The 72,089-nt window shown below is 42.9% G+C and overlaps 1 protein-coding gene across 1 annotated transcript; it reads left to right on the top strand.

Moving 5' to 3' along the window:
• Window positions 1–32,418: 32,418 nt before the first annotated feature.
• On the top strand, window positions 32,419–60,678 carry LOC147444197 (putative F-box protein PP2-B12). The gene is made up of 2 exons (XM_086526901.1): window positions 32,419–32,882; window positions 60,039–60,678. The coding sequence occupies exons 1-2, from the start codon at window positions 32,463–32,465 to the stop codon at window positions 60,492–60,494; spliced, it is 876 nt and encodes a 291-aa protein (XP_086383027.1). The 5' UTR covers window positions 32,419–32,462; the 3' UTR covers window positions 60,495–60,678.
• The last annotated feature ends 11,411 nt before the right edge of the window (window positions 60,679–72,089 follow it).

Raw genomic sequence — 72,089 nt, 5'->3', positions numbered from 1 at the left:
CCGAATGTTATAAAACTTCTAAGACAAGTATATAAGACCTAAGCACACATGCTTATGGTCTCAAATCTCACTTTCAATGAAGTGGAAAAAAAATACGATTATTAACAACAGTGAGATTTTGACCTAGTTGTTTCTGACCCTGAATGCATCTAAATGCTTAGCAATGATGCCGCAATACCCCGCATATGTTTATTTTGTGATTTCCTAGCTTAAATTCCTACTTATGATGAAATTAGGCCGCGGGTTGGTGATGCCAAACGCTACGATTTACCATGATATGTTTACGTCAATGCATAGAGCTCTTACATGTGGTTGCAACGCAATAGACGGCACTGCAATGTGACAACCGACAAGGAAGATGGAAGCATGAGAAGGAGAGAAGTGAGCGCCGTAAGCTCACGTTGTGTATTTCTTATCCAAAAACTTGGAATTAACTTTACAAATTTGGCTTTTATACCTTAGCCAAGGTTTCTTTGGTCAAAAACTAATCATCTGGGAGCTCTAACTAAGGACAAATTGATACAATCTAAAAGCTTGTAGCTCCGGCTCAAAGATTACAATATCCACTTGGCGAATAGAAGTTACATATTCCCGACTTATCAAAAGAATAAGTGTTTTTATAATAAATATCCCGAAAAATATCATGGGTTGGCTTGCTAACACTATCTAAGGTGCGTGATACACAAACATTGTGCACACAAATGAGTGTGTATAGGCTAGATTGTTACTCAAGCGAATTAGGTTCCAAGATAGATTAACTTGGACTCATAAAAATGAATTTGAGTAGTTTGCTAACCCATCAATGAGCTCAGCATAGACAAGACACATGTAATGTAAACTTGGAATGATAGTTTGTTCATGAAAGGAACTTTAAGTAGCTCTATAGCCTCACACATTTACGTGGGATAATTCCACTCTTCTCTCATTCACTCACACTCTAGTGACTCTAGGACAAATCTCACATATAATCCTCCCCTTGGGGTTTGGACTAGGACAATACAGTGAAGATTCTATATCCACACAGGATGACACATGGTATCCACACAGGATGTCAATACATATCCACAAAGGAAGACAAAAGAAATTCCTCCCCTTGAAGTAGAGAGGCAACAATCTTCAGAGTATGTCGTCGTAATAGACAAGGTTGTTCTCGCCTTTTTCTTCATCTTCTGCTTCTTCCTCCACCTCATGAGCTGATCCTCTTACAAGTTTCTTGCCTTTGTAGCTTCTTATGTTGCTACCACTGCTGCTTTCTCCACTGATGTTGCCTCCACTTGAGTAGCATCAAGAAGGAGGATGCCCCTTATTACCACATTTGTTGCAAGATTTGTTGGTGTAGAAATTCTTTGCTACATGTCCCATTCTCCCAAGATCATAACACTTCTTTAGATTTGATGATGAGGACGCAAAAAAGCCTCCTCTTGATGATGTTGATGAGCCCTTTTGCTTCTTCTCTTTTGCTTGATGCGAATTGATGACATCTTGTAATGCTAGAGCCGGTTCTTTCTCTTCAAGGATGGTGACTAAGTGGTCATAAGAGGGTGGAAGTGCACTCAAAAGCATGGTCAATTTTTCATCTTCTGGTACATCACGCTTGATGTAAGTAAGCTGGGTTATGATGCTTTTAGGTCTATTGATCAGGCTAGCTATGTCCTCTCCTTCATACATTGTAGTTTTGTAAAGTTTTCTTTTAAGGCTCACTGCCCCAAAGTTTTCTTCAAGAACAAACCATGATTTATGCACACTTATACATTCATCAATGAAGTGGACATAGTTGTTGTGAAGTGCAATGACAATGATCCCAAGTGCTTGTTCTTCCTATTCTAAAGCTTGTGCACTAAATGCCCTAGTATGCATTCCCTCTTTATCATCTAGTGGTGCTTTGACCACTCCCCATAATGTCTTCTTCATCAAGTAGCCCCTAAGCTTTGTCTACCATGTGTGGAATATTTCCCCATTAAATTTCTCTATCCCCTTCTCACTGATTATGCCAATAGAGGGTCTTACGGCTTGGAGACTCTCCAAGGTCAGTGTTTGCCTCTTTACACAAGCAGAATTATGAAATCATCACCGTAATCAAATATCATAATATTCATTGCGAGTATTGTGCTTGTTGCAAAATTTTGGAGTTTAGAGAGAGAGAGAGAGAGAGAGAGAGAGAGAGAGAGAGAGAGAGAGAATTCCTTATGTGAAGCTCCTCTTCACCGACGGTGAAGCCCCTCTTCACAAATGATGGGAAGGCTTGGTCTTTTTTTTAATGTCTTTGTTGAATTCTTGATGCTCTTTGTTTTTGTTCGATGTAGCTCCCCTTGAATGTCAAAGCTTGTGGAGCTTTGAAACCTTGGATACCTTTTTCTTAGGTGCTCAAAGGTTGTGGGAATGCCTCCTTGCTTAAGGAGTTATGCAAAATCGAGGTCGTGGAAAGCTGTTCTTGTGGCTTTGCCGCAGCTTGGTGTGAACCGCGGGAAGAGGGCCTATGGAGCCATGGGATCAGGGGCTTATGGACTTGAAAGCCTTAATAGGCTTTGGTTAATGAAATTTGGCATTCGAGTGACAAGCACCAAGGGGGTGATGCATGCTCTCCATGGCAAGGGCCGCTTATGAACCCTCCACCTCTTCAAAACCAAATTTAAGTGCAAGATTCGGGTCTGGACGCATTGCCCAAATTGAGACTGCCCAACTTGAGCACGAACCTTGTCCCCCGCCACAAAGTAGGGTCAAACCACTAAGCCAACACCACCGCTTGCCTTGCTTGTTCAATGAATGCCAAAAAAAAGAACTTATATTCTCAGCTTTGGCAGGGAGGTGCACACACAAAATTCATACACATACTTAATTTTAGTAAAAATTGGTGATAGGATTGAAGGATCTCTCAAGCTCGGATTGTAGAGATTGAAGGCTCTACAAAAAACTTGCAATGAGCACTTCAAGATGATATAAGTGATGCAAAGAGAGGACGAAGTTGATGAAATTAAGTGAAGAGACAAATTAGCAAAAAATCAACACAAAAGTGTTCTAAATGAAAACACAAAAATGGATACTAATCCTCTCTCTAATCAAGCCCACCTAGCCATGGAGGGTAGTGGCCTCTTGGGTGTGCCAAGGACATGCCCACACATAGCTAGATTAGGGCTTAATTAGTGAGAGATGCAACTAGTTATGGAAAATGCCAATGATCGTAACAATGATTAAGAAATACCAATCACTCTAATGGAGATGCTAATCACTAACACACAAATGCATAACAACAAACCTAGCTAGCACACCATGGCTATGATACCACTTAATGGGAATGGGATTGTGCTAGCTAAGGTGGGTGAAAGACAAACATTGTGCACACAAGTGAGTGTGTGTAGGCTAGATTGTTACTCAAGCAAATTAGGTTCCAAGATAGATTAACTTAGACGCATAAACACAATCTTGAGTAGTTTGCTAACCCATCACAAGCTCACCATAGACAAGAGACATATAATGCAAATTTGGAATAATTTTTTATTCATGAGAGGAGCTTTAAGTAGCTCTACAGCCTCACACCTTCACATGTAGGATAATTACTCTCATTCACTCACACTCTAGTGACTCTAGGACAAAGCCCACACCTTACAATATAGGATAAGTATGGTCTATTCCTAAAGAAGATTATGAAAAAAAGGAGTCTATGCTCCCATCAAAGTTTCAAGCCCAATACAAAAATGCATTTTTCAAGACGAACGGTCCTTCTTGAAGAATGACAAAATATATGTTGGCCATAGTTGAACCGCCCTTAGGAGACAATTGGTGGAGGTGCGTTATGATTGTCTGGTTTAGCATTTGTAGATATTATTGTGGTGTTAGGTTTGATTATTTCATGCTTGCATTACGAAAGTGGTATTTCATATAATTTTGGATCTGCAGTTTTTTGCGAACAATCGAATGGAGCTTACGATTGAAGTGGGTTCAAGAAGAGAGATTTTATGGATTGGCTTGCATGGACCTCCCTCAAAGAAAGAAGAATTTCTTTCTTCAGATGACTATAGCTTTCGATGACCCTATAGATTTGAAGAGTCTTGACATCGCTTAAATCGGTGTGATCATCAATTGTTCATATTTTGTAGTTCAAGATACAAAAGAAATATGTCATCTACTTTAATCTAAGAGGATTTATGAATCACGGGAATTGACCGTCTTTCATAAAATGTTTGCACATTGAGGTTTTGTGGTCTTCAATTGAAAGGGAGGCAAAGAACTTGTATAACTCAATCATCAGCGTTCATTTTGAAACCTATTGAGGGTGCAATTTTGAACTTGTTCTTGGAAGATACCAGGAAACAGCACATGACTAAGTCTTTTGCTTATGAGCTTTGACTAATGAATAAAGGAGCTTTAACTTAGGTGAACAAGGTATTGGCACACATAAGGAAAAGGTGTCTTTGCAGGTAGATATAAAACAATGTCAAAGCCAATTGCTAACACCTTCATTTAGAGAACTAATAAACCTATAATTGTCTCACATATATTTAAATAAATGTAACTGCAACCTTAAAAGTGTCATAAGTCTATATATGTTGTTGGATGACAAGAATCCAGATTGCATTTTCACTCCTATGCAGTTGGCGCATAACTTCAAGAGAACCATGTGCACGACTATGTCGTGGTTCCTAGAGTATAGCGAGGATACCTTCCCTCCAAGCAAAGAAACACAATAATGCTCTTTGATAACGAAGACAAACTTTTACAGATGTATCATTGCTTTCTTGTTTCTTTGTAGAAGGTACTTAGGTTGACTTCCAAGGATATGATTGATTTCGCAACAAGCCTAGAAACAAAATAATGGATGTGACAGATGTGCCAATAGTGACGTACTCATCATCTAGTAAGTCTCCCCAAGATCAAAGTTTCATAGTGTGGAGGGACATTGGAGCTTTACATGCGCGAATGATTTTGGTAGTGGAGTATTGTGATAAAACCAAGACTGACAAAGTGTGATGTTTGAAATGTTTCACATACTATTAGCGGTTGTGTTCAAGTTGCACATTATGGTCCCAATAAGATAGAGGCATACACAAAGATTGCTCTATTAAACCTTGTCAAGCCACATATAGTCGAGGAAAGCCTCTATATATATCGTGAAGAGATGCCTATGGGCTCTACGATGCATGCATCGATTTTATTTTTGCATACCAATACTTTTGTTCATGGACCATCAGGTACCGATGTTTCACAATGGAGCAGTATGGATGTGTGCCAATTCGACCGTTTGGTTCGCCTTGTGCATGCAATGAGATCCCAACCATATTTAACCTATGAACTCCTTGTAAGCCCATGTGGGTGGTTGTACCTTATTTGTAACTTAATGGAAAGTTGTTTTTGCAAGACTCACAATGTTTTGAAATTGTTTGAATTTATTGCCTTTAGACAGAGGGAGAGAACAGGAGGAGAGGGAGAGAAGTGGAATGCTCTTTGAAAATTGTTCATATTTCTTATTGTAAATAAAGTCGGTATGAACCTGATAGGGACTTGTAAAGAGAAAAAGAAAGAGAGATTTAGAGATGTATAGGTGCATAGAAATAGAGAGAGAGTGTGTGAGAATGTATAATTGCACAGAGAGAGAGAGAGAGTGAGAGACAGAGATAGATAGATAGATAGATAGATTTTGTTATTGTCCTCGGAGGTCAAATATGACCTATGGGACCAAAGTTACATGTGATGTAGTATGTGTATGGTTAATAAGTGACTCTTGATGCTCCAAAATTGTGGTGATGAGAGTCACAATGGAGAGCCCACATTGTGGCTGGAAGAGGAAAATATGTAGGTCTAAGTCATGGTTGAAAATGTGAGAGAAGCGGGTTCCGACGTGACCAAAAGTTGAGCACTCTAGTAGTGTGTGGTACTAAGACTCTCAAACTTGCAGCAGTGAGCATAATGTGCAGAGTCGATTTGACTCTTCTCCATTGCCCCAACACCATGTCTTGCATCGAAGGGAATGGGAGCTAAGCCGAATGGCTACGATAGTATGTATCACGAATAAGGGGATAGGCTCAAGCATTTAAGTGTGAGTATGATTTTCTCTTCTAGCGAAGAACATGGTTTTCCCGGGGGATTCACCATGGAAAACTTACCGCACCACGTAAGTGCAGGGGAGGGGTTTTTTTAAACAAGTTACATAAGCGTATAAGTTAGGGGTAGGCTCCCAATAATTTATCTCCTAAGCTTAAAAATAAGGGAGAGTGGTATCATATTTATGGGGGGGGAGCTAATTACTTGTAATGATTGGTCACCGGTGTGCACTAGAACTTATATGAATTTTGGGAATTTTTTTAATCAGATCACACATAAACTTTGCAGCAAGCCGGTCATAGATAGGGGCTGATTTGGAGCAGGTCAATGGTTGATCTATACCAGCTTTTTGGATGGGTCAAAATTGGACAACTAGCCAAAGTGCAGGTTGATCGGGCACATAATTTGAAAGTCAAACAAAGACACATTGAGGGTGCATCTAGTTATCAACAAAAGTGGTTCCATAGTGCATTGCCAGACACTATGCTACACACTCTTTGACTAGCTTTACTCAGTTGGATCATGTGAGGTCTAAATGTTATATGTAAGATAGGGGTATGATAGTTTTCTTCATTGATTGTCGTATAAGCGTAGAAAGGGGGGTCCTATTGCCTAATATGAGTCGTATCAAGGGGTTTTATCAAAGTTGTCCGCTCGTCGCAAGTGGCGTCTCGTTTTGTATATAGAGTGAATCCCCCGGGATGGTTTTGTAGTTGGGGGCAATATGGGTGGTGTAATGTGAGAAGCATGACCCACCGGATTTATCCCAAGCCGTAAGACATTGGCGTTGTAGAAAAGCTTCATTCACTTCAGAGTCAATTAAAGAATCATGTAACAAGTGTAATGCATCCCATCTCCCAAACCACTTTTTTATGTCTTGCATCCATCCCGTGCTCAAGATCTTTGCTTTTATGCGTCTTTTGAACTTTTTTGCTTGCTTCCCATGTAATTGTAGGATGTCAATGTGAGGGGTTTTGATGCATATTTATCATGTACTCCCCAACCCTTTCCATGCCCATAACCTCAATTGGAAGAGATCCCGACTCAAGAAGTAGCAGCATATATGGTGTTTGTGTATCAACTTGGAGAAATTTTGTAAGAAAATGCTTTTGGACATTCTCAAACTCTTTAAAAGTAGATTTTGAAATGATCCCGCCCCACACTTCAACTTCATAAAGAAGAATCGGTGTCACCAATACATCAAAAAGGTACTTCTAGAGAGAGAGAGAGAGAGAGAGAGAGAGAGAGAGAGAGAGAGAGAGAGAGAGAAGGGAGAGGGAGAACAATAGGGAGGGAAAGATGTGTAATGATCTTTGGAATTGTTTAAATTTGTTAATTTAAAATAAAGGGATTCTGAACTTGACAGGGATGTGGAGAGAGAGAGAGAGAGAGAGAGAGAGAGAGAGAGAGAAGGGAGAGGGAGAGATAGGTAGGGAAAGATGTGTAATGTTCTTTGAAATTTTTTAAAGTTTTTAATTTAAATAAAAGGATTCTAAACCTGACAGGGACACACACACACACACACACACACACACACACATATATATATATATATAGAGAGAGAGAGAGAGAGAGAGAGAGAGAGAGAGAGAGAGAGAGAGAGAGAGAGAGAGAGAGATGTATAGTTGCATAGAGCTAGAGAGACATAGGGAGAGTGACATAAGGAAGAGAGGGAGAAATAGAGGGAAAGCGAGATATGATAGGTACATAGAGAGAGAGAGAGAGAGAGAGAGAGAGAGAGAGAGAGAGAGGGTGGGAGAGAAGAGTCTGGAGCAAGCTTTTTGAGGGAGCTTTTTTTTATACTTGTTTGGAGCAAGATTTTTAAAGTGAGCTTTTCAAAGCAATCATTTTTACTAGATTTGGCTAATAGAGAAATATCCAAAAAAAGATCCCTTTGAAGCTCGCTTCAAACCTTTACTCAAGTAAGTAGTGACAGCAGAAGGAGTCTCTGCCTTCACATGCACCATGAGAGCCACCCTTTTACAAAGTAGACTGATTAATCTCCTTAGCCATCTATAGAAAAATAGAATCATTATATTTGAACTTGAAAGAAACATTTATGGCATTTATCAACAATGTTTTAAATCAAGTATTACCTTTATGGCATTGTCCATGTTCGCAACAGCCTTGTTGGCCAAGTTGATGCTTCTCAAGTTGAAGGGATTGTTGGTCGTGATTGGACAGTGTTTCTAAAAGATTTCAATGTTGAGCACATTCTCATAGATGTCCTTGCTTTGATTGATGCAAACTAGTGTTTCCGCAACAACAGCCTCCACAGATGTTGGATTTTGCACAGACATGTAGGCCTTTGTTAAAGTGTTGTCGCTAAAAACCACTTGTATTTTCTCATCAAGATTGGTTGAATTCTCTACATCTTGAAGCCTTGCATAATAGTAATCATATAGATAGGTTCATTTTGATGCATCTCAAAAACGCAATGTCATTTAAAAACAAGAATTTAGTCCCCCTTGATTACTACGGGATTTAATTGCAATATCATGCAGTCGACAACCTCCTCAATCACTGCTTCCTTTTTTAACATTCTATCTTCCTCTTCATTGCACGGCACATCACCAAATAGAACCAATGTCATGGAGGCCTCTTCCTGCTTTGTCAATGTTTCTTCTTTGGGGTTGACCTCATGAAGAAGCTCCAATGTTCTTTTTTTGGATCCACCTCGTGTCTTCACTTTGCCTTTGCATTTTGCCTTGTCAATGCCCTCAAGCATCATCATGGCCAAAACCATGTCCCACTTGAGAAATGAATGACCGATAACTCGCATGGCTATATCATTGATTGTGTCAACGGGCGCTTCTTTATCGTCCCTATCATTTAATCTCTCGATAATCCTCCACAATCTGAAGCAAAGTTTCTTGTCGTTTTGGAAGGAGTACTTGAGAAACTTTACAAGAAGCCAAAATCCTTCTTCTCCCTCAAATGTTATCGAGAACCCTACCATTTACATTTCCATGTAGCTTGTGACATTTTGAAAGATATCGGTGTGAAGTTGTACGGTCACCTCCATGTCGATCGAACCCTCAAATACAAGAAGGAGGTCAATCTTGTCTAGTTGTGCAATTAACGTACCGTGGGGGGGTTGCCATGGCAAAGGAGTACTAAAGATCAAGAGATAAAGCAGTAGTGTGCTACAAATGCAAGAGCAAAATGTGGTGGTGATAAGAGCAAGTAAGCTCAAAAACTCAAGAGGCTTAAAAATGACGACTTAAAACTCATTTATATTTGACATTTATTAACCCAAAAAACATCACACGCATGGAAAATAGTTTGATTCTCTTAACACAAATGATAGACATCCCAATCAACTGAACCTCATCAACAACTATATACACACCCAAGATTTGTAGATTGGAAACTCAAAAGAAAAATGTGCAATACCATAGAAAAGACAAGATCAAATTTTGTTTAATTAATCAAAGTATAGTTTACATTGCAATGGGAAATTTTATGGATATGCACCTTGGGAAAAGGATGCAGAGAAACACACACAGCTTGGAGAAGACGAAGGAAGCTCAAGGCACACAATAGAGAGTATGTTACTTAGTGTGCAATGGAAAGATAGTTAGCCCTAGAGTGATGGGCGTATATACAATGCACGGGGGAAAAAACCTCCTAAAGAGGGAAAAAATGCCCCGGCGGTCCTAGTGTGTTCACACACATCACTACCACATGTATATGGTAACAAATCCCCCCTGGAGTGATGCAGTGAACAAGAGCTGGCACATGAGTAAAGGGAAGTGCCATGCCCTGAGGACAGGATCAGTCCACAAAGGGGAGTAAGCCCAAAGCTTTGCGAAAAGCTTCAAGCTTCTCACGAGACAATGCCTTTGTGAAAAGATCTGCAAGGTTGTCCTGTGTTGGCACATAAGCCAAGCTGATCTCTCCTGCTGAGAGCCTCTCCATGACATAGTGGTAATGCACCTCAATGTGCTTTGTGCGAGCATGAAAAACTGGGTTCCTCGCAACTGCCAATGCGCTCTGACTGTCAGTGTAGATAGTGTTGGCAGTGTCCTGTCCAACACCCAAGTCAGCCATAAGGCGTCTGAGCCATACACACTCAACTGTAGCTGTGAAGACTGCCCTGTACTCAGCCTCACAACTCGAAGTGGCCACAGTAGGTTGCTTCTTGCTCAACCATGATATACATGAACTGCCAAGCATGAAACAAAAACCACTTGTGGACACTCGCGTGTCAAAATAACCAGCCCAATCTGAGTCCGAAAAAGCATGTAAGTCTGGCGGCAATGATCCCCCCTTGGGATAAAACAAGCCAAGATGTAAAGTGCCACTAAGGTAGCGGAAAATCCTCTTGACAGCCTGCCAATGCTTAGACCCTGGGCTATGCATAAATCTGCTGACCTACGAGACTGCAAACTGAATATCTGGCCTCGTGTTGCATACATAAATGAGGCAGCCAACAGCAGTTTGGTAAAGAGTGACATCAGCAGGATCGCCAGCATCATGTAGACTCAACTTCAAACCTGTTTCCATGGGAGTGGCAATAGGTTTGCAATTCTCAAGTCCAAACTTACATAGCAATGTCTCTATGTAACTTTTCTGACACAAGGCAATACCACCATCACACTGCTTAAACTGTATACCCAAGTAATGATGCAACAGCCCCAAATCTTTCATCTTGAAAGTAGCATTCAAATCAGCCTTAAATTCAGCAATATGTCTCTCATTTGGTCCAGTGATCAGCAAATCATCAACATAAAGAACCACAATGAGAAATACATCATCCTCACGCTTTACATACAATGTGCTTTCTGTTGGACTGTTACGAAAGCCTCGTTTAACCAAATGAGTGTCAGCTTTCTCATACCAAGCACGAGGAGATTGCTTCAACCCATACAAAGCCTTCTTACATTTGCACACTTTGTCCTCTTGTACTTTTATGACAAAACCGCGAGGCTGCGTTACATAAACTTCCTCAAATATGTCACCATTCAAGAAAGCAGTAACAATGTCTGATTGATGTACATCCCAACCAAAATGAGCTGCCAATGCACATAGAAAACGCACAGTAGTCATACGACAAGTGGGAGCAAAAGTCTCTTCATAATCTATGCCTTTTTGTTGTGCATAACCCTTTGCAACAAGTCGAGCCTTATGGCGATCGATCTCACCATCCGGCTTGCGTTTCAACTTGTAAACCCGCTTCGTACCAATGGCCTTTTTGCCAGGAGGCAAATCACATAAAGTCCATGTTTCATTCTCTATAAGTGCATCATATTCTGATTTCATGGCAGCAATCCAATTTTCTGAATTCTGTGCTTCATCAAAAGACAGAGGCTCCTCAACATCATGTAAACTAGACACAGCCAAAGCATAACAATCTGATGCATAAGATGCATGGCGAGAGCCTGAATGAGTACGACTAGATAAAGGTGCATCCAATTTACTGTCACGCAAAGTGTGCACCAGCCATTTTGGCATACCTCTAGCCTGCTCATTTTCAGCCCTTTCCTCATCAAGTACATCATGTATATCTGCATCAGTAATAGGCTGTTCTAAAACATTTTCAGAAACCCCCATAGGCTGTACATTTGCCTCATTGGAACTTACATTCGTATTTCCACCACTGAAAAGAGGCAACAAAGTGTCATAAATGTCCTGTGAGCTTACATTACTGTCTCTAGTACATGACAGCAAGGGCTGAACAGAGTCTTCCACAAACACTACATCCCGTGAAACCAGAATACGTTTTGTTTGCGGATGATACAACCTGTAACCTTTGCTTTCAGCACTATAACCAACAAAAATACATTTGACAGCCTTATCATCCAATTTTCTGCGCTGCACTTGTGGCACCAAAGCATATGCCAAACAGCCAAAAACACGCATGTGCTCAATAGAAGGTTTTCTATCATGCCATGCTTCATATGGAGTAATAGACTGCAAAGCTTTCGTAGGACACCTATTAAGTACATAAGTGGCACACATGATGGCCTCAAGCCAAAAAGAATGCGGCAAAGCTTGACTTTTGACCATACATTGTGCCATTTCCGTTAGTGACCTGTTTTTCCTCTCAGCAACACCATTTTGCTGAGGTGTATAAGGCACTGTACATTGGTGTTTTATCCCACGACTAGCCAGAAATGCATTAAATTCATGAGACATATACTCCCCCCCTCGATCGGAACGGAGGGTGCCCATAGTACATTTTGAGACATTTTCAGCCATAGCCAAAAATTGTTTGAAGCACATAAAAACTTCGGACTTCGCTTTAAGCGGAAATACCCATGCATGCCTGGAGTAATCATCAATGAAAGTCACGAAGTACAGGTAATTGCCCAAGGACGGAGTTTGTATGGGCCCACAAACATCACTATGCACAAGCTGCAACCTGCATGTGGCCCTAACTGAACCATCCTTTGGAAACTTAGAACGCTGCATTTTACCCAGAATACAGCCTTCACAAACATGTTTGACAGGTGCTTCAAGAGGCGGCAAAGAAGCAACCATATCAGATTTCTGCAAACGCAGCAAACTGGCAAAATTCAGATGACCAAAACATGCATGCCAAAGTTTTGCATCTGAAATAGCCCTTGAATCTGCAACAGCATTTGCAAAATTTTGTCCACACTTGTCATACAAAGTGAGCTTATACAGCCCACGGCACAAAAGCCCAGATGAAACAATTTCATCACCAAAACTGAGATCATGAACTGTACATCTGTCATCCACAAATTTGACTACAAGTCCAAGTCTAGCAAGTGCGGATACAGACAAGAGATTCTTCTTGATCCCACGTACATAAAGTGCATCAACAAGTGTGAAGGAACTGCCATTAGTAGCAGTGAGCACAATCTTTCCAACTCCCTGAACTGGATAAGAGGCGTTGTTGGCACAAGTGACTGAATTCCCATGAGGGACAGACTCGAGAGAGGTAAACAATTCACGATGTGAGGTAATGTGCTTTGTAGCACCACTGTCGAAATACCACACATGTGAATCTGCAGCAACTGACAAGCATGCATCATGGACAGCAGGATTGTAAGTGCACTTTGCGCTAAAAGCCCATTCTGCATCAACATCAGCATCACAATCTCCTTTCACAGAAGACTCAACAATGGCTGCATTTGTAGTGGAACCAGCCTCTTTCTTCTTAGCCTCTTTGGCCTTCAACTTAGGACACGACTTGATCAAGTGATCATTGGCTTTAAAATAATGGCAACGCATCTTCTTTTTGCCCTTATCACCAGAATTGCCAGACGAAGTGCTGCCACCAGAAGCATTAGGAACAGAATTTTTGCCACTCACAGCAGAACCATAAGAAGTGGCTACATTACTGTTACCACCCTTTCTTTGAGAAGCAATAAAAGCCTGTTCAACTGCGCGCTGCCTAGTCCTGTTTTTTCTAGAAAGTGACTCTTGCAACAGCAATGTGCATAATGCATCAAACTTGACAACTTCAGGATTTCCTTGGGTCATCAGTCTCCAAGTACTAGCAAAAGTCTGGTAGGAATCTGGTAAGGCATCAAGAACAGTCTGCACAAGGGAACTGTCTGAAATGACTTCACCTGCAGAAATGAGTTGCTCATTGATATCCTTGACACTAGCAAGGAAAGTGTCCATATCATCTTCCTCATGCATAATCTTCGACTCTAGCTCTTTACGCAGCAAAGCAATTTTAGCCTCATTGCAACTTGCATAAAGACCTGCTAGAATATCCCAAGCCTGTTTTGCAGATTTTGCTGAACGGATGTGAGGAATAATGGTGCGCTTCACAGACAACGCAATCAATGCATGAGCCTGCGCATCCTGAACATCCCAACGAGCTTGTTCTGCCGTAGGCAAAACAACTCTAACAGCTGCAATCCTTGCAGCAAGACCTGCAACATCCTCAACATCGCCTACATCTTTAGAACCAGGACGTACATCAATGCCCTGCACAATGTTCCAGACACCTTTTGACACAAGAACATGTTGCATCATATAAGCCCACATAGGGTAGTTGTCCCCATCCAACCTGTCCTCAGCAGCAAACATCTTGAACACATCTGTGTTGTTGTTGTCAGCCATGGTAAATGTTGCACCTGATGTGAAAACTATTATGCAGAAAACGGCACTGACAGAAAATCTGCACAAAATGACGAAATAGCCTGTGCAGTACTGCCTGTAGTGGAAACGGAGGCCGAAATGAGCCCAAATCAAAATTCTGAGCAGACCAAGCTCTTTGAGCTTGCCCAAAATATTTGTCGACCTGCGAACGCCCACCAAAGCTCACTGAAATCGGAGAAAGTGAGCAGGCGTGTGATGGAGCAGCTGGCGACTAAGCCCGGGAGGACGTGATCTGCTCTGATACCAATTGTTGGAATTAGGGTTGCAGAGAAACACACACAGCTTGGAGAAGACGAAGGAAGCTCAAGGCACACAATAGAGAGTATGTTACTTAGTGTACAATGGAAAGATAGTTAGCCCTAGAGTGATGGGCGTATATACAATGCACGGGGGAAAAAACCTCCTAAAGAGGGAAAAAATGCCCCAGCGGTCCTAGTGTGTTCACACACATCACTACCACATGTATATGGTAACAAAGAGCTCTCCTTTCTCTTGCACTTAACGTTTCCATCAGCAATGAAAGTGTAGTCACCTCTCAATTCAAATCAAAGGGCCAAATATTCTCAAAGGTTTGCTATGATCTTATCTTCACTAACTACAAAATCCCAAATATCATCTCCTTGCATCGGGTGTTTTTGACGTTAGCCCACCTTTTGAGGGAGACCCACTGATGGATTATGTAAGAGGACTCTATAAAAAATAGGGGGAAATTTAAAATATGAAATATTTTCTCATTTTCTACCCATTTTGTGAAATAGAAAAAGCATATTTTGCCTAGAGAGCTTAAGTTTGACCCCTACTATTTGGACTCTTACAAACCCAACATTTTTGTGCAAATGGCACTCTCTCATTTGGCCATTTCTTAAACACCTTGATTAAACTTGGGCAAATTGAAGGGCCCAATAAGACTCCATTGAGGCCCTAATGATACTCTCAACCATTGTTAAAAATCCATGTAAGAGTGAGTTAGGAATAAATGTCCACTCCTAGCCTATTGTTCATTGTCTCTTTAAGAGAAATAAATTGCTTAAACCCCAAACGCCAAATTTTAAAACCATATAAATGTAAGAAAATCACCAGCAACATCAACATGCTCCATGGGCTTTGATACCAGTATAGAGATGTGCAATAAGAGATCACATGCCAAGAAAGTCCATAAGCCCATAATGATCCCATAGTATTTGCAAAAATGTGGGGGGTAATTGGGAAGTCCTCAACTCAATGCCATATAGACTTTACTACCTCAAGATTATACTTAGGTTATTGAAGTCCATGTGGAAGCTTATGAAGGCAATCTCTACCACCAAAAATATACAAATATTCCTCATTATATATATATATTGTTACCATATACATGTGGTAGTGATGTGTGTGAACACACTAGGACCGTCGGGGCATTTTTTTCCTCTTTGGGATGATTTTTCCCCCGTGCATTGTATATATGCCCATCACTCTAGGGCTATCTATCTTTCCATTGCACACTAAGTAATACATTCTCATATGTGTGCTTGAGCTTCCTTCGTCTTCTCCAAGCTGTGTGCGTTTCTCTGCAACCCTAATTCCAACAATTGGTATCAGAGCAGGTTGCGTCCTCCCGGGCTTAGTCGTCAGCAGCTCTGGCACACGCTTGCTCATGTTTTCCTGATTTCAGTGAGGTTTGGCAAGCGTTTGCAGGTAGACAAATATTTTGGGAAATCTCATAGAGCGTAGTCTACTCAGATTTCTGATTCGGGCTGCTCATTTCGGCCTCTGTTTTCACCACAGGAAGGTCTGCACATGCAATTTCGTCATTTTCTATAGAATTTTTGTCAGTGTTGTTTTCTATATAATTCTGTGAACGAAGACTGTGATATTGATGTTGATGCAGAATGGGCTTTTAGTGTAGAGTGCACTTACAATCCTGTTGTCCATGATGCATGCATGTCAGTTGCTGTAGATTCACATGTGTGGTATTTCGACAGTGGTGCTACAAAGCACATTACCTCACATCGTGAATTGTTCACCTCTCTTGAGTTTGTCCCTCGTGGGAATTCAATCACTGTGCCAACAATGCCTCTTATCCGGTTCAGGGAGTTGGAAAGATTGTGCTGACTACTGCAAATGGCAGTTCTTTCACACTTGTTGATGCACTTTATGTACGTGGGATCAAGAAGAATCTTTTGTCTGTATCTGCACTTGCTATACTTGGTCTTGTAGTCAAATTTGTGGATGACAGATGTACAATACATGATCTCAATTCCGGTGATGAAATTGTTGCATCATACCATGGGATGTATAAGCTCACTTTGTCTGACAAGTGTGGGTAGAATTTTGCAAATGCAGTTGCAGATTCAAGGGCTATTTCAGATGCAAAACTTTGGCGTGCACGTTTTAATCATCTGAATTTTGTCAGTTTGCTGCATTTGCAGAAATCTGATAGGGTTGCTTCTTTGCTGCCTCTTGAAGCACCTATCAAACATGTTTGTGAAGGCTGTATTTTGGGGAAAATGCAACGTTCTAAGTTGTTAAAGGATGGTTCAGTTAGGGCCACAGGCAGGTTGCAGCTTGTGCATAGTGATGTTTGTGGGCCCATGCAAACTCCTTCCTTGGGCAATTACCTGTACTTCGTGACTTTCATTGATGATTACTCTAGGCATGCATGGGTATTTCCGCTTAAAGCGAAGTCCAAAGTTTTTATGTGCTTCAAACAATTTTTTGCCATGGCTGAAAATGTATCGAAATGTACTATGGGCACCCTTCGTTCCGATCGAGGGGGGGAGTATATGTCTCATGAATTTAATGCATTTCTGGCTAGTCGTGGGATAAAACACCAATGTGCAATGCCTTATACACCTCAGCAAAATGGGGCTACGGTTTCACGCGATGTAGTGTTCGTGGAAGATTATGTTCAACCCTTGCTATCATGTACTAGAGATAGTAATTAAGCTCACAGCACATTTATGACACTTTGTTGCCTCTTTTCAGTGGTGGAAGTTCGAATGTGAATTCCAATGAGGCAAATGTATAGCCTATGGGGGTTTCCAAAAATATTACAGATCAGCCTATTACTGATTCAGATGTACATTATGTACTTGATGAGGAAGGGGCTGAAAATGAGCAGGCTAGAGGTATGCCAAAATGGCTGGTGCATACATTGCGTGACAGTAAATTGGATGAACCTTTGTCTAGTCATACTCGTTCAGGCTCTCACCATGCATCTTATCCATCAGATTGTTATGCTTTGGCTGTGCCTAGCTTACATGATGTTGAGGAACCTTTGTCTTTTGATGAAGCACAAAATTCAAAAAATTGAATGGCTGCAATGCAATCAAAATATGATGCACTTATAGAAAATGGTTATGCACAACAAAAAGGCATAGATTATGAAGAGACTTTTGCTCCCACTTGGCGTATGACTATTGTGCATTTTCTATGTGCATTGGCAGCTCATTTTGGTTGGGATGTACATCAATCAGACAATGTTACTGCTTTCTTGAATGGTGACATATTTGAGGAAGTTTATGTAATGCAGCCTCGCAATTTCATCAAGAAAGGACAAGAGGACAAAGTGTGCAGATGTACGAAGGCTTTGTATGGGTTGAAGCAATCTCCTCATGCCTGGTATGAGAAAGCTGACACTCATTTGGTCAAACAAGACTTTCGTAACAGTACAACAAAAAGCACATTGTATGTAAAGCGTGAGGGTGATGTACTTCTCATTGTGGTTCTGTATGTAGATGATTTGTTGATCACTGGACCAAATGAGAGACATATTGCTACTTTAAAGATGAAAGATTTGGGGCTGTTGCATCATTACTTGGTATACAGTTTAAGCAGAGTGATGGTGGTATTGCCTTGTGTCAGAAAATTTACATAGAAACATTACTATGTAAGTTTGGACTTGAGGATTGCAAACCTATTGCCACTCCCATGGAAACAAGTTTGAAATTGGGTCTTCATGATACTGATGATCTTGCAAATGTCACTCTTAACCAAATTGTTGTTGGGTGCCTCATTTATGTATGCAACACGAGGCCGGGATATTCAGTTTGTAGTCTCACAAGTCAGCAGATTTATACATAGCCCAGGGTCTAAGCATTGGCAACCTATCAAGAGGATTTTCCACTACCTTAGTGGCACTTTACATCTTGGCTTGTTTTCTCCCAAGGTGGAATCATTGCCGCCAGACTTACATGCTTTTTCGGACTCAGATTTGGCTGGTTGTTTTGACACGAGAGCGTCCACAAGTGGTTTTAGTTTCATGCTTTGCAGTTCATGTATATCATGGTTGAGCAAGAAGCAACCTACTGTGGCCACTTCTAGTTGTGAGGCTCAGTACAGGGCAGTCTTCACAGCTACGGTTGAGTGTGTATGGCTAAGATGCCTTATGGTTGATTTGGGTGTTGGACAGGACACTGCCAACACTATCTGCACTGACAGTCAGAGTGCATTGGCAGTTGCGAGGAACCGAGTTTTTCATGCTCGCAGAAAGCACATTGAGGTGCATTACCACTATGTCAGGGAGAGGCTCTTAGCAGGAGAGATCAGCTTGGCTTATGTGCCAACACAGGACAACCTTGCAGATGTTTTCACAAAGGCATTGTCTCGTGAGAAGCTTGAAGCTTTCCGCAAATCTTTGGGCTTACTCCCCTTTGTGGATTGATCATGTCCTCAGGGCATGGAACTTCCCTTTATTGATGTGCCAGCTCTCGTTCACTGCATCACTCCAGAGGGGATTTGTTACCATATACATGTGGTAGTGATGTGTGTGAACACACTAGGACCGCCGGGGCATTTTTTCCCTCTTTAGGAGGTTTTTTCCCCCGTGCATTGTATATACGCCCATCACTCTAGGGCTATCTATCTTTCCATTGCACACTAAGTAAGCTAAAAATATCAGGGGAAGAAATATATCAAGTTTATCTACTTCTTTCTCCTCATATTCTATGCAACTATCATCTTGAAATACTGTCCATTGCACATCTTCACGTAGAATAGTCCTGGACAACTTCTCCCATTTCTTGCTTTTGCTATCAGCTTTGTAATTGGGCGTGCATGCCCCATCGATGATAGGGATTAAACCATCTTCCATATATTCATCAGCGAAGGGAGACATCTCTGGAGGAAAGTTGGGTATAGAAGTAATCACAGGTTCTTGCAAAACTGAGGACAACATTCGTGGAAAATCTTTGTTGTTTCGACTTCCACCAAAACTAATAGCTTGTTGCAAAGCGGCCTGTTGTGTATCTGTGACTTGTGCTTTGTCCTTTTTATCCTGAGTAGTAGATACCCCCGAGGAAAAAAGGTGTGGGTGTAAGACTGAGAGAGGAGAGAGAGTTTAGAAAGCACCTGGTATTGGAGGGTAGCAATCTCCTTAAGAGAATTTGTATGCCAATTAGAGTAGACTGCAAAGGTTGCAGCCGAGTATTTGGAGAAGGGACAATATAGGGAAGGCTACAAGCAAGATCCTTGTCGTCGATGGCGGCCTTGGTGAGGAGATCAATACCATTAGAAACAAACTCAAAAGCAATAATGCGATTGCAGAGTTTGCATCTAAACAATCCTTCATAATCCTTATATGTTTCAGGATGAATACATGCCAATGTTGGAAGATGATTGCGGCTATGAGAAGTCGAGGTAGAAGCATGACTCGTTGTATATATATACATGTGTATATATATATATATATATATATATATATATATATATATACATACATGTGTATATATACATATCTATATACATACACACACACACACATATACACACACACACACATATATATATACACACACACGCACACACACACACATATATATATATATATACACACACACATACACATTATATATATGTGTGTGTGTGTGTGTGTGTGATTGAAAAATCCCATCACTTAGAACCATATACTGAGACAACTTAAGTACTTTATTTAAAAAAACCTTATCATATGGTTATTCCAAAAGACACCATAGAACTTTGTTTTATGAAAATAAAAATTGTTACAAAATCCTTCAATACATAAAGCAATAGGAGCTTTAGGCCGGAACTCCTATCAGATGAAAGCAAGGATCTTTACCTGCCAACCAACCACAAGTACAAACAATTAGAATTAATTTGCACTAAGTGGGTGACAGGTATATCAAGCAATCCCCACTGCTTGTTATCGCTGTCACACCCTGAAGCCCAACCCCACTCCTAGGTATATTTGACATTTTCTTTTGCTCGTCTATGTAAGTATGGTCGAATACGGTCTGTGAAATTCCGTATAGGTTTACAAGGTTTGGAAATGGGGTCTCTAATTTCTAAAGGCCTAGTTCGATTATCCCCTTTGTGTGCTGCCATGAGCTTGTTCCAAATCCTTTGTAGCTTGAATATATCACGAGTGACACTCATCCTAGCCGTCTGCCGGTATCCCTGTTTGTCATGAATGAGCTTTATTTAGAGATTAAGCTATGCTTTGCTAAAGGGGCAAGTCTATCGTTATGGTATATAATAAGGTGTTATAATCTATAAGGACCCCTGATTTTTTTAAAAATTTCGGCAGCATTCTGTTTGTAAAATCGTCTATTTAAAAAAAAAACCATATTCCAAAAAAGACCGACATATGTCTCTAGAAATGTTTGTACACACTAAATCCTTGATTCATACCTTACAGACATTACTTCTAGGATTTTCCATACCTGTGTTTTGCCTTAAGGGTAGCCTTTTTATGGTTTTTTTAATTAGTACATCTTCCTATCATTTTTGTGAAAATTTTGCAGAGAGAAAAAACATCTTTCACACTTTGTCATGCAATTGTCCTATTTTGAGTTTTCCCCAGCTCTTCCTGCTAAGTATTGCTACTTATTTGATGTCCGATAGTGCATCTAAGATAACTTGAAACAAACCTTTTACTCTTTATTATGTTTCGAAAACAAACATACTCAAAGTTTTCAAAAGCAGTTCACCTGGTTGTTGCTTGTAGCAACCATCTTGGAGTGCTCCTTTATGCCTTTGGATGCTTAAGTTATTGTTCTCCTTGAGACCGTTGCCTTGGACTGGGTCAGATGTAAAAATGTAGTCAGCTATACACACATTTTAGTTTATGTAAACTATGAACCTATTGTTATGCTTAACCGTTGTGTAAATTTGCGGATGCATGAATGCCATATGTACCAGTATGCAAACGACCGGAGTACGGTCTGCCTAATGTGTACTATTCACATGTTTATGCGGTGTTCATGCTAAAATTATACCTTGAAAACAGCTATTATATGTATGCATTCCCTGCTTTTGTTTACTCGGATTGCTCGTTAATAAGCAAAACGTTGTCCTTTACTGGGAGATTTTGATAGTTTTCTTTTATCATGCCTGTGCATTCCTCCGAGTACTTTCCCTTACGAAAGTGTTCTAGGGGAGGTTGAGTGCACTAAAAAGTAATCATGCTTGTAGAAAATCAATATTGTATAAGAGATTTTACATAGTACTAAGGTTTACTGTGTAAAAACTTGAAAAAAAAAACATTTTTACCTTAGCTGCAATGTCTTGGCGCACTTTCTTTGTGTAGAAAACAGCGTTCGCTGTTTGGGGGTGATGACGTATGGCTGGCACAACAAGAGAGAGGTTAGCGCCTTTGGTTTAGAGGTGTAGCGCAACACTTGTGCTGGGTTTTATCAAGCTGCCACCATATGGTGATTGTGTGAGTGTGAGAAGCAATTGTGCATGAGGCATTGTGTATTCGTGCATATAGTGATAGGTGTGCCTTGCGCTACCTTGGTTTTATAGGAATGTTGATCCCGGTACCTTAAAGGCGGTCCATGGCCATGCCAGCTACGCGTTTTCTTGCCAGAACGCATACGGCGCTAATATTTAAGACGGATTGCCTTTTTTAGCCAGGCTCCAAGTTGCTTAGGTATTTAAAACTACGCTTTTGACCTTATAAAAGGTTATATCCGTATAAGCCATTGTTGTAAAAAAAGGGGGGGGGGGGGGGGGGGGGGGGGGGGGGAATAACAAGGGGAGGGAAAAAAAACCACTTTGATATAAAGAATTCATAGAGTTATTGCGACATGAAGCATAATTTTGATATGTTTGAGGGATGCTAACACACATTTGCAGATAATTTGAATGATGCTATCATGCATCTGTACACTTTTTTACAAAGGTTCTCGCTTATCTAAGCTAGAATACAAAGAAAATAGAATGGGTTTGTTGCTCGAATGCTCCATCCGCCTGCTAATGTTGTATGTCCATGTCTCTTGACTACTCCTCTGCCAAAGATGTTGTCTGTGTCATGCAAAAATTGTTAGTAAACTTGACATCGTGTTATTATGACAGCATGTGTGTGTTATGAGTTCGTATGTCCTTATGAATTACAATGTTTCATGGATTGTGTGCTTTTCTGACATCGTGTGTACACAGAATCATGTATTTAAATTTTTCATTGCCAGTATTGGGTTGAACAGGACTAATCATAGAGCCGATCCAAAAAATGGGGCCTAAACACCAAGGTAGGACAACACACTAGATATGAACATAAACATCTCTACAATCCATTGATAAACTCACAATGGACACCAATAAATAAAATAACTTGTGATTTCTAAATAGGAAAGAACCATTGAACACTATCACAAGAACACAATTCCTAATACAACCAGTAGCTGCAAGAACAATCCATTGTGCTGAAGGGTTGACATTAAACACTCTAGCTTTTGAACCAAACGGAATCAGGTTGCATGGATTAACTTGCACTACTCTCTCACTTGTCCGTGACCCTAACAACCTCTACCTCCATCAAAGACTAAGCATTGACCATATCAAAGTAGACCAAGCCGTTTTGGAAGAAAATTACCGACTTTGCACACACTCAAGGTGGACTCTAGCTAAGCACAACCTCCACGAGTTCACCCAAACTCACTTCATAATACAATCCCTAAATCTTTTTTCTTTCTGAAAACACTTTCACATCTTAATCAGTGACACACACTTAATGGCTTCCCATATTCTTTGCCTTCAAGACACCAAACTGCAAACACACCAGAATATACATATATCGAGCTACAAAAATATTAAATCTTGTGGCCCCTATGGATTATCTCTATTCTACAAAGAAACAATTGACATTCAAAGACATGAAGCGATCTCTACCTTCAACACAAAAATAATAGCAACAACCATCGACCTACCCACAATGCACCCTCTCACCATAGTGACATTAAACCGAAATCCATCTACCTCAAACACTATCTAATGTTTTGTTCCTTTCAATAGAAAATTCTCCTTCAATGATCATAGGTGAATTCAATGTAGACACCAATTTAAGGAGCCCAAAATATGCAAAACTACACGAACTAATATCATCATTTACCTCCCATAACCACAGGGACTAACTACACATTTTGGTTTGACCATTCTATCTTATACCTTCTCTTCCCATATGCATGACCATCCAAAATCTTTCATTCTCCCCACCTTCTAGAACATACCTTCCTAGCAGGCTAATGTTATTATTCACCTTGTTTTTTTGCAATACTCACAATTGTGACAAGTATATATATTAATCACAACCAAAAAGAATTACAAAGGTAGCCACGCTCTAAATGAGCCATGTCATCACAATAATAGACCAAGACCAACACCAATTCGAAACAATTCAATAAACAAGACCTTAAGATTGGCACCCACCCTACAAGGGCTGCCACTCCCAACAAGGATCACCCTCAAGATAACTCACAACATAAATACAAAGATCATAAAATTGCAAGACTTATCTTAGTTCCCTGGCTAATATTGTTAAGTATGGAGCCTGATTTACCCCTTATAATTTTTTGTATTAAAAATGCACATTTGTAAGGCCCCCGTTATGAGGAGAAGCCATTTGTGCATGAAGAAAAATCACTCGCCGAAAACCAAAATTTTCACGCCCACCAGAATATTCCTTTTCGTCGGAATATTATGACCGGACGGCGGTCGGAAAGTGGTCAGAAACCGGTCGGTTGGCCGGTTGGCCGATGGCCGGTAGTTAATGGCCGGTGGCTGGTGGTCGAAAGTCAATGGCCAGTTGGCCGGTGGCCGAATTGAAAAGCGGACTTGTCTTCTCAAGGGCAGCCACACATGGGCAGATTGGAGGGTCCGATTTGGACTTATCTACACAAGGGCAGCTATACATGGCTGCCTCTCACGAGAGAGGGTAGCCCTTTTGGCCTATAAAAGGAGGCCATTTCTACACATTGGCCTCCAATGTTGGCTTGTTATCTTGAGACTCCGACTCCTTCTTCTTCTTAGACCAACAATTCTTCTTGACGTGACCCTTCTTGCCGCAGTTCCAACATTCAAGAACTGACTTTGTGCATGACTTGCTCCGTCTTGAGCGATCACGACCCTTTTGGTTTTTGAACCTCTCCTTAGGCCTTCCTCTTGTTTCCACTGATAGTGCAACACTTGATGATTCTCCCGTGCTTCTCCTTCGCATTTCCTCACTTAGGAGAACACCCACAACATCATCAAACTTAAGAGTATTTGTGTCAAAGATAGAATTACTTACAGCCATAACAAGGCTATTCCAACTATTCGATAGAGATAATAGTATCAGAAGAGCTCGCACTTCATTATCGAAATTGATTTTCGCCGATCGAAGTTGACTTATGTTTGTGTTAAAGTCATCTAGGTGTTTTGCAACTGAACCATTCTATACCATCTTTAGATTGAATAAGTGCTTCATGAGAAATACCTTATTGGATGTCGATGGTTTCTCATAGAAGTCGTTAAGTGACTTCATCAAGTCCTCCGTGGTCTTCATCTCTAAAACGTTGAAGGCCACCGTTGACGCCAAGCTTAACCGGATTGTTCCCAGTGTCTTTTGGTCAAGGACAATCCATGCTTCATCTGCCATCATTGCGGGATTCTTTGCAAGACCGTCTAGTGGCAAATAAAGGTCCTTCTGGTAGATATAGTTTTCAATCTGCATCTTCCAATGTTGGTAGTTTTTACCGTTGAACTTCTCGATCTTGAGCTTTCCTTCCTCCGCCATTACTCCCACTCAATTCAAGGAATCCTTTCCTTGAGATAACTTAGCTACGAGCAAACTTGCTTTGATACCAGTTGTTGCTGAGTAGATTACTTAATGGAGGTGATTCACCCAATGTGGGCTACATCCACGGGAAAGTAGTCACTTAATGGCTTTAGTACTTCAAACAAGAAGTAGGTTACAAAGGGATTATACCCTTAATAGAGCTCCCGCCTTGCTTCATTCTCACCACCTCACACCTACCTTGTTGCATCAACTTCACACTATGAAATGTGTGTAGAAATGGCATAAGGTTAAATGCCTCAGATCTGACAATGGAGGCGAATATTGCAGCCAAGCTTTTGTGCTAGCAATGGCATTCGGAGGCAAAGAACAACCCCAAGGACACCTCAACAAAATGGCATTTCTGAAAGGATGAATAGAACAATCATGGAACAAGCACGAAGCATGCGGCTACAAGCAGGCCTATCGCTTGAGCTTTGGGCAGAAGTTGTAAGTACGTATGTGTACTTAATCAATCGGTCACCCTCAACGGCATTGGATGGGGGAGTTCCAAAAGAGGCATGGACAGGTAAACCGGTGAATTATGCATTTCTCAAAGTGTTTGGGTGTGAGGCTTTCATGCACATAGATAGAAGCCTAAGATCAAAGCTAGATGCAAAGTCCAAAAAGTGTTTCTTCATTGTCTATGGAGAAGGTGACTTTGGGTATCGCTTATGGAATCCTGAAGATGGTAAAATCTTTAGGAGTAGGGATATAATTTTTAATGAACAAAATATGTACAAAGATTACTTGGAAAGAAAACGAACAAAAGAAACAGGTGAAGAGTACATGGAGCTTGAGGACGGTGAAGACTCAAGGACTGCAAACGGTGACAATGTGCAATAATGTCAACCAAATGAGGAGCCTCAACCTATTCCCTGAAGATCTACAAGAGCAAGTAGACCTCCATAAAGGTTGGTTCCATCCTTCAACCATCTCTTGATCTCAGATTCTGGAGAGCCAGAATCATACGAAGAAGTTATGCATCATGAATCCAAAGAAGAATGAATGAAGAGCATGCAAGTGGAGAAAGACTCACTACATCGCAACCAAACATGGGAGTTGGTTGAGTTGCCTAAAGGTAAGCGGGCACTTCAGAACAAATGGGTGTATAAGCTGAAGGAAGAAGAAGGAGGGAAGAAAAGGTACAAGTCTAGGCTCGTGGTAATAAAAGGGTTTTCTAAAAAGAAAGGTATTGACTTCAATGAAATATTTATGAACTCAATTAGGCTTGTCTTAAGCCTTGTGGCTGCTCATGATCTAAATCTTGAGCAAATGGATAAATACGGCATTCCCTCATTGTGACTTAGAGGAGGAAATTTACATGCTTCAACCAAAGGGGTATGAAGTAAAAGGTAAGGAGAAAATGGTATGCAGATTAAAGAAGAGCTTGTATGGTTTAAAGCAAGCATCAAAACAATGGTACTTGAAGTTCGATCGATGGATGTTAGATCATGGATTCAAAAGATGCAACTCAAATCATTGCGTCTACACAAAGAATATGGGAGATGGAAAGTTCATCATCCTAATGTTGTATGTTGATGACATGCTGATTGCAAGTGCTAACATGCAGGACATCAAAGACCTAAAAGAAGAACTATCTAAATCTTTTTCAATGAAAGATTTAGGTGTTGCAAAGAGGATACTTGGTATGAAGATATCAAGGGACAGAACAAAGAAGCCAATAAAGCTATCTCAAGAGGATTACATCAAGAAGGTACTAGAAAGGTTTGCAATGCAAAATGCAAAAACGATTTCTACACCTTTGGCTGGTCATTTAAAACTAACCAAGGATATGTGTCCAAAGACACAAGAGGAGATAGCCTATATGTCTAAAGTTCCATATGCTGCAGTGGTAGGTTCTCTTATGTATGCTATGGCTTGGACAAGGCCAGACATTGCACATGCAGTGGGAGTTGTAAGTAGGTTCATGGACAGCCCACGTAAAGAGCATTGGCAAGCTGTGAAGTGGATACTTAGGTATCTAAAAGGGACAACAACAAATGCTTTGTATTTTGGAGGAACTAATATTTTTCTAGAAGGGTATGGTAATGCATATATGGCAGGTGACAAAGATACTCGAAGGAGCACTACTGGCTATGTCTTCACGGTTGTAGGCACAACAGTAAGCTGGGCTTCAAAGCTGCAAAAAGTTGTCTCACTTTCTACCACGGAAGTAGAGTATGTAGCAATGACGGAGGCAAGCAAAGAAATTATGTGCCTTCACAAATTCTTAGAAGAGCTTGGATTCAAACAAGACAATTGTGTCTTGTACAGTGATAGCCAAAGCGCTATCCATCTTGCAAAGAACTTACCCTTTCATTCAAGGACAAAGCACATAGAAGTGAGATATCACTTCATACGCACTCTTTTGGAAGAGGGACAACTAAAGCTAGGAAAGGTGCATACAAGTGAAAATCATGCAGACATGTTTACAAAGGTGGTCAACAAGGAGACGTTGAGCTTTTGCTCATCTTCAATCGGCATTCAATGATAAGAAGCAAGGATAGAAAGCAGTCACAGGTTTGGTTTGGAGATCAGTCTCCAAGTGGGAGATTGTTAAGTATGGAGCCTGATTTACCTCTTGTAATTTTTTGTATTAAAAACGCACATTTGTAAGGCCCCCGTTATGAGGAGAAGCCGTTGTGTGTGAAGAAAAATCACTCGTCGAAAATAAAAATCACTCACCAGAAACCAAAATTTTCATGCCAGAATATTTCTTTCCACTAGAATATTATGGCCGGACGGCAGCAGGAAAGTGGTAAAAAAATGACCGGTCGATTGACCGGTTGGACGGTGGGGCCGGTGGTCGGAAGTCAATGGTCGGTGGCCGAATTCAAAGCGGACTTGTCTTCTCAAGGGCGCCACACATGGGCGGATTGGAGGGTCCGATGTGGACTTATCTACACAAGGGCGGCTACACATGGTTGCCTCTCATGAGGGACGGCAGTCCTTTTGGCCTATAAAAGGAGGTCATTTCTACACACATTTCATAGCGTGAAGTTGATGCAACAAGGTGGGTGTGAGGTGGTGAGAGTGAAGCAAGGCAGGAGCTCTATTAAGGGTATAATCCCTTTGTAACCTACTTCTTGTTTGAAGTACTAAAGCCATTAAGTGGTTGCTTTCCCGTGGATGTAGCCCACATTGGGTGAACCACGTATATCGTGTGTACTCTCTCTCTCTCTCTCTACTCTATAATCTCTTGTGTGTGAAAAGTTATCTCTCTCCATTAAGTAATCTACTCAATTATCTACTTAGCTATGTCATATTTCCTAACTAATATAATAGAAATACTATAGCCGTGAATAGGGCGGAGTCCATACCCTCCATCACCTCGCAAGAGTGGGCCAAGTTGCAGCTATCCCAATCTTGAACACAAGTCCCCAATCCCAAAGAGAAGCACAAATGAACCACAACCATCAGAAACCATTGAGATGACAATCAAGCAACAGGCTGTTATACAGGAGAGCCTTACTCCATGAAAAGAGTCCTTGAACAAGCACAAACTAGGAGAGCACGGTGCCACCATGGAACGAGTGGCTACCACACACGAGTCACATGCTGCAACATGCCCATAACGGAACCCTTCATCCACATTCGCATCCATTTATCACCACTGGAAGAGAACCATGATGACAAGCATACTACATCCTGAAAACCAATTCCCTCGCCTTGCGAGCCATGGTGCCCATCCCTCGAGTTGATCTGAGCTTGGTCTCCCTTGAGAAACCGACTTAGAGTCCTTCTTTTTCCACTAGAGTGGCAGGGGACTGCCTTGCAACCCGAGTTCCAAAAAATTGGGAAGCAGACGAAGGTCGGGGAAGAATGCAAGCAGGGCTGTCGATAGGGAGCCCCCCTCCCGGGGCCGATCCTCGATCGCTCGATCCCACTTCCATCCCTTGCTACTACAAACACAAAAAGGACAAGAAAAGAGCCCTTGCAACCTCCTCCAATGGGCCCCCAATCCGCAAGCGAGCGCATTGGGCTCCACAATCCTCACCCCTGTGCGCACCCCATACCCTCATCAATCCATCCTTGACTTTCTTGCAATGCCAAATTTGGATCCTTGAATTGCTTTCTTTTCTCTTTCCTTCACCAAACCCTCGTTAAGAATGGTTTCACATTCCCATTCTTGATAGTGCCTTGCTCCCCTAATTTGGCTTCTCCTAGGCAAAGATTATCAAATGACACTTTCATGAGTGTCTTTCTCAAGAGAGCTTCCCTTTGCTCTTCAGACAATACATGCTTCACTAAGGGTGGAGCTAGTCATCTATTCATATGCTAGATTTATGAAGGGGAACAAAGCTACACAAAAAAAAGCCTTTTGTGTTACAAAGGGCCATACGTGAATCACAAATTGTGAGGTGTTAATGAGGGCCAGATTATACTGTAGAGAAAAAGTGGTGAATATGTGTAGAAGATACGAGGTAGATAGCAAGGGGTGGTAAAGAAAGAGGGTTAAAGTGGAGTAAGAAGCCCTAGCAAAAACAATATTTTTTTGCTATTTCATTTTCAAGCTTGAATAAGGAAGAGGGTTGAAGTGGCCTGGGAAGCCTTAGCAAAAACAATATTTTGCTGGTATTTCATATCCAAGCTCGCTTGACTAATTAAAAAAAGTCATTTCTTTGCCTTCACTATATCTGATTGAAGGCATGCATTGTGATCTTATCACTTGTTTTTAAATTGTGGAGACCTAAGCACTTTGAAATCAACATATGTGCTGAAGGGTTTTGATTTTTAATTGTATCCAATGAGAACCACAAAATGCAAAGTTCTTTTTAAGGCAAAAAGTGTGAGGCAAGCTTTTTTTCTTTTTTTGCAAAATTCACAATTGTGAGTAGATTATAATAGAATATCAAAAAATTACAAGTACCTGTCATGCCCGTGTCGAGCCATGACAACTTCTCATATGTTCACCCACGAGTGTCATCCTTCCATTCAGATGAATTATCTTCGTGTTGTTCTTGAATATCCGATTGTTCCTTGCAAATGGGTCCACATGCTTACTAAATCTTATCTCAATCTATTGTTCTCAAAATAGGCGTTTGGTATGAAAATCCCACCAAGATTTCAAGTTTGTCTTTTTTTAAAAGCAGTATTCACAACTGAGTAGAAGTTAAATTAAAAAATTAAAAAAATTACAACCATAGCCATGCTTAGACCGAGCCATGGCATCATAGACCCATCCCATCATCAAACAATCAGGAAAAAGCCTACACGTACGTCATACATCAGCTGATATGGGAGCCACCCGCGCAAGGAAAATAAACATACCAGGAGCAATAGAGCCGAAAGGGTCTTGGCCCATTGTCTCCATCACCATACCTGGTCTCGGGGAGTGCCACCTTGTCGAGGTCTTTGTCACCGACGTTGGCAAGCCCCTAGAGCCATATGAGAAGAAGCAAAAACATAACAACAACAATCACCAATGGGAATTAGGCCATTAAGGGTGGGCGAAGCACCCGCATGAGAGAGACCTCCACCAAGGTAGCCTTGAGAGAATGAGGAGCCACCATGCACCCCCATCTACCACGTGGGAATGCACGCTGCCATCCCTCAAAGCCAGCCCAGCCATAGATCTGATCATCAAAATGCCTGCTGCACCTGACGCGCAAATACACACTCGGTCTCGAACTAAAACCGCACAACCGAGCCCTACTCCTAAAAAAATTGACCCCGAACCAATGCCCTGCATCCAAGGAAGGAGCCCTCCCAAAGCAAGCAACCTCTCCCACTGTCCAACCACACTGCCGACGCCCAACCGCACATGGAGGCCGTCCTCCTCCCTGATAGGAGGCGGGAGGCCCTCCGTCCCCCGATGTTCCAAAAAGAAGGGCTGCTTGTGACTGGAAACCATCGGCCTTGCCCCTGCCCCGCAACGTCCCCAATGGTCCTCCCAACCCTGGAACCGACTTCGCGGACTGAGAGAACACGCAATCCCAACCCGCAACAAACCCTAGCAAATGTTTGCCTTAAAGAAAAGCAAAAGAGCGAGGCAAGCTAATGCAATAACCTTTGTACATGCCAAAAATGGTTAATATCAAATTTCATCTTATATTGTAAATGTTTAACGAAACATCCTTTTAACTTAGGTTTTTAAATATCTCTTTCTCTCTCTTTCTATATATATATATATATATATATATATATATATATATATATATATATATATATATATATATATATATATATATGTATATATGTATGTATGTGTGTGTGTATGTATATATATGTATGTATGTATGTGTGTGTATATATATATATATATATGTATGTATGTGTGTGTGTGTGTATGTATATATATATATAATCATCTTCTCAAATACATTAACTAGTTTGGAAAAAATCTCTTTAATACGTTTGGATGTTTTTTTTTTGATAGTGACATGCATGATTCTTTAAGGCTTCAATCTCCTTCCATGGCAAATGAGACGGAGAAAGATGTATTGTAAGGAGGCAAGCTTTGACTAGCATCCTAGTCAAAGGGGGAGGGGGGACCAATCACATTAAATAAAAAATTACACGAAATCAAATGAGATATGATGCCAAGTATCCAACAATGCGACAATCAGACCGGAGGTCGTGTAGGCAAGGCGACGGGTAAACAAGCACGGGATGTGCGAGGCGATGGGCATATAATGCGTAGGGACTGAGGGCGGTGGGCAAATGAGGAGGAGGCCATGCACAAAGAAGTCGACTTGCAAGATTTTTTTTTTGGCAAGGGTTGCCGATCCGGAGCAGCTTAACATGGGTGCTTGTTTGGTTGCGGGAGACCATCAAAAGATACTTTCGAGTTCACGTTCAGGAGGAAGTGGAATGAGGAGGAATTGTGGAATGAATTGAGGTACCTCTGTATGTAGTGCCATTGGCATGCCGGCAAAGCCTCAACACTAAAGAGCACGGGAGCAAAGAGATGGGATCTACGACTGGGGGTGCGCGCACGAATCTCAAGGAGACTTGAGGACTCAAAAAAATGGGGCGTGGGGTGCTGCTTGCACGATTCGAACCCCGATGGGCGCTGGGCAAGGCGCACGGCTTATCCAACCCCCCATGCGCATATGTTGACCATGGTGGGCAACAAACGCATGATAAGTCAACGTGGACAGGTGTGCCCATGTCCAAGTTTACTTTTCACTCTGCGCGCCTCTGCTTTTGTGCCCGAGCTTCTCAGCTGTAGATCTCACCTCTTCATTTAATGCCCCGTGCCCTTTAGTGCTGAGGCCAACAAAGAGGCAAATTGAAAAGGCACGCACTCATTATAGTCTCTCACCAACCACCCACCCATTGGCATTCAAGAGGGACACTCGAGAAAATGTTGCATGAGATGGGCAGCTTGGACAGGTTGCCGGAGGACTGCCTCTGCCTCATCCTCTCATGGACCTCGCCTCTTGACGTCTGCAGGCTCGCAACTGTAAGCCGCTCCTTCGCGCAAGCTGCACGCTCGAATGTCACCTGGCAGAATGTCCTGCCATCCGACTGTACACACATCCTTCGCTGCAGCAGGCCGCCTTCTTTGAACCCTAGTCGTCTTTGGAATGCAACGGACAAGAGGGAAGTCTTTCAATGGCTCACCCATGCCATCATTCTCGTTAGCGGCAGCCAAGGGTACCTGCTTCTCAAACGTTCCGGCGGTGTTTGCAGATTCATGTCTGTTTCTGCCATGAACATTGCCTGGAAGGATGATCCGAGGTTCTGGCGTTGGGAACCCTCAAGAAGGTCAATTTTCCCAAAGGTTTCCGCTAACCTTACTCGGTTTTAACCTTTCCAAAGCATTTTTAACGTATTTATGAGTTGCCAAAGCAAGGATTGTGTACGTTCCCCTACGAATATAACTTAGTGTAATGATGGTTAACTCAATTTGGCTGGCCAAGCGAGAGTTTTGCTTTTGTATATCAAAATTTACGATTTCAATTGGAATGTGCTCACATAGTGTCTCGTTTTGGATTCTATTATTGTTTGAGGTCTATGACACAATGAGGTGCCATACCACATCTTGGAGTTGATCTATGCTCAAATTTTGTGCCTCTCCATATCACCATATATGTGATTACAGCTCATGATGTGTGCTTTGGAACTAGATTGTAGATTGCTTCGCATTGTTTATGCATTTTTGGAAGGATAAAACCTTTTTTAAAAAAGTACTTTCAATGAATTGTACTTTTTCTTTCTTTAGGAATTCGTAAGTATAATGATCCACTAGAAGGGCCGACGAGTTGGGAATCCCCATATAGGCTAGTAGACTCACTGCACGCATGGTGCACAGTCTTGTCCCATCATTGGGTTGGGTTCAAGGGACGGTATTGTGCAAGAGCATTGTCGTGTGACTTTAGAGACACTCGGGACGGGCATTACGAGTTGTGCCAGAGGCATAGCTTCGTAGAGAGAGAGAGAGAGAGAGAGAGAGAGAGAGAGAGAGAGAGAGAGAGAGAGAGAGAGAGAGAGAGAGAGAGAGAGAGAGAGAGAGAGCTGCCCATGGTTACCAAGAAGGTGCACCCTTCTACTGAGGTGGCATTACAAATACAACATGCATGTTGGACAAGTGCCTGCAGCCCCTGCCTTTATAGCATATGATGGCTGAGTCGAGCAATGTCCACCATAAACTCAACAGTCCATAAACATGGGAAATCTATGAAAATAAGATAAATAAGGATTGCATGACTAAAAAGTGTCTTGCAGAACCAAAATGTAGCCTAAATGCGTATCTAGTGGGTGGCATGCCCAGAAGACACATTAGCCATACGAGCATGCTCCAATCCTAGATGAAGCAGCCAAGTGGTGTAATTCTTTGAGCGTAGGGAATTGTTATACTTCGTCATTGCAAAGTTAGTGTACCACCGCCGTCGTGTTGGCTCGCGTTTACAATGTGAAATTTAAATGTTCACTTCACTTTTTATACCTTTTGATATGAGGGACCATTTGTCAACTGAAAGATAGAGGTTTTGTCAAAGGTGTAGCGGAAAGGTGAATCGGATGAGAGACTCGTCTGCAACCACGATCAAGACACCTCTCCGTGACGGGCTGTCAATGGATCTCGTATCTATCACGATGGATCTCCTCGTCGTCAAGGCACCCCAAGTTGAGAATCTGACTCGACACACAAAAGAATCCCTCAAAACACTTCACAACTTTAAATCACAGGTCAATTTACTCGACAAGGCCCGCCGTAGTTCTGTGCCTAGAGGTATTGGCCCCAAAAGGTGGCGTCCCTTTCGAGATTTATTTTTATATTAATGCTTGAGCAAAGCACAATTCTCGAGGGAAACCTTTGCTCTCAGACTCTGCGTCCAGATGCTCTGTAGAGTGAGGCCCAAAGGGTCTATTTATTCTTATAAGGAATGTCCCAAAAGCAGTTAAACTCAAAAGCAAATTGTTCCAAAAGCATCTGGTCCCAAAAATTCCGTAGAGCCTGCCATGTCATTGGTCAACGCATAACGCGGAAATCCGTATGGCAACCACGCCAGCAACCAACGCAGATCGCGAAAAATCCATACAGTGTGTTCATGTCAGCATCCATATTGTTTGTCCTACATGGGTGGTCATGCCACGTCATCAGTTTGTGACACTGTCACAAACTTGGACACCCCAAGTCGAGAATGTTAGGTGCAACGGAATGAATGTTTGCGCTTTGCTCAAGATGAGTGCTCCGAACTGTGCTCAAGGTTCCTTTTGTTCTTATGAAAGGTAGAGCATTCCGTTCTTAATGAAAGAGTGCTATGATCACAAACAAAGTGAATGGACACTGTGCGTGCAAGTGTATGAGACTGAGAGATAGAGAGAGAAGAGAGATACGACACCAGAGACGTTGTAAAACCCTCCTCCGAAGGCCCCGCTCTTGCGGCAAGAGTGGTCTACTATTGATTGCACAAACTGGTACAAATTGAATGCATGTGACTGATGCAAGTCTAGGCTATGTCGGTGTCGACGACGGTGATGGCGAGACCGACCTAAGGGCTGAAATCTGCAACCTTTTATTTGCTGTCCAAAAACGCTATGGGCTGAAATCTGCTACAAATCCAAAAATGCTGGTTTTGGGGTCTGATTCTGCTGATCTTTGTCACTGAAATTCTGCAGGTCTTAGGGCTGAAAACTGATGTTCTTTAGGGCTGAAACTGTTGGTCTTCTAGGGCTGGATGTGTAGTTCTTCATTGCTGAAAAATGCTGCTATAGGTGGCTGAAAGCGCTGGTTCGACGAGGGCTGAAACGCTGGCTATCTGTGGCTGAAAACGCTGGACTTCTTGTTGATGAAAACGCTAACTGAATCTGCTACTGCTGGCGTTAGTGGATGGTCTCGATGGTGATGGGACTTGATGGGAAACGCCAAGGTTGATGTTTGGTGATGCTTCTTGAGGAAAACTCTAGGAGGCTCTGCTTGGGGTAGATTCGCCTAGAGTTTGGAGTCTTGCTTGAGAAGTTACTTGTTGATCGGTGGAGCTTCTGTTGCCTCTTCTGCCAATTAGTGCTAGCCTAGGTTTGCTTATATACAAACTTACTCACTTTGCCCTACCTACTTTTCAACAAAAGTCACTTAAAAATAATAAGTGAAAAATGTCAAAAATAGGGAAAATAGGCTAAATGCACTGGAAAATTCCCCCTGAAGGATTCTGATGGGAATGCTTATGATCATGCTGTGTGCAACCAGAGGATATGCATCTACACTAAGTGACTGGGCATGCACGTTCTACGAATAGACTCACAAAAGTGCCAGATCACTTCTAAATCTAGATTGACTTGGACTGACTGAACCCTGATCATGCTGTAGCTTGTCCACGGACACATAGCGTTGGATGTGTCACGTGACAGAGAATCTGACACGACACACGAAAGAATCCCTTAAAACACTTCACAACTTCAAATCACAATTCAATTTGCTCGACACGGCCCGACGTAGTTCTGTGCCTAGAGGTATTGGCCCCAAAAGCTGGCTGTCACAAAATGGTGACGTGGTAGCAGACTCCGGACACACACTGACACGAGGCAAGCTGACCTGGCCACAATACGGATTTCCGGATTTTGGTGCGCAAAATTCGTTGACATGTTGACGTGGCAGGCGTACGGACAACTGTACGGATTTTCACATTTTACGTTGACACAGCCGTATGGATTTCTTGGATTTGCGCTGAGATGCTTTTGGGGCTTGAATGCTTTTGTTTTTAAAAGCTTTTGGGCCCAATGCTTTTGAGTAAGAAGCTTTTGATTTTGGGGCTCTGCTTTTGGGCATCCCTTGTAACAATAAATAAGTGGGCAGGGCCTCACTTCCAGAGCATCTGGACGCAGAGTCTGAGAGTGAGCACCTACCCACTCTGGTACTTTGAACACAAATTAATACAAAAAGAAATACCGAAAGGGGCGCTAGTCTTTGGGGCCATTATCTCTAGGCACGGAACTACGCCGGGGCGTGTCGACTCAATTGTGAAATTGTGACTGTTTTGAAGTGAATCTTTGTTGTGTCGCGGTAGAAGCTTGACTTGGGGTGTCCAAGTTTGTTATAGTGGTATCAAAGCACGGCCGATTTCTCTTCTATTGGGAAATTCGATCCTTTTCTCGCGAAACTTATGGATTCTAACAGAGATCAATCGACTTCTTCTGCATCTGGGAATGCGGGAGATCATGAAGAAGATTCTCATGAAGAGTATGGCCCACCTCGGCCTACTCAAGCTGAGATTGAAGAGATGGAATGTCGACAATTGGTTGACGACGCAACAAAGAGATGATAATTAACATTGCGAAGGATCCAAAATTTGCAAAATTTTTGACTCAGCAATCCCTCGAAGAAGTGCACACCCAGTGGTAGAAGGCCACAGAGCCACCCATCAAACCGGCACTCAAGAAACCTCCTTCTATGAGGATGTTTACAGAGCAAGAATTAGAAGAGGTGGTTCAGACAGATTAGCGGCTTTTGGACGCGAACAATAAAGCCAAAAAGCACGACAAAAAGCAAAAGAAAGGAATCGACTTCTTGGGTTATTTGGGTCGTCAATCTACTTTTGCATCAGCAAGAAAGCAAAAGAAGCGTGTACGATTTGAAGTACTACCCAGTTCTTCTTCTTCTTCTTCTTCTTTTGACAATTCTTCTAGCTCTTTTGACTTGAGCGAAGAAGATAGAAAAGGGAAAAAGTGAAGCAAAAAGCAAAGCTTCGAAAAGGGCAAGAAAAAGGCAAAGAAGCCTAAATTCGCCCAGTTTCTGATAGTTCTACTGAGGACTCATCCTCCGACAGTTCGGACTCCGACGATCACGTGTTTTATGCAAAGAAGAAGCATTTCTATAAAGCTGACCAATATGACTTCCTCGAAGATAAAAGCAAGAAAGTAAGACAAGGTGGACAGTCATCTAGTTTGACTCTTTTTCTAGATTTTGAGATGCTTCGAGGGCTTTGGCCTTCATACAGCAGTTTGACATAGCTTTCTTGGGAGGGCATTACTCAAAGCACTCCAAGATTCAGAGGGCTACCTCTTTCTTCAAGGGAAATGCTCGAACATGGTGGTCCACCCTTCTACTGAGAAAGGAAGCTCCGCTTAAATGGTTGAAATTTAAAAGGCCTTTTATTTCTTCTTGGTTGATTCAGGAGTATGAACGAGATATACGAACTGCTTGGAATCATCTTCGGATGACCAAGGGAGATTCTTTGGACGCGTGTTGCGAGAGATTTTGGAGCTCTTTTCTACCAGTCTCTTCATTTAAGAAGGTATCGTTTAAGGAACAGATTAAGCGGTTTTGTTGCAGACTTCCTATAGAGATCCGAGATTACTGTTAGAACAAAAGTCAAATTCTATTCAAGAATTGATGGGTCATGTGAAATGGGGTTTTGCCATACAGTCAGGCAATCTGACTTACCCCACATATGAGATCTTGACTCAGAGAATCCAACAAACTTCTAATAATGAAAGTAGAAAGAGAGAGTTCTAAGGACAAGAAAAGAAAGATACACGTCCCCGATAGACTCTTAGAGAAAGGGCTATCTATCTCAGAGAGGGAAAGTGTTTTGGTTGCGGGGAATTGGGACACATCTCCGCAAAGTGCCCCAAAAAGGCACAGCAAGAACAAACTGAAGACAAGCCAGAAAGTTCTAGAGCAACAGAGGAACGTGGCAGAAAAGGCAGATGAAAGCAGAACTGGTACCACATTGCGTGGGGCTCAAACCGCATTAGATGAACGAAAGTACAAAACTTTGCGACACTTAGGGCAAAGTGAAAGATTAGGAAGCCCTCATTTTTCTTTGATGGAGGAGCCAAGGCCAACTTCTTTTCACTTGAATTGGCGGTTCGATCTGGAATTACGTTCGATATTGAGGCGACAAGCAAAGATAGTTGTCTCGGATGGAATGTTGTTATTACACCAAACATTGGCAAACTTTGTTTGCAATGTTAGGGGTGTTTAGGGCACGAGGACTTAAACGTAATGCCCTTGGGAGGTTGTGAAGTCCTCCTAGGAATCCCTTGGTACCACAAGAACAACGCCGTAGTTGACTATCGGGGTACGAAAGCGACTTTTGACAAATGCAGGGCAAGAGAGATTGTACTTGATGAAATTCAGTTTCTTTACTCGATTTTCTCAAGAGAACTGAATGATGATTGGAGGTCGAATATGTTTTGACCTCGAAAAAGAATGTCGAGATTTTCTCCACACTCATGCTGATTGCTTTTCCGAGGGCCTGCCAGGCTAGTTGCCACCGTCTCGTTCTGAGGATCATACTATTGATCTGATACCTGGAAGCACACCACCGAACCGCCACCTTACCGTGTGAGCCGAGCCCAGAATGAAGAGATTATGAACCAAGTGAAAGACCTCTTGGAAAAGGGTCTTATCCAATCGAGTACTTCACCTTACTGCTCTTCGGTATTGTTGGTTTTAAAGAAAGACGGATCTTGGAGAATGTGCATTGATTATAGAGCTCTCCATAAAATCACCATCAAGAATAGATTTTCGATTTCGAGGATGTATGATATTCTTGACCGACTACAGGGATCCTCTTATTTCAGCAGGATCGATTTGAAGAGCGGATATCATCAGATCCGAATCGCACCGGGAGATGTCTCCAAGATAGTTTTTCGGACGAGCTTCGGTTTATTTGAATTCTTGGTGATGCCCTTTGGCCTTACCAATGCTCCATCGACTTTTAACCGAATGATGGACATGATATTTAGAGAGTATAGATCTTTTGTTGGCACTTTCTTTGATGACATTATAGCCTTCTCCAAGGATGAGATGAACATAGACAACATCTGCTACAGGTCTTTCAGGCATTGCGATATCATAAGTCTCGGGGAAGTGCTCAACGGCTCTGTTCCTTGTGTCTTGTAACATGCATATGTGAGCATTTGTGTTGCATTATGATGTGCCAACCACTGAATACTCCTTATTGGATGAGATTTTTCTGGGAAGCCAACGACCACGAATATCAAGATCTGGAATGAGACTCCTTATTGGATGAGATTTTTCTAGGAAGACAACAACCTAGGACATCAAGAGTCCCAATCTGGATTGAGAAAACTAATTGTTCCTCGGAATGATCCTCCTGAATTTTTGAGCTAACTTGAGTTGTTTTGCAGATATGTTGTAATCGCGGACGATTACTTTCTTTCAAGAAGGGGGGATGTCACAAACTGCTGACATGTCAAGCCACTGAAGAACAGAGCCAACCTGCAGATCCCAACCAAGGGGCCTGAACCCTAAGAAGCAACAACAGAAGAAGAAGAAGTCCTACCAACTTATGGGACCGCGTCCGATGGGGCCCAGGGGGACCTAAAGGCATCAAAATTAAAGCGAGGCCAACACAAACACACACACACACACACACACACACACACACACACACACACACACACACACACACAAAGCGTAGAAGGCAATGATGTGGCAGTTGTACGGACAACCCGCAAAACACGTTGACATGCTGACTTGGTACTTGTACGGATTTTCCTGTTTTACGTTGATGACGTGGCAACTGTACGAATTTCTGTAAGTTACTCTGGGTTGCTTTTGGGACCATATGCTTTTGAGTTTGAAACTTTTCATGTAATTGATTTTCATGGCCAAGGGCCAAGGGCCTTTAAATATGAGCCAAGGGCTCATGCTCTGGCATGCTTTTGTGTGAAGGTGCAGGGATTGGAGTATTGGCGTTGTATTGAGTTGAAGCAATATAAAGAAATACTGAAAGGGCGCCAACATTTGGAGCCAGTGCTCTTTTGGGGTGGAACTCGCAACTCCTGTTTCGTGTCGTGCATCTCTTTTGGTCTAGTTGTTATTTGAAGTGCTTAAAGTTGCTCAGTCTGTTCTTTTCCGTTGGCACGTTGTGTCTGGTCTCCGTGAAATTTTCTCACTTTAAATAAGCATTCGGGCTTGTCGAATGAAGTGCCTAAGCTTCAATGGAATGGCCTCGATGAAGAATTGAAGTGGAAATTTAGGGTTTTTAACAAGGCGAAAGAGCACTCAAGGTAGTCTCCTAGGTTGTAACCTTCAAACATGTTCGGCTTGTCAAATACCTCACTTAATGGCAATTAAATCTCTTCTTCGATTTTCTATTGCTTCAATATTCGTTCTTGTTTTGTGGCATGTTGCTGTTGCATAAACACAACAAAGGCTTGAAACATTTGCATTGTGGCCGGATCAAACCGCATCCCCTGTTCCTCTTGTTGCTCCATAGCTTTGCAGCTCTGTGTGGAGACCTTCAATGAAGCTTTTGAACCCTCACCCTAGCCTAGTTTGTGTCGGGTTCACCAAAAACTATGACAGAAGTATGCGATGCGGCTAGGAAAGCGCCATGCCTTTGATTGTGAGGGTTCGTAGGAAGATCACACGAATCGCAAATGATTCGAAGCAAAAGACACTTGAAAAGAAAAAAACTCCAGCCATGAAAGCCTCACTCTAGAAAAGAAAAACTCTTGTGTGATGATTTGGTGTAGCCTCGCTCCCCAGTATACAGTGTTGTTGTGTGCAACAAAAGTGAATAATAATGAATGCTCAGGATGAGTGCTTAGTGCGTATTCAAGGTTCCTTTTACTTCATGAGAGTTGTGCAATAGATAGACTAGAGAGAAGAGAGTGTGATGCTGTGAATGAAGGTTGAGAGAGAGAGAGAGAGAGAGAGAGAGAGAGAGAGAGAGAGAGAGAGAGAGAGAGAGAGAAAGATTTTTAACGTCTATGTCAGGCCGAAATCAGCCTATGAGACAAATCAAATGTACATGGTGTGTATGTCATCCGTCTATCGGAAAGACAAATGAAACAAACCTGATACAAAATTGAACTGAATGTAGGTAGAGAGAGAGAGAGAGAGAGAGAGAGAGAGAGAGAGGACTGACACCAGATGGGGTCAACCCCCCCTCTCTATCGCTAGAGAGGTATTTTCTTTAGATTGCACAAATGTTGATACAATGGTACTAGATGCTGAGATGCTAGCGTGTGGCTCTCACCCTCTACGCTGCTCACTCTCACATGGTATCAGTCGCCAGTACCCAGGAGCATCATCATCGATCTCATTGCTGAGGCCTAGCGCTAGCACTTCTGCAGACTTCCATTGTGAAAAAGTGCAAAATTTTGTTTTTGAGAACCCTAGTGTTTTTTGCATCAGGCGAGCGTTTTGTAGTTGCAAGCCTTGATCTGCAACTCCTTCCCTAGGTGCCCCCTCCTTGCATCAAAATCGCTCCCCCCCCCCCTTGCACCAGATCTGCCTAGCGTTTTCTGGTAGAGTTTGCGTTTTTGGGACCTTGGCATTTTTGTGTGGCTGCTGCCTTCTCTGAAAACGCTGAGCCTTTGCATCATTTGGGAGCGGCCTACACCTGCTTGGATACTCTTCCATCGCTTGGAACCTGCAGATCCACACCTCAGTCAGGTATCTACCGAAATTGGCACTTTTTTGACATTATTTACTCGCTGTTTTTTCTCTGTTTTCAGCCATCTGACGGCTGAGAAGTGCGAGGATCCCATAACCTCAACCTTTGCGACGCTCCCATACCGATCGGTGGCATATAGGCACGCTGAATTCTCTGTTACAGCAACGTTCTCAGCCCCCTTTGTAGTGTTTTTTGGGCAGACAGCAGGCTGATTTTTTGCCTCTTTGTGCGGTTGATCACTCCCTTTCTTGTCAGGACACCATCCGGTGGCTATTTGAGAGTTTATCTTGGACTGCTACAACATTGGAGACGGTACCTACTCTGGCGACTTGAGAGCTTATCCATTGATCCTTGGGACCATTCTCTGAGCACGCAACATGTCGACTCCGAAGCAGAAGGGACAACAATTCTAGAAGATGTCCCCTATGTCTACTACGACCACGACGACTTCCACTTGTGCGATTACGTCGTCATCAACCAAACCAACCTCCAACAATTATGCCCTCACCCAGTTTGCTGAGGGGAAGAAGTTGGATTCACACAACTATGTTGTGTGGAGGACACGAGTACGCACAATCATTGCCTATCATCGACTCTGGGAATGGTTGAATTATTTCACCCATTCGGCTACTTAGCCTACCCTTCCCATTGCCACTAAGGATCCGATCAATGAGTGGGGTGGATTGGGACATACGAGTCTTCACCTTTCTTATGATGAACCTCTCGGACCGCATCACGAAGGAAGTTTCCAAAGAGGAGCATGCTCATCCATTGTGGAGACGGATTCTTGACCAGTTTGAGGAGACCTCGTTTGCCAGACAGATCACACTTGAACGGGAGTTGTCGAACGTCCAGTTTAAGGATTTCAACTCACTCGATGGGTTGACCCGCCGCATGCTGGAACTCTGAGACGACCTTGTCTCTGACGGAGGTGACATCACCTCCGCACGCATGGCTGGCCTCTTACTATTCAAGCTTCCCGCACCTTTGATCCCTGCTTTCAGAGTTTGCTTACATCCGGACGTACCTCTTTTCCCACATGGGACAAGATTCTCCCTTCCCTCAGACAGATGGAGGGTTACTCTCCATTCAGAGTTGGAGGTGGTGTCACGAGGACGTGGCAGGTGTTAACTATGTCACGAGGACGTGGCAATTGCTATCCTTAGTTGTTGATTTCTTTCCAATGATTTTTGTTTTATTTTTGAGACTCTCTTTTTGAAGTTGCAAATGGTCGGACATTGTATGGCCAATGTGAACGGTAGTTTCACCCGCAGACAGGAAGTTGGTCGGCACTGGAATTCGTATAATAAGAGGATGTCTAGGCTCAGTGCAAGGTCATGTAGGTCCCCCTGTCGCACCTAGCAAGTTGGTGGATACTAGGAAGTGAACTCAATAAAGGCATAAAATCAAGGTGGGATCACCAACAGAAAGTATCCGAGAGTTGGGCCACATTGCACTTTTGGATGCGGTCCCAATGAGGATAGATGGTCAGATGACCAGTGGGAGCCCAACGGAAGCATCTCCTAAAAATTAGGGAACTGCTATTTTGGACCGTGATCTGCTATGTTGCTATGGGAATTTGCTAATGCTAGGGCTGATCTGCTGTCTACTGTCACCGGGAATCTGCAAGCGTAAAAACGCTGGCTGATCTGGTGCAAAAACGCTAGGCCTTCTATTGAGAGAAAATGCCAGAGTTGTCGTGGGGGTTGGTCTTGCTGAGAAGTTGCGTGTTGAGCAAGGTGCTCCTGCTGCCTCTTCTGCCAGAAAGTGCTAGTGCTAGGTTTGCTTATATACAAACTTAGCAAAATTGCCCTACCTACTTTCCAACAAAAGTCACTTAAAAATAATAAGTGAAAAATGCATAGTTACAGGGGACGGGGGGGACGGGCCCTAGGGCCGGGGAACGGCCGTAACCGGGCCGGGAACGGCTGGGAACGCCGAGGGACGGACGGAAAACGGGCCGGACGGGCGGGTCGCAGGGGGGACGGATCGGGGACGGCCGGGGCCGGACCGGGGTCGGACGGACCGGACGGGGTCGGCAGGGGTCGGATTCAAAAAAGTAACCGTTTTTGACCGTTTGCAACGGCTCTGTGCAGCCCCAACTGCCATATTTTTTAAGCCTTGGCCCTTGGGAGGCTATAAAAGGCTCCCTTGGGCCTCTTAATACTCATAGTCTCAATGCTCAATGCTCATTCCATTTCCCTCAAGCTCAAGGCTCAAGCTCATTCCATTTCCCTCAAGCTCAAGGCTCAAGTTTGAACTTTGAAGCTCTCCTCTCCCTCTTCTACCCACTCTGAAGCTCTCCTTTACTCTCTCCACACAAGCTCTCCTCTAACCCTTCTAACTTCTAAGCTCTACTCTCTCGAGTCTCTCCACCATCATGTCATCTCAAGCCAACTCCACTTCTCAAGCCGCTTCTTCTCGAAGGAGGCCCGCCGTGCAAACGTGGTCGTGGTGGGATGAAGTCGACTTTAGCTCGCGTGGCAAAGGTGGCGGTGCAAGACCATGGACGTGCAAGCTATGTCCATACAAGAGATCGGGTGGTTCAAACAAAGTGCGAGCCCATCTTCTTCATGAATCCGGTCACGAGGTGAAGTTTTGCCCTCATGTAGCTCCCGAGAAGAGGTTGGATCTTCTTGAGAAACTCACGGTGTATGAGGTTGCGGAAGCGGCCAAGAGGGGCCGTTTTGTTGCCGTTGATCCCTCCGCCACGGCGACACCGCGAGAGCAAAGGGAAGCCAACCTTGACAACATCTCTCGAACCTTCAAGAGCCATGGATCTACACCGTCCTCTTCCCTTCCGCATCACCAAACCACTCTCAACGAAAATTGGAATCCTAAATTGAAGGAAGAGGTAGATAGGTTAGTTGCCCGATTCTTCTTCCACGACCACATTGCCTTCCATGCTTCGCGGCGAGTTTCCCTTGGCATATGCACATTGCAATCTTCCATTTTGTATTCATAATGGGTTATAATTTCTCGACTCTCCATACTAACGCAACATGCTCTATTTTGTGTGGGTAGGTCTCCATACTTTCGAACCATGGTTACGAAAATAGGGGAATATGGCTCCTCTTATGTGCCACCTTCATCGGAGAGGCTTCGCACCACCCTTCTTGACAAAGAGAAGCTTGCCGTGGAGCAAGCGGCCCAAGCAACAAAGGATTTGTGGGAGACCAATGGCGTCTCTCTTCTTGTAGATGGATGGAGCGACACCCGCAAGCGGTCCATCCACGGGGTGGTGGCCTACTCTCGGGGGGAGATGTACTTTGTGGAGTCACATGATGCATCCGATAGTGGCAAGGCCACCGAGATGCTTGCTGCGGAGTGGACAAGCACCATAGAGATCACCGGCCTGGAGAATGTCCTTTGTATGGTTGCAGATGGAGAGGCGTCAAATAGGGCAACCGGAGCTATCCTTGAGGGCATGTATCCCAACATCCATGTCACATTTTGCATGGCGCATTGCCTCAATAACCTCCTCAAGGACATAGGGAACTTGTCATGGATTTCACCCACCATTGGTGACGCCTCTCGAATTGTCTCCTTTGTGCTCAACCATCAAAAAGTGCGCCATGAATTCTCAAAGAGGAGCCATTTGTCTTTGCCCAAATATTCAGAGACAAGATTTGCATTCAATTGGCTTATGCTAGGCCGCTTGTCTACATGTGGCGGAGCCTTAAGGGGCCTCTTTCTCAGTGATGAGTTCCAGGCCATGCCGGAGTCTACATCAGCAGTAGGATTGAAATGCCGAGAATGGGCCGACGACGCCGCTTGGTGGGAGGAGGTGAAGACTCTTGACGCCATGGTCAAGCCTATTCTACACCTACTTCGAGTGGTGGATGGCTTGCAGCCATGCATTGGCAAAGTCTACGAAGCCATGGATCGGATGATAGAGGCACTTGAGAAGCTTGTGCCTGACCCTGTTCAGTATGCGGAGATTCATGGCTTGTGTGAGTCGAGGTGGAATGGATACTACTCTCCACTTCATGCGGCAGCTTATGTGCTTGACCCTGAGTTTCAAGGAAGGCGTCAAGAGACCGACAAGGAGGTGAGCAAAGGATGGCGGCTTGCATTGGAGCGCCTTGAGCCTAGCAGTGACATTAGGCGCAAGATTAGAGACGAGCTACTCAACTACAGGCAAAAGAAGGGCTCCTATGGATGTGTAGATGCACAGCTTGATCGCAACAAGATTGGCTCGGTTTTGTGGTGGGAGGACTATGGAGGAGATGGCCCACATTTGCAGCGCTTGGCTGTTCGTGTCCTTAGCCAAGCATGTACCACTAGTTGCTTGGAGCAACTATGGAGTGTGTACAACCACATTGCCTCTAAGAAGAGGAATCGCCTTGGCGTTCAGAGGGCCAATGATTTGGTGTTTGTGAGCGCTAACTTGCGCATGCTTGCCAAGAGCATCACACACAAGGCAGATCCTTTCACTGAGTGGGAGATGGCACAAGAGAATCCATCTATGGCCGATACTCTTTTGGAGGAGCTAGAGGAGGATTTCGAGCCTCAATGCGAGCCTCCCGAGCCGGAGCCCTCATACGTTGCTAACGACCTCGACTACGACGACGATGTGGAGATTCAGCAGGCGAGCACTTCTTGAGTTTGATGATCATTGATCACTCGACTCTCGAGTCTAGACTCTTGAGTCTACGACTCTACCTACTACATAGCCCTTTGTACTTTTTGTTATCCTTGAGGCCTTAGGCTTGTCCTAAGTCCTTTAGGCTTTTTGACTCTTGAGCCCTTGTGGCATGCACTTCTCATTTTGTATCCATCGATCATCGATGTTTTATTAGCACATTTCAGCGTATATGACTCGTGTTCTTTGGTCTATTTAGTGTAAATTTATGGTCAAAGTGATGCTCTATGTGTGTGGCATGTGTGTAGGTCAAAAAATGCCAAAAAAACTCTTTTTTTTTGTGCTGTTCCGACCCCCGTCCCCGTTTCCTGACTTTTGCCGTCCCGACCCCGTTCTCGACCCCGTTCCCGACCCCGACCCGCCGGCGAGGATCTTCTGTGGGAAGGTGAGATTTGCGAGGTTTGGGGACTTCTTCTGCGATGTCTGATTGCTGAAAACTGAAAACGCTGGTTCTATGGCTGGTTTTGTCGCGATGTTCCGCAAAAACGCTAGGGTTGTTCTGCAAACCAAAAACGCTAGGGCTGAAAACTGACCTTGTGGGGAAATTTGCTAACGCTAGGAAATTTGCTGTGTTGCTATGGGAATTTGCTAACGCTAGGGCTGATCTGCTGTCTACTGTCACCGGGAATCTGCAAGCGCAAAAACGCTGGCTGATCTGGTGCAAAAACGCTAGGCCTTCTATTGAGAGAAAACGCCAGAGTTGTCGTGGGGGTTGGTCTTGCTGAGAAGTTGCGTGTTGAGCAAGGTGCTCCTGCTGCCTCTTCTGCCAGAAAGTGCTAGTGCTAGGTTTGCTTATATACAAACTTAGCAAAATTGCCCTACCTACTTTCCAACAAAAGTCACTTAAAAATAATAAGTGAAAAATGTCAAAAATAGGGAAAATAGGTCTATGCATTGTAAAAATGCTACTGATGGGATGTGATTGAATCTGATGGTCATGCTGTGTGCAACAAGAGGATATGCATCTAATCTAAGTGTCTGGACATGCACGGTCTGCAAATAGACTCACATAAGTGCCAGATCATGTCCTATTCTAGACTGACTTGTCGGAACTGAACCTTGGTTATGCTGTAGCTTGTCCACAGACACATAGGGTTGGATGTGTCAAGTGACATCCCCTCCTTTTCAAAGTGAGGTATTGGTACCCAACTGTATGGCGTCGAAGGAGATCGCCAATAACATCCGGAATTCTGGAAGGGACTCTTCGTCGGCCCACTCTGATGTGTGGGTCGTGCGGTACTTGAACTTCATAAAGGTCTGCAATGCTTGCTTCTTTGGGCCGCACCGAAAGCGACACAAAGTCTTTTGTGGCTCCTTCAATGCTTTAACTTCGTCTAGAGTCATGCTTCTTTCTTCTTCAAGAATCTCCATGGTTGAAAATTCCTGAAACCAGTTCCAACACAAAAACATGAACATACCTATTTTATGTAAAGTGACTGGAGAAAATCTTGTCTTCCTAAAAGACTGTGCATGCAATGTAGATGAAAAAATAGACGGAGTGCCAAACCGTTCACCTCGTTGTCGTCTTCATCGTCGTCGACATAAAACCCATTAGTACCGCAGTACCCTGCAATACCTCATTACCCGCAGTACCTGTCACGAGGACGTGGCAACTGCTAACCTTAGTTGTTGGTTCCTTTTCAATGATTTTTGTTTAATTTTTGAGACTCTCTTTTTGAAGTTGCAAATGGTTGGATATTGTATGGCCAATGTGAACGATAGTTTCATCTGCAGACGGGAAGTTGGTCGGCATTGGAACTCGTAAAGTAAAAGGATGTCTAGGCTCAATTCAAGATCATGTAGGTCCCCCTGTCACACTTAGCAAGTTGGTGGATACTAGGAAGTGAACTCGATAAAGGCATAAAGTCACCAAAGGAAAGTACCCGACAACTCGACTACATTGCATTTTTGGATGCGGTCCCAGTGGGCATTGATGATCAGATGACCGATGGGAGTCCAACGAGGAAGCATCCCCTAAAATTTAGGGAACGCTATTTTGGGCCATGAAATCTGTTCGCGTCATTAGCTTCAGAATGACAAGGGGAACATTTTATTACTCTGTTGCAAAGTCAATTGATACACAAGTTAAGAGATTTTTAAGCGGAAAGCCCAATGCGGAGAAATTGCATGTATGAGTGCCAAGTGGCACTTTTTGGCCAATTTACCAAGTCTGGGAGAACAAAACTCGTACTGACTTTTTGGAGCAGTTTTGGAGGTTGATAACTTTGATTTTCAGGCATTTCTCTCCATTTTTGAGCTTCCCATGACTTTACTAGGACCAAGGAGCTTATTTTCAGCATTGAAAGGCATCAGATGCGTGTTTACAAGGCTGTTTTGTTGCGTTTTCAACGATACACAGGTTTTGGAAGCCATGGAAATTCTTCCCCTTTTGCATCTATTTGTTCATAGATGCATTATAGGTCAAGCGCAGAAGAGGGGGCGCTTGATTTATGTTGGGGGGATGCTTCATTGAGAACCTGTCACAACTTAAGAGCTATGGAGTGCTTCCTTTCCACTCTATGTACAGTGTGGTGCTAGGAGTGATGACCTGCACACTACACACTACTCTCTCTCCCCCTACGTGCAGTTATGTGATGCCCCACAAGCGGGCTCTTCATTTGATTGATGTACAGCTGTGTGGTTTCATGCTTTCGTGCTGAGGCAAGAGCCTCCTTGAGCAGGAACATGAGTAGCTAATTGCTACTTCAAAGCAAGCACCGGTGAGGGTCATAACCTCACCAAATAGGTGCGTTCTCAGCGCTGTGTATACGCTGTAATTGGACTATTTTTCAGCCATACGGACTGCAGAACCATTGGGAACAGTGCCCACTGGCAGAGGACAGCTCGGGGATTGTTTAGGTCTGAAAACAATGCAAAAACCAGTAAATACAGCGTGCTGAATTTACTGTTTTTGGGCAGGAATCAGAGGGTTTATGCCAGTGGAAGTGAGTTCCAGCAGGGGAATTGGTTTCGCGCAAGTTTTGGGGTTGTTATGCTATCGAAATTTGGCCAAAATAGGTGGTATCTAGCTGGATACAGGTAAAGAATTCCCAGGACTCTACTTTGTAATTTACCCTCTCAAAGTATAAAGAAATACCGAAGGGGCGCCAATTTTGGGGCCTACATGTTGTCGGCGTCTGCTCGAAGCATTCTAACTTCCGAGCCGTGTGTGTACTTAAGTGTTAATTCCCGTCGCAAGTTACCTTTCTAAAGTGCTCTCTATGTGTATAAAGTAAAGAATTTCGGGTGAAAGCCAAAGCCTACCGCCCCCACAAGTCGGTTTCAGTACCCCGTCGTAATCCTCAGTACCCATCAATACCCTCCAGCGTTGGTCAGTAATACCGAGCATCAGTAGCATCAATACCCATTAGCAGCTCAACATCTTAACATTTAGCATCCTTGTATCAACATTGTGCAAGAATAAAGAAAGAACTTGCTCTGGCAATAGAGCAAGGGGGTCCTTGAGGGTTTGGGACCGGACATTTGGTGTCTCTTTTCTCTTTCTCTCTTGTGTCTCGCTCTTTCTTTCAGTTTTGTTTAATTCTTTCAAGTGAAGTAAAGTGTCCCGTATGTTTGTGCGGAGTACTAGATCCGAGCTAAATCCTTAAACCCTTCCATTGCACATTACATTGGTATTAGAGCTCTGTGCGTTCTTCGGCTTCGCAAACTCAAGGAAAGAACCAAGAACCCAAGTAGAACCATCAAGAACCCAAGCAGAACCAAGAACCCAAAAGAACCTCTCTCAGTTCTTTTTCTTGAAAGAATCTTCGAGTCTCGATCCCGGACTTATTAGCTCCCGTCTTCATCGCTATGTCTTTGAACAAAGGTCGACATCGGATACACGAAAATTCAGATCTTGAGTACTAGGATCTACTTGCCTTGTTTGCGGATATGGAAGGAGTTGGTGAAAGGATCCCTAACCCTCTTCTGCAGTCGCATTCGCATGTAGCGTGCATCCACTTCCGTCGACAAGAAACCCTTGGAAATATCTTCGAGCACCCTTACCTTTCATCTTCACCCGCAATGTTTTCACGACAGGATTATTCGAGTGGTATTACTTGCTCGCAAGGCAGAGTCAGCATCACGGTTGGTATTTTGTAACAGTAGCAAGGCTACCTAGCAACTCATATGGTTGGTGTTTACATCGTAGTAGATCGTACATCCGCAGTATCCACAAGTTGGAAAAGTTTTCATCGGTTTATGCATCCACGAGCATCAGAAGCATTCAGCATCAGAAGTATAGATAGAAGTTCGGCAGTTGTGCCTCACCTTTAACAAGGGGTAATGTCACGTGCGCATTGCACTTGCGCCACTTAGACAAGCTTCTGCTACAGTCTAGCATGAGTCTTAGCTTAGGACCTAGCATGACTTTGTGAGCCTCTAGCAGGATGTGCATGTCCAAGTCGGTCATAATTGCATACCCTCTCTTGCATAGTTCAGTCATTTAGCATATAGGTGTTTTATTGCATGAACCACCTCTTTGCATTTTATCTTTTATTAAGTGATTTTCAGCATTTATTAAGCATGGTCGTGAGGGCTGATTTGGGACTGCTCGACCCAGCCCTTTCCACCTATATAAGGGGCCCTCTGGAGGCTAGGAGAAGTAGAGAGGCAGTAGAAGAAGAAGCTCAGCGTTTTCAGCCAGAACAGCCAGCAGATTTCAGCCGTCGTCGTCCTCGGTGATAGCATTAAGGCCTAGCCTCGTCATGGTTGTAGATCTTAGCCATCAACATCGCTAGCAGTTTCGGTATTCAGCCATAGCCTCGCCATCGTCGTCGACATCCTCGTCGTCGACAGAGTACCCCATCACCTAGTACCCCTTGTGTTCGGCTTGGCTCTTGCCTAGCTCAACATAGGGATCCTCAATACCCGCTATACCCCGCAGAACCCCTCAGTATCTTGTCGTCGTCGACATAGAACCCCTCAGTACCTCGTTGTCGTCGTCATTGTTGTCGACATAGAACCCATTAGCACCTCGTCGTTGTCTTCATTGTCGTCGTCGACACAGAACCCATCAGTTACGCAGTACCTCAGCACTTGCAGTACCCTGCCGTAACCCTCATTACCCATCAATACCCTCCAGTACCCAATACCCGTAGTACCCTTCAGTATCAGCAATACCGAGCATCAGTAGCATCAGTACCCATCAGCATATTAGCATCTCAACATTTAGCATCATTGTATCAGCATTGTGCAAGTACTTGCTCTGGCAATAGAGCAAGGGGGCCCTTGAGTGTAACAGACTTGGACACTCCAAGTCAAGAATCAACCGCGACAGCACCAAATAACCACTTCAAAACAATTCACAGATCACAATAGATTTGCACTGGCCCGGCGGAGTTCCGTGCCTAGAGATATTGGCCCCAAAGACTGGCGCCCCTTTCGGTATTTCTTTTTATATTAATCAGATCAAAGTACAAGAGAGTGGCTAGGGTTTCTCTCAGACTCTGCGTCCAGATGCTCTGAGAAGTGAAGCCCTCTCCACATATTTAAAGGTACAAGGGATGCCCAAAAGCAGAGCCCCAAAAGCTTTCAAAATCAAAAGCATCAGTTCTCTCTCTTAGAGAGAGTCTCTTTTTTTTTTTAATTTAAAAAAAAAGCAAGTTCTCTCTCTTTCATGCAAAAAGCAACGCCCAAAAGCTGCCAGCGCAAATTGAAGCGCAATTTCCGGAAAATTTGTACAACCCTGCTACGTGGCACTGGCGCCAGAAATTAGGGTTTCAGCCAGCAGTTAGGGTTTCCAGAAATTAGGGTTTGCTGCAAATTAGGGTTTCTGGCAGATTTTAGGGTTTGCAGAAATTTTAGGGTTTCTGCTGTCCGCCACGTCATCACTTTGTGACATACCCCCCTCTTGAAAGCATTGTAATCGACCGCGATTACGCCTGCAAAATTTACAAAAGCCATAAACCGTCTTAGCAGACACTGACTGTTAGTACCTACGTACTAGGAACACACATCTAGCACATGTACAAAATCGACAGTCACATCAGACGACATCACAGGACATCACCAGACATCACAGGACATCACATGACATTGAACATTCATTCGGATCTTAGACCATGATTTATCGGCAATGTAGCTAGCAATCACATCTAGGTCCAATCGGGACCTCATCGATGTCCGATTGACTAACCCCTATTGCAACCATGTCTATTCGAGATCAAGTAGACCAAAATGCTGTAGTCATTTCGTCTATCAGTTCTTGCACTTACAAAAAGTCGAGAACAAATCAGTATCATAATCAGGAATTCCATTTCATAAAGTCATCTAGCAGAATACTGTCAGCTCTCAGTATCCTTGAAGCTCAAAGAGACATCAGTGACTTTAGTATCAAAATCGAGGCATCTGTTGACAAAGGAGTGGAGTGACTCCCCTCTTGTGCATCCCACTGCACCAGATCTTCGGCCAAGCTGAGTTTCTGGGTTCCGTTTGGAGTAGACTATGCTAAACCAAAACATCGAGGGAAAGTTTCACAATCCGAGGAGTATCTGCTAGGTCCTCCTCCTCCATCCACTTCGCATCAAATGCAGGAAAGTTCTTGAACTTAACCAAGAACCGCCTTCGGACTTTACCTCTCTTCGTATCATTATGTGCCAAAATCTGTTCAGGAACAAGGATCTCCTCGTTTTCTTCCACTTTGGGTTGCTCATCAGGCTCCCCATCATCAGGCACATCACCCTTAACAGGTTTCAAGAGACTCACATGCAATGCATTGTGAATCCTCCAAGTATCTGGCAGTTTCAATCGGAAGGAGACATCATTTATCTTGTCAGTAATCTAGAAAGGTCCATAGTATCACATACTAAGCTTTGGAAAAAGCCTCTCCTTTCCTTTTTTCTTTCTTAGGCGTGCCTTCTCAAAACGTAAGAGCACCCAATCACCCTCCTTCAGTTTCCAGTCGCGACGATGGCGATCCGCTGCCTTTTTCTGTCGTTCTTGAGACTTCTGCAAAGTCTCGTGAACCTTGGCAAAAGCCGTATCCAAGTCTCGCGAATATTCATCCGCTTCAAATTTCTAATCTTTCGTGCTCAGGAAGGATGGAACCTTCGCAGCACTTTCAACAATCTCATATGGCGTCTTTCCCGTCGAAGAGTGTATCGTGTTACTATAGGCAAATTCCACCAAAGGTAAGTTCTTTTCCCATTGAGTCTTTTGATCCGAGATACAAGACTTCAATAAATCTAAAATCACTTAATTGGCAATCTCAAATTGCCCGTCAGTCTGCAAGTGGAACGATGACGAGAACTGCAACTGCGTGCCAATGTTCTCTCAAATTGCCTTCCAAAACAAACTCATAAATCTGGGGTCTTTGTCGGAGACAATCGTGCCATGTAATCGGAAAATCATCGTGATCATTCTGTGTTCTTGGGAGATCAAAAATGAAATCCATTGCAATACTTTCCCAGGGGTGGGTGGGTATGGGTAAAGGCTGTAACAATCCCTTTGCCTTATGCTTGTCAAACTTGACCTCTGGCATACCAAGCAACTGCGCACAAACTCTTCCACATCCTCCTGAGTTTTCGCCAAAAGAAATATCTCTCTACCCCTTTCATGGTGGTAGCAATGCCGCGGTGACCCGTAAAAGGTGGATAGTGGCAATCAGTCATAACCTTTTCCCTCAACGGCTGTGTAACGCACAACATAGTCTTTTTCATCAAGTAGCCTTCCCAAAGGGAGTATCCCGCTACTGTCTCCCCATCTCGTATCCGTGTGAAAATATTTGCAAAATTTGTATTTGTGGCATACTGATCGACCATATCCTCGAAGCTCCTGTGATGTATCGCGGAAATAGCCAGAACCAACGGTTTTCGAGACAAAGCATCTGCCACTACATTCTTCTGTCCCTGCATATGGACAATCTGGAAGTGGAACTGTGACAAGATGTTCACCCACCGCATCTGCTTTTCCCAAAGCTGCTTCTGTGACAAGAAGTAGCGCAAACTCTGATGGTCTGTAAAGACAGTAAAATCCGCTCCGAGTAGGTAATGCCACCATTGAGTAAGAGCGTGGATAACCGCCAAAAGCTCTTTCTTATAGATCTGTGCTGTCATCTCCGGCCTAGAGAACAAACGGCTCTCGTAAGCTATGACATGGCCTTCTTGCATCAAGACCGTACCCAGACTACGACCACAAGCATCACAAAATACTTCAAATGATTTCTGCAAGTCCGGCAAAGTCAAATCTGGTCCTGTAGTGAATTTCTCTTTCAATGTCCGAAAGGTAGTCACCTCTGTGGGTCCCCACGAAAAAGGTACTCCTTTCTGTGTCAAGGTATGCAAAGGGGAAGCAACCTCTGCAAACTTTCGTATGAACCGCCTGTAGTACGAACACAGTCCCAAGAAGCTTCTAACTTCATGGACATTCCTCAAATCGGGCCAATCACGGATAGTCTCTATCTTGGCCGGGTTCATTTGCACTCCTGCTGTTGACACAATGTGTCCCAAAAAATGTATCTCTGGTAGGAAAAATTCACTTTTCTTAGCATTAATCACTAATGTGTGATCTCATAATGCCTGAAAGACTTGAAGCAGATGATCTCTGTGTTCTGCCTCATTCTTGGAGAAAACAATGATGTCGTCAAAGAAAGTGCCAACAAATAGCCTGTACTTTCGAAAAATCCTATCCATCATCCGATTAAATGTCGCAGGAGCATTGGTTAAGCCAAAAGGCATCACCAAAAACTCAAATAACCCAAAAGTCGTCCGAAAAGCTGTCTTGTAGACATCTCCTGGCGCTATCCTGATCTGATGATATCCACTCTTCAAGTCAATCCTGCTAAAGCACGAGGATCCCTGTAACCTGTCGAGTATATCATCGATCTTAGGAATCGGAAATCTGTTCTTGATGGTGATTTTGTTGAGAGTGCTATAATCGATGCACATTCTCCAAGATCTGTCTTTCTTCAAAACCAACAACACTGGAGAGCAATACGGTGAAGTACTAGGTTGGACAAGACCCTTTTCCAAGAGGTCTTTCACTGAGTTCATAATCTTTTCATTCTGTACTCGGCTCACACGATAAGGTGGCCGGCTCGGTGGCGTGCTTCCAGATATTAGATCAATGGTATGATCTTCAGGCCCTCTCAAAAGCAATCGGCATGAGCGTGGAGAAAAAAATCTTGGCGTTCTTTTCTTCAGGTCAAAACATATTCAACCTTTATCCATCGTTCAGTTCTCCCAAAAAAATGAGTAAGAAAACTGAAGTTCATCAAGTACAAACTCTAAGCCCTTCATTTATCAAAGTCGCTTTCTCGGCCCGGTAGTCAACCACGGCGTAGTTCTTGTGGTACCAAGGGATCCCGAGTAGAACGTCACTCGCGTGCCGTGAACACCCCTGTCATTGCAAACAAAGTTTGCCAATGCTCGGTGTAATGGCAACATCCCATCCGGGTGCCAGTCGAACTACCTCCGCCTGTGGCGTCAGTCTGTCAGGCGTAGTTCCAAATCGAGCCGCCAATTCCAAGTGAAAAGAAGTTGGCCTTGGCTCCTTCAAAAGAGCTTCCTGATCCTTCACATTGCCCCGAAAGCGGCAAAGTTTGTACTTTCATTCATTAGATTCGGTGCAGGTCCCACGCCATGTGGTACCAGTTCTGCTTTTCTATCTACCTTTTCTGCCACATTCCTCAGCTGCTCTCGAACTCTCAGACCTGTTGTCGTCTTTATCATTCTGTTCTTTCTGTGCCTTATCAAGGCACTTCGCGGAAATATGTCCATGTTCCCCGCATCCAAAGCACTTCCCCTCTCTGATGAAGCGAGCTCTCTCCTCAGGAGTAAGCTTGGGTCGTGCATCCTTTTTTTTCTCTGGGTTGCTCTTTTTCATTCTACTTTCATTCCCAGAAGTCTGTTCGGCTCGTTGTGTCATGGCCTCATCTGTGGGGTAGGTCAGACTGCAAGAGTGAATGGCAAAGCCCCGCTTCGCACGACTCATCAACTCCTGAATAGAAGCTGACTTCTGTTCCAAGCAGTGATCTCGGATCTCTGTAGGTAGACACAAGGTAAACCGCTCAATCTGTTCTCTGAACGAGATCTTCTTGAATGAAGAGGCGGGTAGAAAAGAGTTCCAGAATCTTTCACAATAAGCATTGATTGTATCTTTCTTGGTCATCGGAAGATGGTTCCAAGCAGCTCGTACATCTCGTTCATATTCTTGCGTCAACCAAGAAGAAATAAAAAGCTTCTTAAATTTCAGCCATTTAACTGGCGCAGTCTTGTTTAAAAGAAGCGTGGACCACCAAGTACGAGCATTCCCCTTAAAGTAAGAGGCAGCTCTCCGAATCTTGGAGTGCTCTGAATAACGTCCTCTCACGAAATCGATGTCAAGCTGCTGAAAAAAGACACAGCCTTCGAAGCATCCGAGTATCCTGAAAAAGTATCAAACTTGATCGAGTGGCCACCTTCCTTAAACTCTCGGACTTTCTTGCTTTTATCTTCGAGAAAGTCATACTGGTTGGCTTTGTAAAAATTCTTCTTGTTCGCATAAAACTTTCTGTCATCGGAATCTGAGCTGTCTGTAGACGAGTCCTCAGTAGAACTGTCAGTCTCTGGGCGAGATGTAGCCTTCTTTGCCTTTTTCTTGCCCTTTCCGAAGCTGTTTGTCTTGCTTCGCTTTTTGCTTTTTCTGTCTTCTTCTCTCTAATCCGAGGAGCTAGAAGAACTGTCAGAAGAAGAAGAAGAAGAACTGGGTACTCCTTCAAATCGAACACGCTTCTTCTGTTTCTTTGCCTTGTCAAATGTCAACCGACGACCCAAATATCCCGGGAAGTTAGTGCCTTTCTTCTGCTTTTTGCCGTGCTTTTTGCCTTTCTTTTGCACGTCGAAAAGCTAAGCAATCCGTGCATCAACCACGTTCTCCAGTTCCTTCTCCGTATATTTCTTGGAGGCAGAAGGTTTCTTGAGAGTGGGTTTCGGGAGTGGTGTTGCTCTGCCACTCCATCTGTACCTCTTCCAAAAGAGGTCTGGTTCATGTATTTTGCCATCTTCGGATCCTTGGCAAAATTGAGCATCATCTTTGTTGCATCGCCAATCAATCGACGACGCTCCATCTCTCTTTGCTCCGCCTGAGTAGGCCGAGGCGGGCCATACTCTCTGTCTGAATCTTCGTTGTGATCCCAGCCCGCATCTCCAGATGCAGAGGGAGTCGACTGATCATTGCCTGAAGCCATAGGTGCCGCGGAAAAAAATTTTCGGGGATCGGATTTCCCGTAGAAGAGAAATCGGCCGTGCTCTGATACCACTGTAACAGACTTGGACACTCCAAGTCAAGAATCAACCGCGACAACACCAAATAACCACTTCAAAACAATTCACAGATCACAATAGATTTGCACTGGCCCGGCGGAGTTCCGTGCCTAGAGATATTGGCCCCAAAGATTGGTGCCCCTTTCGGTATTTCTTTTTATATTAATCAGATCAAAGTACAAGAGAGTGGCTAGGGTTTCACTCTCAGACTCTGCGTCCAGATGCTCTGAGAAGTGAAGCCCTCTCCACATATTTAAAGGTACAAGGGATGCCCAAAAGCAGAGCCCCAAAAGCTTTCAAAATCAAAAGCATCAGTTCTCTCTCTTAGAGAGAGTCTCTTTTTTTTTTTAATTTTAAAAAAAAGCAAGTTCTCTCTCTTTCATGCAAAAAGCAACGCCCAAAAGCTGCCAGCGCAAATTGCGACGCAATTTCCGGAAAATCCGTACAACCCTGCCACGTGGCAATGGCTCCAGAAATTAGGGTTTCAGCCAGCAGTTAGGGTTTCCAGAAATTAGGGTTTGCTGTGAATTAGGGTTTCTGGCAGATTTTAGGGTTTGCTGGAATTTTAGGGTTTCTGCTGTCCGCCACGTCATCACTTTGTGACATTGAGGGTTTGGGACCTGCCATTCTGTGTCGTCTCTTTTTTCTCTCTCTTGTGTCTCGCTCTTTCTTTCAGTCTTGTTCAGTTCTTTCAAGTGAAGTAAAGTGTCCAAGGGGAGGATTATTGGTTGGGCATGTCTTATGCCTGGTCTAAGTTGTTAGTGTGCAACATCTCCTAATTGTAGAGGTCTATGTGGAAGATTAAGTGCATGTGTGGCATGCTAGCTAGAATGGTATCCTAGATATTATGTGCACCGTCATCCTATATGTAAGCTCTTTAGTATGGCTATGTGTAAGCCAAATAGAGAGATGCCAGCCGGATATCTACTCTTATCTATCTATAAATAAAGCCTCATGTACATATATTTCATGCTAAGGTATTGTATGCATTTTGTAACTTGAATCTACTTTATTGAAGCTGTGTACTTCTCTCTCTTGAATCTAATTTATTGAACCTGTGTACTTCTCTCTCTCTCTGACTGTTAAAAAATCCTCTTCTTCTTCTTCTTCTCTCTCTCTCTCTCTCTCTCTCTGACTGTGTGGCTATGGCTGTTTTCTCCTTCAAAGCTCCTTGAACACCCACACAACCACTATAGATCCTAACAGTTAGCCTCATATATGGCCAACGCTTTTGGTTTGCTGGTGATAGGCAATGACACAGTTCTGATTTACCAAATTGATCTTGCCAGTAAAATCATCAGTCATGTCCAACTTGTTACCATGTTCTTGTATCAAGGGATTATGCCCTCCATTGTCAGGTGCTTCAGAATGTTGTATGTCTCTCCCTTTTGTGTGAACAAGTAAAAAGTTCAAGGAGCTTCTTGTAGATGGGATGGTCTGCTGTAGGTAGTGGCGGTTGAATAGCTGCTCAACTGCTACATTTAGGGGCTGAAAACTTCTAGCACCTGAAGCTGAACCCCACCTCCTAGAGGCTAGCACTGGTGTTCTAGTGTGCAAAGGCTGCAAAAGGCTAGGATAGTGTTAATTTCGAAGTAGACTTTATTTGTGGTTCATTTTTTTAAAATTTGGCTTTTGAATATCTGAAAACAAGGCATCGATGTCTCGTGAGATGCACTTTCATTGGCTCGAGATTCAAAACGAGTATGAAAATGGCAACTTAGCTCACCCGGAGTCTTTCCTGGATGGATCATGTAAGTACAACAATGAGGAAAAGATGCCTCAAATGCCGATGGTGCGGTTCTAAACTTCGCCACTCTGCATGGAGAGGTGGTGCATGTGACATCTTTGAACCAAGGGCATCAGAATTTGTCATTTTGAAAAGTCAAAAGTACACCATATTAGAATTATCTAATGCTACCCCTTGTGGTGTTCAGAGAAGCAGTCGTAAGGAGGTCGTCCAACGCCACAATCACCCTATTGTGGTCGCTACAGCTTGAAAATGCCAGACAGTACCCTAATACCCTCTACTGATCCTATATTTTATATTAACATCGTTTTGTGATATGTTTAGTTTATACCAACAAATATTAAGAAATTCATAGAGGTTTGGTATTAATGCAATGTAGCTCTACCTTTATTGACACCGCTAGTAATTGTCAGGATCCTAACTGGCGCAGGTAGCACACTTGGTAGCTGTATGCTGGCTTGAAGTTAAAGGGAGGTGGAAGTGCACTCTCCCTCCAGGAAAGTACTCTGTGTGCTGGCATCTTAAGGTTGTCAATCCTCAAGGTGGACAAGGGCACTTCCTCATGTGGTTGCGGCCTCTCAAATTCTTCATATCGCACTTGGGCACACTTTCAGAGAAGGACTTGGACTTGCTTCGCCTGCCAAACAAAGGGTATGAGAAATGGTTCGAATTTGAAGTTGGTCAAATTGATGTCAAGGGAGAAGGGCGCAATGTTGTTGATGTCGATTTCGAGTTTGGTATTCAGGAAGTAGATTGCTCTTTTTGGAAGGGTGGTCTTTTTTTGGATTGTTTGATGGTAAGACCATCTTACTCTACTGACATGATCTATTCTACTCATCTTGACCAACGATCCGGCAAAGTATGTTGGAGAACTGGAGTATTTTGATCCACACAGGTGTGTGTGCGCTTGTATACTATCTTGTAGAGTCTATTTTATGGTGTCAAGTCTGCTATGTTCTGTAAAATAAAACAGCTCTTGGCAGACCTGACACACGCTTTATGGATCACCACCATCTGCATTGTCTATTTATGTTATGGATGGGCTATTAATTCAAGAGTCTTGTACCGCATACCAAATTTTAGGGCTTTCGAGCCACACATTTTAAGCAGTATTAGTGTTTCAATTTGACTTTCGACTGTTGACATTGCTATGTGTTTCATTCTACTGAAGAGTGATGCAGGAAAATCTAGTCAAGCCCTTGTCTATAACAACAAGAACTAGGTGTGGTCTCATGATTGCCTGCTGATGGAAATTGATAACTGCATTTGTGACTAGAAAGCCAACAAGAAAAATGTCGTGACACACTCTAGACGAAGGTCGCTTGTGTTTATTCCTCTCTTGAAAGTTGCTTATAGCTGCTTGCTTCTCACCTCGCCTGTTGATCGAGCTTCTCCTTTGGTAGCCCTCCCGACAGCCACCGTGAGCAAGTGGTGTGAGCTTTGTGAATCGTGGCCAAGTGGACTTAGCTAGCTAAAACCAAAACTTGCAAGCTATGAACACCTCTCTACAATTACTTGCCGGGGGTGTAGGGGGTTTCTCCTTTCTGTCGTGAGCTTTTGTCGAAAGAGTGGCAGGGCACACTATGGTTGCATAGAGTTGGGAGTGGGGCCCATGGCTAGGGCCAAGAGGCCACATTCGATGTAGGAAAGCCGCACTGGTATGTAGCCCGGTACACCACAAGTCTTGGTTGATGGGCTTGACCTATTTCTGAGGAGGCAACGGGGAAACTTTGTGTATGGGACTACTATGTTGAGGTAGTAAGTCTTATTGTAGTGCTGGGTGGAGAGCTCACCGTTGTTTTGCTACTATTAGAGCGTCCTCTTATGGTGTCCTCTCGTGTGGATAGTTAGGGTGGTTCAGACTAGGCGGCGGAAGAAAACTGCGAAGGGGCGTCAATGCTCCATGGCGAAAGTTGATTGGTTGAAGTTGAGGCACTCTTCCGCCGGGCCCTCCATTTTTCTTCCGACCCCCCCCCCCCCCTCGGAAGAGTTGATGGCCTCTCTCAAACCCCTTTGCTTTTTCACTGTTCTGCCTCCACACTGTTCACACTAGGCGGCAGATTTGCGAAGACTTCTTTCTTCCGCCGGCTCAGTCTGAACCCAGCCTTAGAGAGGCTTGAACTCTTGATAATTGAAAAGCGAGAGAAGTTACCTCTGAGAGAGAGAGAGAGAGAGAGATTTTATTAACATCTTTGAAAGTTTGAAATCGTCCCATGAGACAAAATCATTGTACATGTGATGTATCCTTTTCATCCCAAAAAACGAAAAGCTGAACTGAAAATAAACACTTTAGCTATAGCTAAATGGTTAATCCGTGATTTGTGGTGTACAATGATTGGCGACCATGATGGATGGATGGAGATGGAGCTCTACTGCTAGGGGCTCAGAATGTAGGACTACATGTAAAGGGTATAAAGAGATCAGTTCCACATGCTGTGCATTCTTTTGGTGGAACTGATCTCTAATCTTTGTCAGTAGAGATGGGGTGTTCGAAATTTATGTGCTTTTTGTCTCCTATTGGCTTATTGGCTTTGATAATTTTTGCTCTCTGAAGGGCAACTCCTTGGGTTGGTGCCAGAGGTAGGGCGACTCTTTGAAAGAATGTGATCTGTGTGCTGGTCAATTGGCGCAAAGTTGGTAGATGGAGGGCTTTTGTCTGAACTTTGTAGGGTATTCTCTCTGATTGAAGTCTAAGCCTTGCGAGCGCATACGTAACGCTCCTCATCCTCCACCTCCTCCCCTTGCTCACCCTACCTCCTCTTTGCATATTTGGCACATCCGCTCAGCTTTGGAGATCTAAGCTACACTGCCAGCCTCTATCTCAAGGCGATGTGACGAAACCCTAAGCTAGCCAATCACCACCCTAGGACCATGTGGTAAGAAGCCTTCCATGTATTTAGGTCTCTATATGAATCTATCCTTCAAAATGCTCACAAAACACTCTTTGTAGTTTAGCATCTTCACAGAAAGGGACTGCCTAGGTGTTATCCACATCTCGTGTATAAAGCTACCATGAGTCCTGCCTCTCACTAATTGAGAGGTGGATATGCAATGCATCTCTGTCCTACTAGAATGGTGAAAGGTGCTCCATAACAATCCCATGATGTGACATGAGCATACCACCATCCTCTTATCTCTAGCTTGAGCAAACTGTGTGGATGCTAGAAAAGCTTTGTCTGGTGGCTGATATGGTGACATATGGTCTAAAACAAATCCTCCAATAGCATGGGCGGTCTAGCAAACTCCGCTGAAATGTGTGTGTGTGTGTGTGTGTGTGTGTATGAGAGAGAGAGAGAGAGAGAGAGAGAGAGAGAGAGAGAGAGAGAGAGTTTTAACATCGTAGGAAACTATCCCAAGAGACCTTAAAGATCTAGCTGATGAGGAGAGTTGAACTCAAGACCTGTTATTCAAGAGGGAAATGACATAACCAATCTACCACACTTGGGTGATAGAAACAATAAAAAAAAGAGTAAGACTAACTCTAATTTACTTAGACCAAACTCTTAGTGACAATTTTATGATACGATAGATTTTTTTGAGTGTGAAAACTCATAGTATGATGATGGCACACCTAAGTTTTGGCGCGCAAGTTTTTATAGAAGGGAAAAAAACTATAAATTTTACCCTCACAATAAAGATGGGACAATGGGATAGTTCCATATGACAAATAAAAATTATGCAAGAAAGACTAAGGTCTGCATACATGAAGTGCATTAGACAGAAATCTCTTATGGCACCAATGCTCAAATTATTTGTGCACATTAGCAGGTTACCACCTGTTACCATACTATAGGCCGATTTTTGCTTTTGGAAAGCACATTGTGGTTGAAATGATAGAATATAAAGATTTTTATGGGTCTATGGCACTCCGTCAAAAAACCTTCACAAACAAAAATGCAATCAATTGCAAAGGAATGCACCATTAACAATATGTTAGTATACAATTACACAGTCGATTGTAATTGTCAATATTGGGAAGTAGGGACGCGTATTGAAACAATCAAGGACAAATTTGGTAGCAGCTCAAAGGTAGATTGTGCATGGCTACCTAAGAAATGAAAAGTATTTGGATGAAAATGGATAATGCATGTCCACCTAGTTCTCAATCCCTCTCGCTAAACCCACATGCATGGTACAACTTAGCATTTCACCCATTTGGAGCTAGTGTTGTGTGTGCTAACATAATTAAGGGGTCCTAGTTGTCAACTATAACTATGTTACAGAACTTTGACCAAATAATCAGAGCATTATGTTCCCGATTCTGATTTATTTTATGATTCAACAAAAGTTTCAAATTCCATATCCATAAAAGAGTTTGTCAACAAAGAGAATTCAAGTGAAATTCTATGGTTTAGGAGGTTTCATTTGAACTAACTTTGAATGGGTTGTACTCAACTTTTAGCACACTAGAAGAAGTAAAAAAGACCCGAGTCAATTATATTTGGCTTCCAACAATTTTCAAGAAGTAAAATTAGATTTGACAGGATGGTTTTATCTTCTAGACATCTCAATTTGACGAGTGGTTTTTTTAAAGACTAAAGATAGAAAGGACAATGATTCCCTTAGTTGTAACATTATATTGTTCATCCAAGTAGTATTTAATGTTTTTTAAGCAACAAAGTTGTCATAATAATCAATATCTAGTTCTCCTAAGTGATTTTCTCATGTTAAACTGATCATTTAATATGGGGAAGTGCTAGGGGAGAAAAAGCTAGAATATTGGTTAAGCTAGCAGACCGGCCATAGTAGCGATCCAAAGGGGGGCCATCTGTAAAAGAGCCATGTGCAACAATGGGCTTAAAAGACCCTAAGGTTCAACCCATTAAGACTTCCAAAATGCTAAGGTTCCAAAATTCAAAGGTTGTGTCCAAAGGTCAAACATTGGGGGAATTGGATGCTTTGTGTGTGTCCTAAAAATCTTTGGCAATCCCTACATAGGAGGGGGCGAGCCTTGCAAGTAGGGGATGAGAGAGAAACTCTCTCTCTCTCTCTCTCTCTCTCTCACACACACACACACACACACACACACACACACACACACACACACAGCTCTCTTTACACAAAGGGAATGAGGGACACATATTAGCTCCCTAGCCCAGATGCCCACAAGGTGTACCCAATTCCTATTGGATGGCCTTGGAGGTGGACCAATGAGAATTAGGCTAGAGTAAATCTAATTTAATTAATTTAAAAACACTTAATAAAAGAACCAATAAGAATTAAGCTCTCTAGAAGACTATTGGTCAGTCTCCCAAGGGGACTAATGAGCATTTAGCAGCCCAATGGCTTGCCTGATTCCTATTGGCCAGGAGGCAAAGGGGTCCAATGAGAGTTTAGTTGAATTAAATAATTACCTAATGCTCTCACAAAAGGGGAAAGGGGGACACATGTCCGAAGGCTATCACTTATGCTGCTTAATTACCATTGGCTAAGCTTAGGGAGGTCCAATAGGATGCTAGCAAGAGCAAATAGCAAGAGGGGTCGACCAAGAGAGAGAGGGGGCTGATTTTTTAAAGGCATTATCACCTACACACTCACACTAGCTCATGTGTGAAGTAAAGAAGACTATCTCTCCTTCTCAAGCTTTAACGGAAAGCTTATCACCTACTCCAAGCTTGTGAGAAGGGAGGCCTACACCAATAACTCTTGGCTTTGTGATGCAAATCCAACCAAGAGTCAAGTTTCAATGCATGCTCATCTCCTCTACCATGCTAGCTATGCTAATATGAGTGATTATGTGAGGAGATGTACATCTTTCTCGTAAGAATACTCCTTCTTTCTCTCAATCTACTCTCATACTCCGCTAGCTCTCACCATCTTCGAAGGTGTGTGAGGTCTTGGGTCTGAGACCGTGAGGGAATTGATGTTGTGTTTAATAAGTGTTTTGCGTAGTGCATGAAGTTTCCATCTTCATTGCACTAGCTAGTATTGAAGGAACACAAGAAATTGTATTGTAAAATGTCTCTCTTGATGGGAATACAAAGCCTTTTGGAGGGGGGACCGACTCCATGCAAATCCGGTCCTCAACTGTTGTCAATTGCTTAATTTCTCTCTCTTTTGAAGTATTGTTCATGCTATCTAACTAGGTGTTATGCTTTTTGTTGCTTTCTCCACCCAAGCACTCTTGTTAGTCTCATTAGGAATCTATTTTAATGAAATGCTCACTATGTTCATGCTATTTTCCGCTACACACAAGTTACTAGGCCATTAAATGTTACAAAAGTGTTAGGTAATTATATATATGTCACTAGAGAACTAAAAGGCTAAAGGTTGCAATAAAGAATTAGAAAGCGGTCTATACTTGTTAACTCACAGAGCTGAGAAGGAGTTCTCAAAGAGAGAACTTGGCACGTAGGAAGTAAGGAGTACTGTAGAACTCAAGTAAGGCGAGCCTATAACCTTATGATTTTCTTTTATGGTGGGTTTCATGTTGTTTGGAGGACGTAAACTTCAAGGGTTGTAATGTAACATCACATATAATAGTGTTGGATCGTAAAGCAAACATGGCATGCGTAGATAGAGTGTGTAGAGCACATTGTACTTGCATAGAGCTTTCCGTGGGGGGGGGGGCATCGCTAGGGCCAAGAGGCCACATGGGATTTCATGAGGCCTAGGCTAACTACAATTGTGGCCCACCAAAACAGATATGGGCACACTTGATCAATGTCCACTCAAGTGTGAATGGGTCAAGACCAATCACATTTGTGTAGCCCACCAAAACAGATCTTGGCATGCTTGATCAATGTCTCCACTCAAGTGTGAATGGATCAAGACCAATCACATTTGAGTTCCCTAAGTTGTTCAATATTGATCTTCTCGGTATAGCTACCCATGTAATACTGTTAAATGTGCTTTTTGTCTAACTCCAAGCTATCTATCTTTCAAACATTTTTAGGAGTCCTTAGGTTGGTATGCAATTTTTACCTTCTATGTATACCTCAAGGTCACTTTCACATTCACCACATGCCGCTTCTGACCCTCACTCACCATTTATCTGCTTCTCACAAAATGATAGGAATTGGGATCTCCGACACGATATTTAAAAGCTATACATCAGAAAGACTTAGATCACATGTAGACAACCTCTTCCATTAAATATTCAGTACTATAGAGACCACTTCTTGATCTTGGAGGATGGATGCATCTAGAGGGCAACACATATGCACAAATATATGTCACACAATGTCCAAGTTGTTGTAAAAAATCTTAGAGTGTCATCACAAGGACAAGAGATTGAGGTAGGATGGGCTACTCACGTTGCCATAGAGGACTTGCACTGTATGTGTAGATGGAGTGGAGTGGAGAGAGAGAGGAGAAGGTAGAGTAGGCTTTCTTAGACTCTACAACTATGTTTAGATGGATCATCATTCTTTACCCACGCAAATTAGATGGAGCTAGCCCTACCCACCCATGTGTATTATCCTACATCCCTAGTTTGGTACAGGATGGAGCGAGCTAGATACATGTATTTCATGATTGTACTCCCTAACCATATCATTTTTATACCCCTAAATCTAGAGCTCCATCTTACTCATCACCTCCATCTATGCTTACACTACCATCACTTCAAAACTTAGTGGTTTTCTTGTACCACTTTTAGTTTGTACCTTTGTGGATTTTCTAGATATCCAAAGAACACATTCATGTGCATTGATCCATCTTATAGGACAACTTTGACCTTTAGAAGACTTTAAAAAATATTTCTTTCTTTTCTCTCTCTCTCTCTCTCTCTCTCTCTCTCTCTCTCTCTCTCTCTCTTTCTACAGGTCTCTTGGGATAGCTTCCTACGACGTTAAAATTCTCTTCTTCTTCTTCTTCTTCTTCTCTCTCTCTCTCTCTCTCTCTCTCTATATATATATATATATATATATATATGTATGTATGTATATATGTATATCAATTTAAACAGGATCTAGACAGACATACAAATTATGATTAAGAAGATAGACACAAACGATTTAGATAACACAGACAAAGTAGAACAAAAGAGGTACTTGATTTATCATAATACTCATAGTAGATTACAAGCTTCACAAAGATGAACTGCCAGGGTTAGGCTTCGCTAATAAGTGCTCTATAGGTAATAAGCTATTAGCTATGGAGGGGTAATAAAGGTCGCCTTACATTGCAAAGATCTCCCTTCTTTATAGTGGAGGAGCCAGGATAGCTTCGAGCATATGCAAGTGCGGGTTGCTTTAGAATATGGGTATCTTTACAGATGTAACCTAGAAGGCTTTCAACATAAGTGACTGAAAGTTTCTTTAGTGCGAGTAATTTTATAGGTTTCAAGTAGAAAATCTTAGTACAGAGATTTTACAAAAGTAAAACATATCACGGCTGAGACTGTAGTGCAGATATTTTACTAAAGTAGGGTATATCTTACGTCACTGCTGAGAGCTTATTTATTCAGGTAGTGCTGTATGACATCCTTGCTTAGGTTGCCTTGACCTGAGATAGAAAATCAGCAATATTATTTTTACAACGAGGCACATATTCATAAGTCACATCAAAGTGACTCAGCTTGTAGGCCCATCTGTATATGCAAGCATTGACAACTTTTTCAACATTCTTTTCTTGGAGGAACTTATCAAAATGCTTTAAGTCACTCCTTAGTGTGAACGGGGTTCCCAATAGAGATATTCGGAATGATAATACAACATTCACACCAGCTAGCAGCTCCCTTTAAATTGAATGATATCACTGCTCAGCATCTTTGAACCTTCCAAAAGCCCATCTATAAATGATAGGGTTATCATTTACTTGTTCACACAATATACCTCCCCATGCTTCTTCAGATGCGTCTGATGTTCACGTATGTAAGGAACTTGCCGATACACCGCGTGCGAGCCACAAATGGCTCCAAGCACACAACAAGCCTAAACTAGTAAGCTCAAAGATGACGATGGTGTGTCACTCACCGCTCTACGCTTGCTTCGTGGAGGATTCCTCACCACAAAGAAGAGGGAGACGCCGCTACGCCGCGCTCAACCGCCTCGCCGTCGTCGTGCCGCCACAATGCTCGATCGCACACACTCTCTCTCTCTCTCTCTCACGCATACACACACACACAAGGAGATGAAGAAGAAAAAGATGGAGATGGAGCAAGAGCACTCTTCAATTGCAAAAATGAGAGAATGAGTGAATTTTAGGTTTAGTTGACTTTTATATGAGCTCGCCCCATTCACACTTGGGCACCCATGCTTAGCCAACTAATCCCTTGAATGTTCCAGTTAGAGTGTGTCTCTTATCGGTGATCACTCTTACCCTTTTCCTATTGGACCGACAAGCCCGATACCTGACTCTACCAAGTAAATAATACAACGTCCGTCGTAGGTGATAGGGTGTCCGTGAGCCGTGAGGGTTAACATGCCCCCCTTCTTGATGTAGATTCCGTCCTCGGAAGCTATTGAGTTGTAGCTCGTTCGTCGAGGTGGAAGAGAATTTGAGATGAATGTCCTTAGCCTTCTTTAGTCACTGCAAAATCAAACAACATTGGCACAGTAATTGCATTCTCATATAGAATTGAAAAGCGTATGCAACATTAAATTGCAATATAATCAAATGCATAAACAGATGTAAAGGTAAAAAATTAAACAAGTCTGGGGTCGCTAATTTAACGATCGAAAGGCACTAGAGATCGACTATTAAAACCATGGGTAAGCTTCTTAATTTTCTCTGGTCAATTAAGTTGTTTAATCGCGAGAGCCAAGTATTTCATGTTTGAGGGCTGACTAGAGGCTATACCTAGAAGACCTTGTAGTTAAGCAACGATAAAAGGAATTTCTCATGAAATCATCGCCTAACTGATTACTTTTTCTTTGACCCCCCAAAGTCTTTGCACAGTGATTGAATTTTGATGTGTGTGCTTATTTTGTATGCCTTGGGTTTTTTGCTTTTCAAGGAAAAGCGCCCACACTGGGAACCTCTAGGGCTCTAGTACCATAGGTGATACATGTGAGTGAAGTACCAAATCAAGCTAAGATTTCTTTTCCAGCTTAAGATTTTACATTGTGGCACTTTGAATTTTTTTTTGTTCGTTTTCAACATTTTAATTTTGTAACTTTGGGGGGTCATATAACACTGTTACCCTCCCCAGGTTCATCACACTAGACTCCCTTTATAATACTTAAGCTGAAGGTCAATAGGGACTAAGCTCACTAGAAAGCCCTAGTACATTTCACACAATGCTGCATAAATCGGATTAAGAACCTAAGTAACCATTGATTATTATGAAGGCATTCCCCATGGTATTAAGAGAAGATCTCTAACACCTAGCTTGGTCAAACTAGCTTAGTCGGACTGCTTGATTTTTAAACCTACACAAGTGATTATGACAAAAAACTACATTGAATTTAATGTTTGATACTAAACAAATGCACTGTATTTTATGCTACCAATCACAATCAAAGCAGACAATCATAGATGCAAAAAAGATAAGGGGCAATGCTAATGGACAAGAAACACCTGTTTGTGTTGATGGTCGCGCTTGATTTGAAGAGTGAGTTGAGATAAAGATTCCATGAAGGTTCAGATCCTAACAACAGCAACACGCTCCGGTACACACTAGGAAACACAAAGAATACCTCTAGGAGGCACATTAGTGGGAAAAGGTCTCAACACTTATTGAACACAACAAAAAACATAAGGAATCCTAATCTAATTATTTGCACTCCCACTAGAGAGTCAAGGGAATAGGATATTGTAGAGATTGGGGGAAAACCCTAAGGCTAAACCCCTATCCTCGTCGTCGAGATAAATAAAGTCATCATCCATGAGACCATATGTGCCATCTGTGTAGTCATGTAAATCTTCTTCTTCATCATAGGTACCCATGTTTACTAAGAAGGTCACTAGACGCCTATAGTCATCTTGGTCAAAAGGATAAGCTTGTGCAATGGGAGAAACACTATCTACTAAGTATGGATCAGTCGTGGTCAAGAGACGTATCAGCCATTCTAACTCCTCGAAATTCCTCTCACATGCTAGCGTACCTAACAAATCCCATTCACATGCAAGCACCGGAAAGACCATGTGGAACATTTGTGAAAAGTAACGAGGGTACCTCTCACCCAAGGCAGGGGTGGATGACTCTAGCACACTAGCCATATCTGTACACGCAAACAGATGATGGTTAGAGTGCAAATATTACAAGGGTCGTGTTCTTGTGCATAATGTGTTTTTATGATTTTGTGCTATGGCTCTTACTCTTTTACTTTTTTATCTTGTTTTTGTGAGTATAAGGATTTATATATACATTCCCTAAGATTGGAGATTAAGAATTCAGGGAGAAAGGTTGAGAGGGGAGTGAGTGAATGATGACTGTCAGCAAACACTCCCCCCTTCCTTGGGTAGATCATACCGTTTGAAATGATGTCGTCACCCTTTGAAACCAGTTGTTCCAAGTTGTTATGGGTGAAGGCTTTAACCAATGGTTTTCGACCGCCCTATGCGTTTCATCTAGTTGCAAGAGTGGTAAGGTACTCTCCCATGATTTTATTTGCAAAATTGTTGTAGGTGGTGAACTTACAACGGGAGGTGCAAACTCTTTCTTGCTCGTATGGATATGTACAATGGTAGGTGGAGGTTGTGCCGACGCTTCTGTTTCCGTATATGAACTACATGAAGAGCAAGAAGCTTCATTTGATTTCCCTGTTCATGAACTAGGTGGAACAAATCGTTCTTTCTTTGGTACCCAAACTAGCTCTGGAGCAGGTGTGTAACATTCCATGATTTTTTTCTTTCCGCGATCTTCAATTCGTTTTGGAGCCACAGGATTGAGCTCACATGGGCCCGGTGACAAGTAAGAGCACAATTTACGTTTTGGCACCCAGATTTGATCATTTTCTTCATAGTAGCCTTGGGCTTTCAATAGTTTTTTAGGAATCCATCGCAACATTTTCTTACTTTTCTTGGAGCGAATGGTATGTTTCTTACAAAGCTTCTGTTTTTTAGTATCAGCTATGGTCGCTAAAGAAGCTTTAGGGACCCACTTGTATGTTTTCTTTGTTATATTAGGATAAGTCTTGTCAGAAGCTATATGCATTGCTTGTAGCATATTTAAGGGTACGGGCATTTCATCCCCCTGAGGTGTTACCCATGTCGTCCCCCTATTTCCCCAAGTGTCTATGGTTGCTGCTAGGTGGACCCAATCCACATTGTCCGACTCAGTCATCCCAGGTAGTACATCCATATAAGGAGAATCTTCCCCAACATCAGTGTCCGCTTTACACGTATAACAATACTGCAATGGGATGAGTGAACTGTGGTGCTAGATCTATGATCAACTATAAACCTGTTTCCTAGAGGATGTGCTCGACTAGTAACAAGATCCACTCGAATGACAGAATCTTGGAACTGCAAGTAGACATGGTTTTTAGACTAGTCATGCACCATTTTTGCTTCCCTCATGAAAGGACGTCCTAAGATCATTTCCGATGCCATAGTGTTTTTGGAGAAATCCATGACAATGAAGGTAATCCTT

This window comes from Adiantum capillus-veneris, chromosome 13 (genome assembly GCF_014529385.1).
Source record: "Adiantum capillus-veneris isolate H3 chromosome 13, ASM1452938v2, whole genome shotgun sequence".
In the NCBI taxonomy this organism is placed as follows: Eukaryota; Viridiplantae; Streptophyta; class Polypodiopsida; order Polypodiales; family Pteridaceae; genus Adiantum; species Adiantum capillus-veneris.
This window is presented reverse-complemented; position numbering and strand designations above follow the sequence as displayed.

Bases quoted from the DNA above. Each gene is read 5' to 3' on its own strand.
- LOC147444197 (XM_086526901.1), top strand. From the start codon at position 32,463: ATGTTGCATGAGATGGGCAGCTTGGACAGGTTGCCGGAGGACTGCCTC. The intron at 32,883-60,038 runs GTTTCCGCTAAC...TAACTGGCGCAG, and splicing joins GAAGGTCAATTTTCCCAAAG to GTAGCACACTTGGTAGCTGT.